Here is a 72,089-nt window from a genome sequence, read left to right on the forward strand (position 1 = left end):
AGGGCTGGGAGGGTGTGCAGACCTGAAGTTATTTAAATGATAAAGGCACGGGGTGCTGCAGGAGAGACGTTGAAGGGTTAATGTTGGACATATAAACACCAGACCAGTTGGGAAGAGCCCAAGAGGCAGAGCAATCAGCTCTGAACAGTACACAGGAGGCTGACCAAAGAGCAGTGCTTTCTAAGCCAGGACATGGGCTAGAACCTGCCAGAAAGAATGTGGTTTTCTCAAGAACCAGGAGAATGGGGTCAAGAAAGGTCAAGCTGGTAGGGAAACTGAGAGAGGCTCTGAGTGAAGAAAACCTTGGAGGGTAAAGTGTCAGGTCTCTAACTTCACAGCCCCTATTATCATGTAACTGTGAACTCTTCACACCCCGAGACTTCCCACATTGGAGTGAAGAATCGGTTTCTTAAACTTCAAGGGCTAGGTGAGTGTGATGTTTCCTTACTGAGCCAAGGAATAACAGAAGAGTACGGGGCAGAGCTACATTCCCAGAGAAAAGTCAAGAGGAGTCCAGTCCTGACCCCGTGTCCACCATCACCCATGGGAGACAATGGTGAAGGCTTCTGCTGCTGAGTGTGGGGGACTCTGGCATTTTGTCACCACTCTTAAACTGAATTTGCCTCCAAATATGTTAGCCTGCTTTAGAATAAACAGTGATAACAATCCATTCATTTGCAGAGAAGGACTTCCCTCCACTTACCCTGGGTTAAGCTAAAGTAGAATGAAATATTGGTAAAGGCGGGCAGGCACACATTTCATCCATCATTGCTTTTTTTCCGGGATGCTTTTGACTACATCTTATGTGCATATAATGTCTCTGATGATAAATATTTCAAGATTAGAAGATTCTCCTTATTTACCACTGCCTACAGTCACTTTTTACAGTTTCACACCAATTTAACTATGAATACCAACTATGGTAGGTGATGACATACATTAGCTCACTTAGTGTTTGAAACTACCTCGAGAAAAGGGCATTATTATATTTCGATTGTGGTAAAATATCCATAAAATAAAATGTACCATTTTAACAGTTTGGAATTTATAGTTCAGTGGCATTCAGTATATCTACTTGTTGTACAACCATCACCACCATCCATCTCTAAAACCCTTCCATCATCCCCCAACTGTCACCACCATCCATCTCTAAAACCCTTCCATCATCCCCCAACCATCACTATCATCCATCTCTAAAACTCCTCCATCATCCCCCATCCATCACTATCATCCATCTCTAAAACCCTTCCATCATCCCCCATCCATCACTATCATCCATCTCTAAAACCCTTCCATCATCCCCCATCCATCACTATCATCCATCTCTAAAACCCTTCCATCATCCCCCAACCATCACTATCATCCATCTCTAAAACCCTTCCATCATCCCCCAACCATCACCACCATCCATCTCTAAAACCCTTCCATCATCCCCCAACCATCACTATCATCCATCTCTAAAACCCCTCCATCATCCCCCAACCATCACTATCATCCATCTCTAAAACCCTTCCATCATCCCCCAACCATCACTATCATCCATCTCTAAAACCCTTCCATCATCCCCCAACCATCACTATCATCCGTCTCTCTAAAACCCTTCCATCATCCCCCAACCATCACTATCATCCATCTCTAAAACCCTTCCATCATCCCCCAACTATCACTATCATCCGTCTCTCTAAAACCCTTCCATCATCCCCCAACCATCACTATCATCCGTCTCTCTAAAACCCTTCCATCATCCCCCAACCATCACCACCATCCATCTCTAAAACCCTTCCATCATCCCCCAACCATCACTATCATCCATCTCTCTAAAACCCTTCCATCATCAGCCACTGAAACCTCACACCCATTAAACAATAACTCTCCATTCCCTCTTTCCTCCCAGCCCCTGGTAACCATTATTTTGCTTTCTTTCTTTATGAATTTAGCTACTCTAAAGTCAAATTGTACCTCAGATAAGGGCAGTCATAATATTTGTCCTTTTGTGTCTGGCCTATTTCACTTAGCATGTTTTTGAGGTTTGCCTATATTGTAGCTTATGTCAGAATTTTTTTCCCTTTTTAAGGTTGAATATATTCCATTCTGTGTGTGTGTACACACATGTAAGTATGTATTTTGTTTATCCATTTACTCTTTAATAAATATTTGGGTTATCCTTTTGGATTTTGTGAATAATGCCGTTATAAACATGGATGTCCAAATTTCTGTTCAAGTCCCTCCTTTCAATTCTTTTGGGTGTATACCTGGAGACGGAATTACTGGATTATATGCTAATTCTATTTTTAAATTTTTTAGGAACCTCCCTAATGTCTTCCACAGTGGCGGCACCGTTTTTCACTCCCACCAGTAATGCACAAGAGTTCTAATTTCTCCATATCCTTGAAAGCCATTATATTTCATCCCCAACATTACAGACAAGGAAACTGAGGCTCACAGAAATGATGACTTCTCACAGTTACACAGCTACTGAGTATCAGATCCCCTACGGGAAGCCAGGATTCCTGACTCCCTGTCCATCGCACTTCCCCAGTCCTACAGCTGCCTCAGTCACAGAACAGCAGAAGTAGAAGCCCACTGAAACCCAAAACCAGCAGAATTATATCCAGGAAAGAATTTGTGTCTGGGAGTTACTGTGAGGAAAAGCAAGAGAGATCAGATTGTTACTGTGTCTGTATAGAAAGAAGTAGACATAGGAGACTTCATTTTGTTCTGTACTAAGAAAAATTCTTCTGCCTTGAGATACTGTTAATCTATGACCTTACCCCCAACCCCCTGCTCTCTGAAACATGTGCTGTGTCAACTCAGGGTTAAATGGATTAAGGGCGGTACAAGATGTGCTTTGTTAAACAGATGCTTGAAGGCAGCATGCTCCTTAAGAGTCATCACCACTCCCTAATCTCAAGTACCCAGGGACACAAAAACTGCGGAAGGCCGCAGGGTCCTCTGCCTAGGAAAGCCAGGTATTGTCCAAGGTTTCTCCCCATGTGATAGTCTGAAATATGGCCTCGTGGGAGGGAAAGACCTGACCGTCCCCCAGCCTGACACCCATAAAGGGTCTGTGCTGAGGAGGATTAGTATAAGAGGAAGGCATGCCTCTTGCAGTTGAGACAAGAGGAAGGCATCTGTCTCCTGCCCGTCCCTGGGCAATGGAATGTCTCGGTATAAAACCCGATTGTACGTTCCATCTACTGAGATAGGGAAAAACTGCCTTCGGGCTGGAGGTGGGACATGCGGGCAGCAATACTGCTTTGTAAAGCATTGAGATCTTTATGTGTATGCATATCTAAAAGCACAGCACTTGATTCTTTACCTTGTCTATGATGCAAAGACCTTTGTTCACGTGTTTGTCTGCTGACCCTTTCCCCACTATTGTCTTGTGACCCTGACACATCCCCCTCTCGGAGAAACACCCACGAATGATGAATAAATACTAAGGGAACTCAGAGGCTGGCGGGATCCTCCATATGCTGAACGCTGGTTCCCTGGGTCCCCTTATTTCTTTCTCTATGCTTTGTCTCTGTGTCTTTTTCTTTTCCAAGTCTCTCGTTCCACCTTACGAGAAACACCCACAGGTGTGGAGGGGCAACCCACCCCTTCAAGTTACCACCCCAGTTATTCTTATAATGGTGATAGCTCGAAACACACTGTTGCTAGAACTCTTCAAGCAGAAATGTATGTGGTTCAATGACAAGATTGATCCTGTTGATTTAGCAAACATTTCATCCTTCAGTCATCCGAAATTCATTAATTCATTCAACAAGCATTTATTGAGTGCCTATTAGGTGCCAAGCATATTTTTAAGAGCTGTGAACAAGACTGCCAAGCTTTCTCCTCTCATGGAACTCACATTCTCGAGAAGAAAACAGACAATAAATAGAAAAGCAATAAATTGGATCATTTCAATGTTATAAGCACACTGAAGTCTATGAACAGGGTGATGGGACAGAGTAATAAAGGCAGGGAGGAAGAGCGACTTTAGATACTGTGAAGCCTGTCTGGAAAAGGTGGTATTTAAGCTCCATGTGAAATCTGGTAGAAGAACATGTGGGCATACAGAAGAGCAATGTAAAGGTGTTGAGGTAGAAAGAATTGGAATGTTCTAAGAAAATCAGGGTGTCAGTCTGGTGGGACCATGGAAACAAAGAATGGAGAGTAGAGGGAGATGTAGTCAGAGAGAGGACAGGCACTAGATCAAATGGGTCTTTATACGATAATAGCTAATGTTTATTTAGCACTTCCTTTGTGTCAGATGCTATTCCAAGTAATTTTTATGGGTTAGTTATTTAATCATTACGCAACCCTATAATTAAATACTATTATTATCCCCACTCTTCAGATGAGGGCACTGAGGCCCAGAGAGGCTACATAACTTTTCCAAGGAGCTCTAGTTGGTAAGGGGTGGAACGTAGATTTGAACCCAGGCAATTTGGCTTCAGAGTCTCGGTTCATAACCACTTTGTCATAGGACCATCTTGTGATTAGATGTTATTGCAAGATCAATAAGATATCATTGAAGGGCTTTAAGCAGAGGTGACCGGACTTGTTTTGTATTGTTGAGATGATCACCCTAGCTGCTGCATGGAGCAAAAAGGGAGGCAGAGAAACCAGTTGGAGGCCATTATGGAATTCCAGCTGAGAGAAAGTCATGGTGTGGATGAGGGAGGTAGAGGTGAAACAGACAGAAATAGACACTGTTAGGATACCTTTTTGAAGCAGAGCTGTAGGGGTTTGCTGACACCTTGGATGTGGAGGTGAGGGGAGGGGAGGAACTCAGGCTCACTGCTAGGTTTTTTACTTGAGCCATGTGTCAAGTGGAGAAGACATCTAGTGAGTTGGGGAAAGAACAGGGTGTAGAGCGGATATGTGTTGAGTATTTGAATGTCTAGCATCCATTTCCCTAATAGCACCCCCATTTCTTGTTAGAGAACACCACCTCCTTTTTTTTTTTTTTTTTTTTTTTTTTGAAGCTGAGTTTCGCTCTGTCGCCCAAGCTGGAGTACAATGGTGCAATCTCGGCTCACTGCAACCTCTGCCTCCCGGATTCAAGCAATTCTCCTGCCTTAGCCTCCGAAGTAGCCGGGATTACAGGCGCCCGCCACCACATCTGGCTAATTTTTTGTATTTTTAAAGAGACAGGGTTTCACCATGTTGGCCAGGCTGGTCTTGAACTCCTGACCTCAGGTGATCCGCCCACCTCAGCCTCCCAAAGTGCTGGGATTACAGGCATGAGCCACTGCACCCGGCGGGAACACCTCTTTCTTATGAGTTATAGTCAAGCCGAGAGGCCATACATGATTGAGATAGTCCAATCAGGTAATCCTTTCCTGGAATGTGAATCTGAAGAAGGACAAAATTCAGTCCCTCCAGGAGCTCCTAACAAGTTTTTTCTTTTGCAAGGCAGTTGCTGTGCTTCCTAGTTCCAAGTCCAGGACTCCAGCCTGCCATCAATTCTGCGAGTCCCAAAGCCTTCCAGCACATTCTGCCTGCCTAAGTTAGCCAGTGCCAGTTCTTCTTGCTCGTAAGCAGAGAAAGTACAGGTTGAGGATAGGATAGGGTAGGGGTGTGATGCTCATAATCAAGAGACACATTTTGGACAGGGTAAGTGTATTAGTCTGTTTTCACGCTGCTGATAAAAACATATCCGAGGCTGGGAAGCAAAAGAGGTTTAATTGGACTTACAGTTCCACATGGCGGGGAGGCCTCAGAATCATGGTGGGAGGTGAAATGCACTTCTTACGTGGTGGCGGCAAGAGAAAATGGGGAAGATGTAAAAGGGGAAACCCCTGATAAAACCGTCAGATCTCGTGAGACTTATTCACTACCATGAGAACAGTATGGGGGAAACCACCCCCATGATCAAATTATCTCCCACTGGGTCCCTCCCAGAACACGTGGGAATTATGGGAGTACAATTCAAAATGAGATTTGTGTGGGGACAACAGAGCCAAACCATATCAGTGAGATTAAGATGCCCATAAGACGAGTTGAGGAAGCTGTTTGTTATATGAACCTATAGTTCAGGGGTGAGGTCTGGACCAGAAAGAAATAAATTTGGAAATCTTCAGCATATACATAGTATAGTTCTGTGTGGGAAAATATGCCATATCTTTTGCTGAAAGGATCCTGATTTTCTTTCGGGGAAATATCCCTCCTTCTTGGCTAAGAATCATGACAGGCTGTTAATCAAAGTTCCAGATTCTCCTCTAGCCAAGAAGTAAGGAGAAGTCTCAGGCCTGAACAGTCAGCACAAGCCATTTACCCAGTCGTAGTGATTATTCAGGGCTATGCAGATAACCCAGATCATTTCAATAAGAATTAGCCAAAGGACTTTTAGTGGAACAATAAGGAAGGAAAAGTTGTTCTTTACAGAATTGCTAAACTGGTACAGTGCAAGCTTGGAGCTACCAGGGCCTTTTTTTTTTTTTTTTTAAACCACCTTGGGACTGTAGCCTAATAAGAATGAGACCAACACAACACAACAGGAAAAAAGACCCAAGTAACACAGGGAGAGAGGCCACGTGCTGATGCAGCATTGAGGCCCATGAGGCTGTCAGTCCTGGAGCTAACATCACAATTACATGAATCAATGAATTCCCATTTTTGCTTCAGAGTTGAGTTAGTTTCTGTTACTTGTAACCAAGTGGGTTCTGACAAGTACAAATGGCATTTAAATGAGTAAGATCACACAGGAGGAAAATGTAGCTAGGACTGAGCTGCAAAACACTAATAATTAAAGCTCCAGCAGAGGAGGAGGAGCCAGCATTTTGGTTAGATTGTTTCTTGTCTTTGATGACAATTGGGACCAGAAAGGTAATGCAATGTATTGTATTGCTGAAAGAAAGAGAATCTGTTAGCAGAGTATTGCAAATTTTGTTTAACTGTCTGATAGGTACAAAAAGGGCCTTATGTTTGCAAATTCCCAATATAAAACATTTGCTTGTAGCTTAGTGTTGGCACGTTATTCCTGTGTTTAAAAGTCAGTACCTCATTGCTGAAGAGCCCCATTGCTGCTGAGTCATGCCATCCAAGACAACTATGGCTACCTGCCTTTTCTTGGCACCCAGCATTCTGAGATGCTGGAATTCAGTGATTTTGGCGAAGACAAGTCAGACATGTGCGGACTGTTGGTAAATATGCACCAGCCCTTTGTGGCTTGACTGCCCAAAGTCAGGGAAGAGCTTGGACTCGATCTCTGCTGGCCCCTGAATTCATTTTGGATGAGGCAGGTTGGTGTGTGCAAACCAGGGTCCCCGTTCCTAACAATAGCCAGACTGGCATCGTTGGCTTCAAAATGGATTGTTCTGGCTCCCATGTCAAAAGCGGCTCTGCACAAAACTAATATTTTGAGCAAATTGTACAGAGTTGTGCGCAGTGGAATGATGAGTTTTACCCAATAGGGAGTGCTGAGACAGCCAAATGGTGGCTCTGAAGTGAGTGCCAGGAAGCTGGTCTCGGGGATGGGAGCAGAGTCATCATAGAAATGGATGAATGGCAGGGACTGCAGAAACAATCAAGTAAGAGTCTGCAATTAGAGGAAAGAGTTTGCTCTTTTAGCCAGACACAAGAAGACAAAGGGAAACTCTTCCTTTTGCCACACAGGAAAGAAAATGTGGATTTCAAGTTGTTTTATTCTGGGTTAGTAGGCTCTGAGAAGCACTTAGAGCCATCCAGCCAGCCCATGCTTTGAATAACTATCATCATTGACTCTGTGAACACAAGGCTCATTGATAAACAGCACAATGATGCTCTTAAGTACTCAGGCACCGGAGCCAGACTGCCTGGGTTTCTATCCTGGGCTCACCACTTCCTTCCTTAATGTTCCTGCGCCTCAGTTTCCTCACCTATGAAATGAGGATGACCATGAACGTGGGAAGCATTATGTTAAGGAAATAAGCCAAACACAAAAGGGCCAATATCGCATGATTCCACTTATATGAGGTGCCTAGAATAGGCAAATTCCCACAGACAGAAAGTGGAATAGTGGTTACCAGGGGCTGGGGGGAAGAGGGGGAGAATGGAGTTATTGTTTAATGAGTATAGAGTTTCTGTTTGGGATGTGGAGAAAGTTCTGGCAGTGGACTGGTGACGGCTACACGACATTGTGAATGCATTTAATGGCACTGAACTGTAGACTTCAAAATGGATAAAATGGTAAATTTTGTGTTGTATATATTTTACAATTTTCAAATTAAGTTTGTTGCTACAAACAAAAAATTGACCTAAGAAGTCATAGACAAAAGAATTAGTGCTGTGCGACTTCAGTACATAAAGTACAAAAAATGGCAAAAATCCTCACTGGTGTTGGATATTAGGATAGTGTTGTAACTGCCTGAGGGGTTCTTCCTGTGACTGCACAAAGAAAAACCATGGCATTATATTAAAGAAAGAGTTTTATAGACACGAGGCCGGCCATGCCACGTGGGGACCAATTTAGCACTGAAATAATTCTCTTCCAAAGCTCCTAGGTTAAGAGTTTTTCAAAGGCGGTTTGGGGGAAGTGATGGGGGTGATTAGGCCTGCCTGCTGATTGGTTGGGGCAGAGATGAAATCATAGGGGGTCAACGCTGTCCTCCTGTGCACTGAATTGCTTCTGGGTGGGGCCACAGGAGTGGGGTTGAGGGTCCAAGTGCAGCCATCAGGTCAAGGTGAAGCCATGGGTGTCAGACATGCAAAAAAACCTGAAAAGATATCTCAAAAAGCCAACCTACAACAGAGATGTTATCTGCAGGAATCACTGGGGAAGCTGCATCTCCTATAACCTCTGAAATAATGACTAACAATCCTTCATGTCTATACCTTAGCAAGAGACTCAGGCTCTTCTCCTTCCCCTAGCCTGGAGGCCTCCCCTTAGCTTTAGAAAAGCAATTGAGTTTGAGGGAAGGCCTATTATCATTTAAATTTACCCAAATGTCCCTCAAACTCAGCTCAGCCCCAAAGCCCAGGAATAATTAAGGGAAAGGCAAGATGGGGGTGGGGCGAGGGTAGCCCAGCTCACTGTTACAATTTTTCTTACTGATATAATTTTTGCAAAGGCGGTTTCAGTGTTGGTGTTGGATATCAACACCACTGAGGGTGGTGGAGACTGGAAAGGGAGTCTTAGGTGGCTGGTCATGTTTTCTTTCCTGATCTGCAGGCTGATTGCCTGAGTGTGTTGCCTTTGTGAAAATTATTGAACTGTCATTTACATGTGCACTTTATGTATATCAGACTTCAATGAAAAGCACCCCCCACCTCTACAAAAGACAATATTATCCTCCTCAGAGGGCTATTTTAGTATTCAGTGAATTAACGCAGATAACAAACTTAGAACAGTATCCGGCATATAAGGGCCTCCTAAGTCATTTCCAGCAGTGTTAAAAAAAACAAAAGAAAAGCTTTCCTCCAGAAAGCTTTGTGGACTCACCCCTGCGGTTGAGATGCCAATCATTCCCTTCTTATCCACACTTCCTGTGCTTTGAAATACTTTGTATTTGCTCCTCCAAATTCTCCTCCCTGCCACCACCACCCCAGACCCCAGCCCCGGCTTGGCTGTGTCCCTTTGTTAGAGTAGGTAGTTAGGCAGACATAAGCAGGGAAGGAGAGGGGCCTCTTAGCCCAGAAATGTCAGGCAACCATCAGGTGATGGTCGGGCTGTTGTTAAACTGTCTCTCTAAAATAATAATTGGTGTCAGCTGGCACCAGGGAAAGCTACTCTAACAATAGACAGAAAACACCTGAAGCTGGTGATTAGCAGCTTCCAGATAAGATCTCAGGAGCTGGATGAGCAGGCTCAAGCATGTGCATTAATTAAGATGCAAAATGGTGGAGTTTAACTGGTATATGACCTTCCTCCAGGAACGCTCAACTTGTAAGGGAAAAATGCCTCAAGTGAACATGCGCACAACTTCAGTAAACACACTGTGCCGTGATCCTTCCCAAGCGCTGGCAGACCACTGTGCGTGAGGATGGCCCACCCTAAGGGAAGAATCAAGGGAGGAGAAACAGAAACCCAGGAACCACGCCAATGGATAAAACCCCAAGTCAAGGACCAAATAGGGCACTTGGATCTCTCAAGTTGCCCGCTCGGCCCTCTTCCAAGTGTACTTTGCTTCCTTTCTTTCCTTCCTGCTCTAAAACTTTTTAATAAACTTTTAATTCTGCTCTAAAACTTGTCTCTCACTGCCTTATGCCCTTTGGGTGAATTCTTTCCTTTGAGGAGGGAAGGATCAAGTTTACTGCAGGCCTGTCGGATTCACTGCTGGTAACACCTTTATTAAAGGTTGCAGGTCCTGTCCCGCAGGCCCCTCCACTTGGCTCTCTCCCCAGGTTCTGGTAACTGCCTCTTTTGGCCCAGGAGTAATAATGGTCCCCTGCAGTTAATCCCCAAGGATACTGTACTACTATCCCTTGTGGTTTCTTGTGGTTTTCTTATGCCCAGTTCTTTATAAATCACTTCTTATTAAAATCTTCTCCAGTTTTCCCAATTGCAGTGTATTATTAACTTCTGGGACCTGACTGATATCTATCCGCTTAGAAAAGCTATGGAAAGCAGGCCGGGCGCAGTGGCTCACGCCTGTAATCCCAGCACTTTGGGAGGCCGAGGCGGGCGCATCACGAGGTCAGGAGATCGAGACCATCCTGGCTAACACGGTGAAACCCCGTCTCAACTAAAAATATTTTAAAAAATTAGCCGGACGTAGTGGCGGGCGCCTATAGTCCCAGCTTCTGGGGAGGCTGAGGCAGGAGAATGGCGTGAACCCGGGAGGCGGAGCTTGCAGTGAGCCGAGATCACGCCACTGCACTCCAGCCTGGGCGACAGAGCGAGACTCCGTCTCAAAAACAAACAAACAAAAACAAGAAAAGCTATGGAAAGCAGCCATGTAGGCTACAGGACCTCAATCAGTCAGATAACTGCTGACTAGGGCGGACACAAGCAGCTGACCACGCTGAACCAATCAGAATCATAGAAACAGAGTGATTGAACCAGTGGAGAACCACAGAACTATAAGATCATGCACAGGTAGAGCCAGGGTTGGGGCCATGGCAGCCCAAAGGCACCAGCAAGCGGAAGCTACTGTAGGGCAGTTGAAAAAATTGGCCTGTGGGGAAAAAGGAACACATGCAAAGTATCATTTATTCATGTTTTAAATGCATTAATATATTCAAAAATGTGTTCTAACAATATGCAATCAAATGTAAAATCATCTAATGTGGTCTTCCCAGTTATTAAACTCCATTTTTTTTTTTTAATGTGGGCATGGAGGGGATGGAGTTTCACTCTTGTCACCCAGGCTGGAGTGCAGTGGTGCGATCTTGGCTCACACTGCAACCTCTGCCTCCCAGGTTCAAGCGATTCTCCTGCCTCAACCTCCAGAGTAGCTGGGATTACAGGTGCATACAACCACACCTGGCTAATTTTTGTATTTTTAGTAGAAATGGGGTTTCGTCATCTTGGCCAGGCTGGTCTCGAACTCCTGACCTCAGGTGATCCACCCGCCTATGCCTTCCAAAGTGCTGGGATTACAGGCGTGAGCCACACTCTATCTTTTTTTAAGAGACAAGATCTCACTTTGTTGCCCAGGCTGGGGTGCCATCATAGCTCACTGCAGCCTCGAACTCCTGGGCTCAAGCCATCCTCCTGCCATAGCCTTCCCAGTTGTTAGGACTACAGGTGCACATCACCATGTCCGGCTAATTTTTTAATTTTTCTTAGAGATGGGAGTCTCACTATGTTGCCCAGGCTGGTCTAGAACTCCTGGCCTCAAGTGATTCTCCTCCCTTGGCATCCACAAATTACTAGGATTACAGGCATGAACCACCATGCCTGGCCTTGAACTGTATCTTTAAAGCCCCTGAAATATTGTTCCTACCAAAGTAATATAAATGAGATTATGTCCTAAAATGAACTGTATGAAATGCAAGAAAGCTACTCATTATGAAATCCTGTTAATACATGTGTGTTGGGGTGGATAAGGTAAAGAATGATTGATGCTACTTAATAAATTGTGGTTATCCATTAGTACATTTTGAAATAAATTTAAATTACTAATGAAATACAGCAAAGTAGAAAATATCAGCCTTCATCATGCTTCTAAGAGTAAATACTGATTTGTGAAACTTATTTCAGTGATACATATACTGGGTCAAGTGTAAAATGTATTTCCACTGGGTCAAAAAGGTTTTTAAAATTCTAGTTAACTGTGATTAAAATATGCAGTTCAGAAATTACTGTGATATACTACAGTGTGGGAGTAACACAGGAAGAAAACACAGTAGAGTTATTATAAATAAATTCTTGCTAACATCTATGGGAATCATATATTCTGAGCCTTAATATGTTCTTTCATAGATGGTTTTAAGTTGGAGGTGGTCATTGAGCTACCATTTCATCATCATCCTTCTCACTTTTCTCTTTTTACAAACTGGAGAACAGTACTGTCATCATTTAGGTATCTCCCCAGTGCTTGGAACACCATATGCACTAGATAAATGTTTGATACATTTCTAGAAAATGGTCTTTTCACAAAGCCATTGTGTTTACATAGAATCAATGATATGAATAAGACATTTAAAATTTCCATATATGCACTGCTGTAATCAAACATCATATGATCACTGTAATATCCCATAAACAGTGGTTTTATATAAAAAAATTTTGAGGCCGGGTGCAGTGGCTCACGCCTGTAATCCCAGCACTTTGGGAGGCCGAGGTGTGTGGATCACGAGGTCAGGAGATCGAGACCATCCTGGCTAACATAGTGAAACCCCATCTCTACTAAAAATATGACAACAAAAGAAAAATTAGCCGGGCGTGGTGGCAGGTGCCTGTGGTCCCAGCTACTCAGGAGGCTGAGGCAGGAGAATAGCAGGAACCCGGGAGGCAGAGCTTGCAGTGAGTGGAGATTGTGCCACTGCACTCCAGCCTGGGCAACAGAGTGAGACTCCGTCTCAAAAAAAAAAAAGAAAAAAATTTTGAAAGACTACATTTTAAAAAAATGAGCTATTATTGTTATTCTTTATATTATTTTTCATTGGCATTTTTATTTAGATGTAATAATGTTGATGCTAATACCGGGTCAGTAACAAACTTTACTAGCTGTAGTGAGTTGAACTGTGGCTCCCAAAAGATATGTCCACCTGAAACCTCAGAATGTGATCTTATTTGAATACAAGTCTTTGTAGATGTAATTAAGATAAGGGTCTCAAGATGAGATCATCCTGGATTGAGCTGGGACTTTAATCCAGTGAGAAATGTCCTTCCAAGAAAGAGAAAAGAAGACACAGAGACAAAAAGAGAAAGCCATGTGAAGACCAGGGCAGAGGCTGGAGTTATAAAGTCCCAAACCACAGAATGCCAAGGATTGCTGGGAGCCACCAGAATCCAGGAGAGAGGCATGGGATGGATTCTCCCTCAGAACCTTCAGAGGGAAAGTGGCCCTGGCAAGACCTTGATTTTGAATTTGTGGCCTTCAGAACTTAGAGAGAATAAATTTCTGTTGTGTTAAGCCACCAACTTTGAGGTAATTTGTTAACAGCAGCTCTAGGAAACTAATATACCAGCAGAATAATATACTGATAGTTTAAAGGTCACACCAATTATAGATTTGGTTTTCCTGGCCCTTGCCTGACCTATGTCTTTCACTTAGAGAATGTTGGTAAGAGTTTATTCTGAAGCAGTAGTATTGGATTCCCACAGACAAACATACGAGGTCACATGGCAGCTGCTTTACACAGGACTGTCAACTGGGCCATTGCTATGGTTAGAATGTTTGTGTTCCCTACAAAGTTCACGTTGGGATTCAATCCCCAGTGCAGTTTTATTAAGAGGCAGGACTTTTAGGAGGTAATTAGGTTATGAAGGCTCTGCCCTCATGAATGGAATTAATGCTCTTATACAAGGGCTTGAGAGCCTGTGCAATATAGGGGGACCCCATCTCTACAAAATATTTAAAAATTAGCCAGGCATGGTGGTGCACACCTATAGTCCCAGCTACTCTGGAGGCTGAATTAGGAGGATCACTTGTGCCTGGGAGGTTGGGGCTGCAGTGAGCTGTGATCATGCCACTGCACTCCAGCCTGAGTGACAAAGTAATACCCTGTTTGAAAATGAAATAAAATAAATAAAAGGGCTTAACAGAGTTCATTTGGCCCTTTTTGCCCTTCCACCATGTGAGGACACCACAAGAAACCCCCCATGAGGAATAGGCCTTCACCAGACTCAGCTGCTGGTTCATTGCTCTTGGACTTCCCAGCCTCTAGAACAGTTAAGAAAGAAAGTCTGTTCTTAATATATTATTCAATCTAAGATGTTTTGTTATAGCAGCAAGAACAGACTAAGACAACTATTGCTTGGATTTTCTTTTACTCCTCAAAAGCCAAATACGTCCATGGTTGAAACCAAAGAAACTGGATTTTCATTCCAACTGAACGACCACAGTAGCAGAGCGATCAGGAACATGGGATGGGGTCAGATAGTTCTGGATTGGAATCCTGGCTCCAACCCTTAACTAAGGGAGTGAACTTGGACAAATAACTGAAATTCTGGGCCTCTCTTTGCTCATTTGTAAAACAAGAATTGTTAAACTCCCTCAAATGCTGTCAGACAATTTAATAAGGAAAACACCATCTTGACAAAGTCTCAGTGGTACCTCAGAAAAAAGAAGTCAGGGGTGGATATTTATACAGTTTTGAGATCTTGGTTCAAGTAACCTCAAGAGTCTTTAAAGAAGGGAACTGAAGGTCAGGCGTGGTGGCTCATGCCTGTAATCCCAGCACTTTGGGAGGCCAAGGCAGGCAGATCAACTGAGGTCGGAAGTTCAAGACCAGCCTGACCAACATAGAGAAACCCCATCACTACTAAAAATACAAAATTAGCTGGGCGTGACGGTGCATGCCTGTGATCCCAGCACTTTGGGAGGCCAAGGCAGGTGGATCAACTGAGGTCGGAAGTTCGAGACCAACCTGACCAACATAGAGAAACCCCATCACTACTAAAAATACAAAATTAGCCGGGTGTGGTGGTGCATGCCTGTAATCCCAGCTACTCGGGAGGCTGAGGCAGGATAATTGCTTGAACCTGGGAGGCGGAGGTTGCAGTGAGCCGAGATTGCGCCATTGTACTCCAGCCTGGGCAACAAGAGCGAAATTCTATCTCAAAAAAAAAAAAAAAAAAAAAAGGGAACTGACTGGAATTGTGCTAAGATCATGATGTAACCTTAGCCCAAGGTGGACGAAGGGAGGATCTTAAAGCAAGTGTTGATGAGTAAACTATGGCTTGATGAGAGTGAGCAATTTGCCCAAGGGAGCAGATTGTTATCTCAGATAAGCTGATCAGCAGGAATTTCCTAATGCAAACAGAGAAGTTATTTGTTGGCTTACAGTCTTATCTATTCTATGAAAAGTTTTCAGAACAAGTAACTTAAGTTATATTGACACAGGTGGTCTGAGTTCTAAGTCCAAATAGCAATGTCATGTTGATGGCAGTTGTCACAGTTCTCAAGAGAATATCTACTTTCTGTGGCTGTTGTCAGGAGTAAATGACATCATGGTTCTATAGTATCTGCCACACAGCAGGGACTAAATAAGATATTATTATTATCCATTTTAATTTATTTTGAAAGACCAAACAGATGTAATAGGAAATTTTTATATCTCTCAAATTTTTATTGCTTTTCATAAATAATAAGCAAAGTAAATGGCTTGCGGCTTTCCTGGAGTTTAGAAACTACTAAGTTACTAAGGTTATAGTAGAATTTGCACTTACTGAAAGAAAAAAAAGGGGGACAAAAGGAAAAAAAACATTGAGAGCTCTTTTTCTTTGCCATGATGCTAGTTGTCTGCATATTTGCATTCCCCAAGGACTTGGGAGTAATTAGCTCTGCATAAGCTGTACATCTTCAGGAAGAAAACAACTTTTATAAATGCAGAGAGGTTTCATGAAATGGTGTGTCATATGGAAATGCAATAATTTCTGGAGACTAGGAGTCTTTATTCATTCCCTCTGCATATTCTCAGTTGAATTAGCAAAATTTTCTTATGAGAGAATGCTACATCTCTTCAGTCTCTGAACATACAAAGCCCAGAGGAACTTCTTGAGTGTTTGTATATTTGAGTGTTTGACTTCAGAATCTCTAGACAGTGGTTGAGTCTTATCCTCAGGAACAGAAAGCAACGTGGTCAGATGGCTGTTTGACTCCAAGGGCAGTGCTCATTCAATGCCCCCACCCCAGCTTTCTCCACTGAACCCCGCAGCAGCATTCTAAAGACTGCAGGAGGGACTGCCCTGGTTTTGCCCCCTTCACTCCAGGGAGTCTGAACCTGCTTCACTCAACTTTCCCATCTCTAAAAGAGAGACAAAAAGTGCATGCACTCTTAATGTTTTGATGCGTCATTAAAACAAATAAAATAATCCAAACGATGTAGAAGAAACTTGTTTTACTGACAAATAATAATTATACATATTTATGGGGTACAATGTAACATTTTGATACACCAAGGGATGATTAAATCAAGCTAATTAACATATGCAGCACCTCACCTGCTTACCTTTTTTTTTCCTAGTGAGAATATTTAAAATCTACTCTTAGCAATTTTGAAATATATAGTAAGTTATTATTAACTATGGTCACCATGCTGCGCACTAAAATTTATTCCTCCTGTCTAACTCAAACTTTGTACCCTTTGACCAACATCTCCCCTTTCCCTGTTCCCACCCTGTACCCCCATCCTTGAGTAATCATCATTCTATTCTCTACTTCTGTAAGTTCCACTTTTTTAGATTCCACAGGTAAGTGAAATCATGGAGTATTTGTCTTTCTGTGCTTGGTTTATTTCACTAAACATAATGTCCTCCAGGTTTATCTATGATGTTGCAAATGACAGAATTTCTTTCTTTTTAAAGGGTGTCTAGTATTGTGTAGCCAATTCTTCATAATCCCAAGATATCATTACTATGTGATAATAAAGGCAAGTGTATAAAGTAAAAGAAACTGTAGTAGGTCAAACTAATAAGAAAAATGCTGATCTGAATGTCTATACAATGCATAGATTGTGTTTTTAAAAATGCAACAGTATATAATTTCTGGACCTGCTATAGTCTTGGGAACTAAGCAGTATAAAACTTGGCTAGTGACTAGATAAAATGATGATGTATAACAGACATTAGTTACTTATATGCTTAATTAATCTGAACATTTACCCTACACTCTTATTGGTGTTATTAATTTGTTCAATTTGTTAAAAGAGTTTCCTAAGAAAATGTGGCTTTATTTCAGTACCTATTTTGAATCCCAAATATTTTTTATATTCTGGCTTGATAACTGAGTGACTAAGAGGTTTCAGGGCCTTGCTACTTGGGTTTGTATACAGGCCTACCATTTTCTGGCTATGTTTTCTTAGATTACTTCACCTCGCTGTAACTTAGTTTCCTCAATGATAAAATAAAAATAATAATCATGGTCACCTCATAGGGTAGTTAGGAGGATTGAATGTGTTAGTTCTTATAAAGTGATTAAAGAACCAAATGCATAGTATGTTAGTTCTTGTTTATTTTTCTTGAAGTTAACTGTAGGAATTTTACCACTTACAATTTACAGTGGCATTGCTCTATGGGAATAATACTACGTGGGAGGATTCTACCGTGGTTTTTGCCCTATAGTTTGGATGCTGTCCCCCTCCAAATCTCATGTGGAAATGTAATCTCCAGTGTTGATGGTGGAGCCTGGTGGGAGGTGATTGGATCATGGGGAGTCTTTCCCCCTTGGTACTGTCCTCACCACAGTGAGTGAGGTCCTGTGAGATCTCATTGTTTAAAAGTGTGTGGCACTCCCCCAACTCCTGCTCCTGCTTCCGCCATGTGAAATGCCTCACTCTCCCTTTGCCTTCCACCATGATTGGAAGATTCCTGAGGCCTCCCCAGAAGCAAAAGCTGCTATGCTTCATGTACAACCTGCAGAGCCATGAGCCAATTAAACCTCTTTTCTTTATAAATTACCCAGTCTTAGGTTTTTTTTTTATAGCAGTGAATGGATTAACACATTTTATTTCAAATTTATATCCTGTATAGCCTTGCATTATGAAAAGAGCACAGAACAGGAAGTTAGGACATCTTGCTTTGAGGTCTAGAACAGCCATCAACTATATGATCTTGGGTGAGTCACTTCACCTCTCTGAACCTGTTTCCTCAAGAAAAATAAGCAGAGTAGGCTGCCTGCGTGATCTCAAGACAACACACTGTGCTGGAATGAGTCTTACAGCAAGAGTTCAAAGTTCAAATTCTAATTCTAGAACTCGTTGAGTGTAAAATTCACAGCAAGTCATAGAACCTCTTGGAACCCCAGTTTCCACATCTGGAAGAAGGGGCAGAATAGTATCAAAAATGCTTCACTCCCAGGAATGTGGTGAGCATAAAATTAAATAATGAAAAAGTCAACTATAAAGCACTAAATAAATATAAGGTAAAACTATTAATAAAATCTCATTTAGTTTAATATTTCTGCTAAATCTTTTTATTTTCCTATAATCTTTTCCAAGTATTTGTTCTTCTGCAGGTAGAATTCTGTGGGTTGAAACCAGACTATAAAAATTTGTGGTTTTTTTTTTTTTTTTTTTGTCACTCAGACTATCTGCTATGAAGAATGTTTTCCCTTAGTTAAGGTAACAGCTATAAATGTTCAGTTTGCCCCTGAGTCATTATCTGAGTCATGATTCTGTATGAGTCAAGAAATCTAAGAAATATAGAAATTATCTATTTATCCCCTTTTTTTTCTTTGTATAAATATCTCTTTAGATATAACCGATAAATAACTTGCCTCTATCTTGGGTTTCTTAATATTTTAAAGAGACTGTTGTAGAGGAATAGGGTAATGGGAGATTATCTTCATCAAGAAAGAGCCTGTGCATATAACCTGTACACACACACACACACACACACACTCTCACACACACACACACACACACAAAATCAACAAAACCCTATGCTCCAGCCAGAAAAACACCTTCTTGCCACTGGGCCCCTATTAGTGCTGGTCCCTCCACCTGGAATTCCTGTTCCTCTGATTTCTAACTGTTCAATTATACCTAGAATTCAGGGTTTTGTTATAATCTCAAACTTTCAGTGAGATGGATTGAGTGGTTCTTTGCCCAGTGAAAAATCTTTAAGGCCAATATTCCTTTTTTTTGCAGATGGTGAATCTGACAGAGGAAGAATTAAATGACTTGCTCAAGGTCACCTTTGAGGAATTTGCAGGAAGTTTAACTTATGTATATTTTTCCCCTGTAGTACCCCAGGTATATCTTTTCAAATCATCCTCGTCTGAACCAATTTATACCCCCCTTACCCATCAGGTTCTCCTGTAACACATATATAATACCACATGTTGCCTTGCACTATAGTTGCTTGTGAATAGATACCTCCCTTCCCAGAGAGTAGGTCCCACAGAAGAGTAACTATCTTATTCTCCAAATCCTTTAGAGCTTTTAGCACTGAGTACATACCCAGGTATCACAAATTTTGTATTTGTTGAATTGAAGTGGAACATCTCAAGGATATTTTTCTATTGCCTTTCTATGAATAAGCTCAGTTTTGCATGAGTCCACTTTGATTCTCACCTAAATAAGATCATGTAGAAACACCAAAAGCACCAGTGTAGACGCAAGAGATGGTGAAGACCTGAGGCCTTCACTGCTGCCTTCTGCCAGCCCTGCAGTTCTCAAAGAACAAGGGTCGTTGGGCAATCCTTCCAGACAGCTTCTGGGAGTGACCTGTCCTTGACACATTGAGTTAGCTGTGCTCTGAAGGCCCAAAGCGATTCGAAGCATGATTTTAATGACTGTCATTACTTCTGCCGTTACTACCACCCAATAAAAACCATCATCAGCTTGATGTGATTATCCCTCGGTTGTGCAGTGCCTCTGGACTCCAGGAAGCAACAGAGCATATGGTCTTTGCCAATAGCATTATTCATCAATGGAGGATAAAATTCACAGTAGCACCCAGCTTGTCACAGTGGGGAATGGCTTTGGGCAAGTCACAGCTTCAGCTCAGCTTAGCTCTTTCCAAGATGTGGGCTCTTATTCACAATGCCCTTCATAAAAGTGAAAATGAAACACATGCTGAATGGGATTTTTAGATCAATAAGAACCCTATAATTAGGAAGCAATAGCTAAAATTATATTATCCCTGAGAGCAAAGCATAGTAACAAGTTAATGCAATTACTAATCCAGCTTTTTCAGAGGTAGAAGCAAACCATGCAATTATATCCTTAGTCTATATTTTTTCAGGGGCCTAATGAAAGGAAAACAAATGAAGTGGATCCCCATCTTCCACCCTTGCCTCCACTAAGCCATCAGAGGACGTTTCCCACCCCACTCTCTCCAATTTCACTTGAAAAATAAAACAGACCTCCAGCTGTGAAATGGATTATGCTCTACAACTATGTACCTGGAATAGAAGCCATCATTCTTCATGAAGGTTGCTGAGAATTTTGTATCGCAGCCTGGCAGCTTCCTATTCCCTCATTAGCCTGCATATCCCACTTAACGAAAGATTCGCCATGCACTGACTTGTATGTGGCTCACAGTGTGCACAGTATGCACTGACTGTGACCTGTCCCCAAATGAACACAGTACCAGTCTAACGTACCACCTTACCTATGGCTCTCTCCCATACACACCCAATCCACTGCAGGCAAATGATCTACCCACAATCTCCCAAACACAGTCTTCACTGTCTGGTCACTGCTGCTTTACACGTGGCATTCACTCTGCTTGCAGAGGCATTTTAGAGTGGATATCTAAAGAAGGAGATTTCTCCCAAGCATGCACATAGGAGGGCACTGGTCTGATGCTCTGATTGACAGTTCACTACTGCAAAGAGGACAGATGAGAAAGCAGCTCAGCTCTTTGATGCTAAGGAAAAAACACAGAACCTCACTTATCCATATGTAATTACAAACTTTAGTATCCATCAGTACCAAGCCAAAATAGTTCCTGTTTGGACATACATTATTAGAAATTAACAACAAAATTTAGTAAATGGTTGGCCAGTTCTGAACGCAGAATAGCCACCTCTGAGTGAGCATTTTGATCAATCTAACTCACACATTTCTGGTTCAACAAAGTTATTAGATGAGAAGACCCAAAACGGTGTGTAAATGGGACACAGATTTATAAACAGTTAATTTATAATCATATATGGCAAATTAACCTGTATGTCACTAATGTGCCACCAATCATAAGACATGCCATCATTTAATCTGTCATGAAGAAGTGAAAAAACTCAATTAAATGGTGACATCATGCTTCCTTATTAGAAATGTTCATTTTTTTGTTATGCTAAATTTACATGAATACATATTTATTTAAACAACACGGGGCCACAATATGAACATCTATGCCCAAGTTTCTGCATGCCCAGCAATGACTGCCACCCTGACAATGGTGACTGATATCATCAAGTGTAACATGCATCCTGATTCAAGTTGTTCAACTGTGACACAACGGGCACCTTAGCACTGATGAAATATGGTACCCGCCTGCGTCACATGAGCTTCTCATGATCCAGCAGCCTCTCCTCACCTGACACTGGCTCTAGTCCCCAGTAATGACTCTGATCCTGTTTGTCCTAGGATTCTTCTCTTCCTTTGTTTCCCACTTCCCTCACTGGGCTACTCAGTAACCAGTTAGCTGTTAAGGCGCAAGCCTTTTTTTATTTTAATTTTTATTTTTTCCAAAACTCCTCAACAATTGCAATTGCCACTTTGTTTCTACTATTATTGCCCTTGACTTATTTATTTATTTATTTAAGTTTCTTTTGTTTTTAAACAAGAAGGCTGGGTACAGTGGCTCGTGCAGATAATCCCAGCAATTTGGGAGGTCGAGGCAGGTGGCTCACTGGAGGTCCTGAGTTCAAGACCAGCCTGGCCAACATGGCAAAACCCTGTCTCTACTAAAAATACAAAAATTACCTAGAGGTGGTGGCACACGCCTGTAATCCCAGCTACTCACGTGGCTGAGGCAGGAGAATTGCTTGAACCTGGGCAGCAGAGGTTGCAGTGAACCAAGATCGTGTCACTGTACTCCAGCCTGGGCAACAGAGCGAGACCCTGTCCAAAAAAAAAAAAAAATCTCAAGGCTGGGCATGGTGGCTCGCGCCTATAATCCCAGTACTTTGGGAGTCACAGTACTCAGGATCATCTGAGGTCAGGAGTTGAATACCAGCCTGGCCAACGTGATGAAACCTCGTCTCTACTAAAAATACAAAAATCAGCCGTGCATGGTGGCATATGCCTGTAATCCCAGCTACTTGGGAGGCTGACACAGGAGAATTGCTTCAACCTGGGAGACGGAAGTTGCAGTGAGCTGAGATTACGCCACTGCACTCCAGCCTGAGCAACAAAGTGGGACTCCATCTGAAAAAAAAAAAAAAAAAAAAAAAAACCAAGAGAATCTTCCATCATCAATTGAAAAACAGTAACTGCCCTTATTCTCACCCAGGAGGAGAGAATGAAAAAATGTTATTATTTTAATATCTTTATAATTTTAGTACCATGTACATAACATGAAGTTTACCATTTAATCATTTTTATTACAACAAAATATTTTTTTATTTTTCTGCTATTGTTGTCATATACTTTACTTCCGTGCATGTTATAAACACCATGATACATTGCTATAATTTTTCCCCAAGAGGCTTTCAGAGGTCTGCAATGAGTTAGGGTCGAAAAAACAGTGATCCAGTGTGCTAGTTCAAAGACTGCCTCTCCTTGGCTTCCAGGAAGCCTTCTAAACCTACCTTTTCTATTAGCCTACCTTTTTTTTTTCTTTCCAATCTTTTAAAATTCTATTACAGATGTACAGCAAGATCAAAGGGAACACCTTGTCCCTGGGGCTTTAGCTACTAGCTGGAAGAGAAGCATAGAAATGTCTTTAACTCTTTCCAGTCGATATCACTAAGGTTATCCAATCATCCCATGACCACTCGGCCAGAGGGGGTGAGATCACCCCACCACATCCTTTACATGCACACACACACACACAAACACACACACACACAAACACACACACACCTTTCAGGCTTACTGTTACCTTTTTATTTACTTTGTTTCACCTTGGAAGAGACTGTTAATGCTCATGCTAACCTGATTTCACCTGTATAAAAATGTCCAGGGACATGTGGGCATTCTGTGATTTGTCCTGGTTCTAAATATCCCTGAGGGTGGTCCTGACCCACATAAAAACAAGTCTGCTTCAGAGCCAGCTTCAAAGCCTACCTCTCTGATCCCCAAACCTCAGGTGATCGCACTGTCCTCTGGCCAGTGATGGTTCTTAGAGTCTGTACTTCCTATTTGATATTTATACGCAATGGTGTGCTGGTAAATGTTTAGCACCTGGCTCTGGGGGTGGAGAGGTAGGAGTCTGGGTTCGGCGGGTTTATAGATTCAATTTCTGTGGTGTAAACACTCCCACCATGGCTATTTCAAGCCACCAGTATGATGTCACTGACCACAGTCAGGAAGAGACGCAGAGTGGCATATTGTTATGTAGTATTTCTACCACACAGATATAATACACATAAATAACTTCAAGATCAGAGATAATACTGAAAGGTAATAAAACAGTTAGAAAGTAATGAGTTTTGACTATTTATTATCTTTATTAGTATACTTTATTTAATTATAACTTTATATAATTTAATTTCTAATAATGGCTGTGTTTAATAACCAGCTCACAAAACTGGAAAACTTAGCAATTGGTTTTTGCAAGCCAGTAGGAGCAGCTCCAGCCCACAAAAGTAATAAAGTATATGCTATCTTGTATTATTATTTTAAATCTTTTATGTCCCCAACTAAATTATATACTTCAGATTATGAAGTTATTTGTCTTAAATACTTCTTTTTATTTACCATGCTGCTAAACACAAATAGGTAATTAACTTCTTTTTTTTTTTTTTTTGAGATGGAGTCTCACTCTGTCGCCCAGGCTGGAGTGCAGTGGCACCATCTCGGCTCACTGCAACTTCCGCCTCCCAGGTTCAAGAGATCGTCCTGCCTCAGCCCCACTAGTAGCTGGGATTACAGGTACGTGCCACCATGCCCGGCTAATTTTTGTATTTTTAATAGAGATGGGGTTTCACCATGTTGGCCAAGCTGGTCTCAAACTCCTGACCTCAGGTGATCCACCTGCCTCGGCCTCCCAAAGTGTTGGGATTACAGGCGTGAGCCACTGAGCCCAGCTGGCAATTAACTTCTAACATTAATAACGTTTACTCATTGTAAATGTTTTTGAGAGGCCGCTAAAATTCACCAATAACAAAATTTAGACTGGGCCCCAAATCTGACCCTTCCTGAATCATATCTTTAACTTAGAAAGTTTACGCCTAAAAAAATTTATCAAAAAAGATATATTGGCTGAGTGAGGTGGCTCACCCCTCTAATCCCAGCACTTTGGGAGGCCGAGGCTGGTGGATTGCTTGAGCCTAGGAGTTTGTGACCAGCCTAGGCAACATGGCAAAACCCTGTCTCTACTAAAAATAAATGGAAAAAAAAAAAAAGATATATTACTGACAGTGTAATTGAATCATTTCTGCTACCAGCTATAAGATTGCCTACCATTAAGAGCAGCAGTGACCAGCTTTGTTATCAATGCTGTTAGGAACATTGATTAACTTTCAACCCCAACAAGCAAGCAAGCCAACTCCTATGACTGCTGAAGTGAGAGCTCTAAAAGAGAGCGTATTCTTAGAGGAGGGAGCCCCGTGGTGGGTAAACAAACTGAGAAACTTAGCTAACCAAACTTGCAAGAATGATCAGTCTCTTTACAATTTACAGTTACCAAGAATTGGCATGTAACCCAAAATGTCAACTTATTATCAAGGAGATACTATCATTATCCTACTGATGGAATATCTTCCCAGTAACAATGATATTGGTATTCATTAACCAGGATTCTTCCTTCCCAGAAACAAAGAATCAGATTAGCAATGAGAAGGATATTTGTTGTGTATCAACATGGAGAATTTAAAGGTCTTGAAACATATATCCTCTAGATATGAAAAATCCAAACGAACTATCTCTCTTCCACAGTGGAGTGTATCTATTTGGTGCAAAAGTAATTGCAGTTTTTGCCATTATGGCAAAAACAGCAATTACTTTTGCACCAGCCTAGTATCTAATCCCCAGACTATTAATATCTACCAAAGTGTGTCTGTCATCTATGAAAATTACTGGTAAAGTCTGTGAAAATTTTCACTGAAGGTCAGCAAAGGCACTATTATCTCATGCCGGAGAAGTTACAAGTGAATACTAGTACTAGTAACTAGTATTCATTAATACTAGTTAGCTTTGTACACTACAGTTCCATGGCAGAGACAGCTTACTGAAAATATGCCCCAGTTCAGGGTTGGCAAATACATAGCACATGTGCTGTCCCCATCCCTTCCCATACTCTTGGCAGACATCACTAATTGATCACTACACTCTTCCTTCATTGAGTCTTACAGTTCTTCCCAACACAGCTCTATATGCAGCACTACCAATCCTGGCCCTGAGCTCCAGAAGAAGAATTAGGAAGCAAGGCATGTGCAGGTTTCTCACAGGGAGGTTAAGGACTACATGGAACTAAGTGCATTATTTCAAGTTCATTTTGATAGCTTGCTGTTAGAAGGTTAATGTTGTTGCCTGCTGCTCCTTACTGTAAACCCCTAGGTCCTGACTACCGAGGGGATATCAAGGGCTGTATGTTGGCTTTGGTTTTTCTCCTCTCCAGTGTTACAATATGGAGATGCCTACGTCTTACTTACACAGAACGAATTGTTCACCATCATTTTGTCAGTGAATGTATGTTTTAGAAGTCAGTTACTATGGGTGCAGCACACCAGCATGGCACATGTATACATATGTAACTAACCTGCACATTGTGCACATGTACCCTAAAACTTAAAGTATAATAGTAACAATACAATACAATACAATAAAAAGAAGTCAGTTACATATTTAAGCTTCCCTTGGCTCTTTGCCACTTCCACTAGAGGGCGCCACTGAAAAGGAAAGGAGGTAAAACTGAAGGGAAGCCATTTTTCTCCTTAGTGCCTTTCTGTTGCCTCTGCTCAGCCTTACCATCCAGAAGAGGAAGTCCTCAACCAGTCTGCACAACCTCTGGTGTACCACGGATGTAGCACTCTCCACACAAACAGAAACATCTCTTGCTATACTTGCCCTTCTCCTCTGATCCCAAACACCCTTCATTCATCTCAATCACTTTCCTATGGACTTGTTTTCCTTCTTTCACTAGACCCAGAGCTCCATGAGGGCAAAGCTGGTCTTTGTCTTCCCATACCATTATGGTGCCTGGCACAGAGTGGGTCTTCCATACACAGTTGTGTGTTACAAACCTCATGTGCTGAAAAATCACAAGCCTCTTATTCGGGGTGACAGAAATGGAAACCACACCACCTTATTGAGTCGTAGCAAATTTTCCACAACTTCATAAGCATGTGCTTGGACCCTGCTTTCTAATTCTTCAAACCAGGAAATAACTCCCACATGGGCACTAGTGTTCTGCTCTTCTACACAGTGGAATTAAGCTTCTTAACTCCGCATCTATAAGGTTTGATACAAAAGGAAACTCTATTGTCATTTAACCTGACGTTCTAGCGGTTTTCCTTGAAGGACTCACAGGAGAACTTTGGGGACCATCCTCTCATCAAAATGATTTCTAGCTGCTACCCTTCTCCCACCTTGAAATTCTTAAAGTTTTTCCCCCCTTGTTGACTTTAATTATGTTCTTCCAATAGCCTTGTAAAATTGAGCAAGTTCCCGACAGCATTTTGAAAGGCCCTGTGAGCTCCCTGGTCAGCATTTTCAATCTCTAATTATAAATCTGCCTGATGGCTTTCACTTAATACTTCTAAGGTGGGGCTGAGGGTAATTGATGGTTTTGAAGCTAGCTCTTTAATAGCAGCCGTCAATGTATCAAGGCTTAATTTCTTTCATGATCTCAGAGAAGTTGCTGCAAGTGGTGAGGAACTTATGTTATCATCCATCCTAGGAAAACAGAGAGATTTTATTAGAGTGTAGTGAAATATTTATAAGAACATTAGAGCTTGTGGGACTCAAGAACTGACTTCACCTCAAACTTTCATTTGCATACTTGCTTCCAGGGAAATCTATTATGGGATGGTCTGGATATATCACTTTAAAAATCCTGCTTTTAATGAACAAATGAGAAAAGGTGAGTAGTTTTCTCTAGAAAGAACATTTTTCTCACCCACTGTCTTCCTGGAAAGATAAAAATATGCTCAAAATATAGCATAGAAATAAAGGGACTATTTTGAAACAGAGACGAAAACATTTTAACTCAAGAAAGAAACGTCAGTGATGATGGAGGATTTCCTTAACAAAAAGAAGAGGCTTCACTTTTTGTTCACAAAGAAACTCGGCCTCTCAGTCTTTAGTTGTGACTTTCTGTTTTACCGAACTATTATTTTAATTGTGGCTTCTCTGTGTTCTCGTTGCCTTCCCGTAACATTTCCATGTTACTTTGTTGGTACTCATTGTCCTTCTGACAAGCCATGTCAGTCTCTTCCACACTGCCTCTTCCATCAAATGTATACTACAGTACCTTCATTAGCCCATTACAGATGCTATGTTTATTCATTCATTCAACAAACATGTCTTGTGGGTCTACCATTGGCCAGATGTTATGAATACGAACAGAGAAAGCAGTCCACACTCTCAAGGAACTTGCAATTCAGTGAGAACTTGACTGGTTAGAAACCACCTGGCAATGTTACAAACTATATTACATTTTCAAGCTATATTCAAGTTATCAGAGACTGTCATCACTCCTCCAAGCTAGAGATTCTGATTAGCTGACACATTTGCAACACTGATCTAGTGGACAAGATGTAACTATGATTCCTTGACCTGAATTTAGAGGCCTTTAGTACAAAAACAGTGCTGGGAGAGAAAGCTGAGGGAAGACTGGTAGAAGTCTGGAACTTCAGCAAAGAACAGATAAATTCATAGAAAGACAGATCTGTTTTCCTCTAGTTCAGCGGTTCTAGGGTAAGACTTTGTGCAACTGGGAATTAGAATTTTCTGGCAGCAAAGCTGTATCAGCCCTTTACAGGTTTACCTGGAATAATTCACACTCCCTTCCTTAACGTTCTACCTGGCCAAACTATCCAAGCCTAGCATAAACCTCAGAGCCCACAGTGAGAATCATAGTCACCTAGTTGCTCTGACCTACTGCAATAAGAAACCAATGTTTTGTTTTGTTTTGTTTTGTTTTTATGAAGTAAATGATGTTTAATGCCAAAAAGCACACTCGCTTTGGGTAGCTCAAGAGGTGTAAATTCAGACAGAAGCCTACCTCCAAAGTACAGAGCAGAATAAAGCATTCCCAAAAATGCATTCTGGATTTTACCTCTCCCTCAAGCCCATGCTTAAAGTCAGCATCTGTGTAATGCTAATGATTAGTAAATCAAAAGGCATTTATTTAATGGAGCCGCTTCAGTATGCTGCGGTAAATTGCCTTCTGCCATATGGCTTTGGGTATGAAGTGATTAAACTATAATATCTGGAGCCTCTGTCGCTGGCTATTTAATGGTGTTATGCATCATGAGCTCCGAGATGGCTGCAAATCTGTTTTCAGTTTGCATTCCCAGCAAAAAAGGACTCCTGGCCCAGAGGGATTTAAATCCTCCTCCACTAATCACTAGGGCATACAGAATCACACTGATCCTGCATATAGTTAGTAGCTACAGACAACCCAATCCTAACTCAGGAAAGAGACAGGGACCTTCATTAGGCAGCCATTCCCGGGGTTTAAAAACAAAGAAAATGATAATCTGTAATGGCTAAGAAAGCAAGAAGAAGGGAAGGAAGGCCCAGCACAGAGCCCTTGAGATGAGGACAATTTGGGGCACAGTAAAAAGGCTGCAACCTGGACCTTCTCAAACACTAGTCCATTGGCTGATCATAATCGCTACCCGGCATTGATAGCATCTTCTCTGCCAGGCACTCTGCTAAGCACTTTAACACATGCTACCTAGGGTGGGTGTGGTGGCTCATGCCTGTAATCCCTGCACTTTGGGAGGCTGAGGCAGGAGGATCACTTGAGCCCAGGAATTTGAGACAAGCCTGGGTAACATAGTGAGAACCCATCTCCACAAAAAAGAAAAAAGAAAAATTAGCAGGGCATCATGGTGCCTACCTGTAGTCCCAGCTACTTAAGAGGCTGAAGTGGGAGGATTGCTTGAGCCTAGGAGGTTGAGGCTGCAGTAAGCTGAGATCGCCCACTGCACTCTGGCCTGGATGACAGAGCAAGACCTTATCTCAAAAACAAAACAATACGAAACAAAAACATATCTCACCTCTCTTAATATTCACAACATCCTCTATCTAGTAGGTACTACTATTGTTCCCATTTTACTGATGACAAAACAGAGGCTCAGAGGACTTAAGCAAGTTGACCGAGGTCACAGCTGGTTAGTGGTGGAGCTGAAGTTCAAGTTCAAGTCAGCTAGACTGCAGGGCCAAAATTCTCTAACTACAGTCCTAGTTGAGCATCACCACTAGTTCCTTAGGTAAGAAACACTGATGGTGAATACCACCATCAGGGGATTTTTAGTTTCTTGCTTCTAAATATGATCAGTAAACTATGTATGATCCTCGTTGCAATGGGTAGACTTAGTCTTTTTTTTTTTTTTTTTGAGACAGAGTCTCGCTCTGTCGCCAGGCTGGAGTGCAGTAGTGCGATCTTGGGTCACTGCAACCTCTGCCTCCCAGGTTCAAGCAATTCCCCTGCCTCAGCCTCCCAAGTAGCTGGAACTACAGGCGGCATGCCACCATGCCTGGCTAATTTTTTTTTTTTTTTTTGTATTTTAGTAGAGACAGGGTTTCACCATGTTGGCCAGGATGGTCTTGATCTCCTGACACTGTGAGCCGCCCACCTTGGCCTCCCAAAGTGCTGAGATTACAGGCATGAGCCACCATGCCCGGCTGACTTAGTCGTTTTCAACAAATCCTTCTGTTGGCTTCATAAACTCCAAAGTTAAGAAACCATTTCAAGTGCTGTTACATACAGGCACCTGATCCAGCAAACCATGCCTAGTATTTAAATGATCCCAGAACTTAGAAAGGGCAAAAATAGATAGTTATTTCCTGTTCAGAATTCTGCCTCGATATGGCTCATGCCATTTTATGTGCTATCCATTATAGTATTGTAAGTGTTACTAGGAATATAACCCAGTTCCTGTCCCCAAGAATGTTGCCTTTCTACTGGAGAGACTGGAAACAAAGAGGTCAGTTATACTTCAAAGTATAAGCAATTTAATTCCTCAGTGGAATTAAAGTACCATAGACATGGAGAGAATCAAAAGAGTTCAAAAGAAAGCCTTGGCTACTTTGCTATGTGCAAGAGCAACTACCAGAGTAAAATCAGAAAAGAAACTCTTGTTCATCTATTCAACTCAGCATGAATAAATCACTTAAAATCATAATTGCTCTGGAACTTTGGGTGGCTATGGGCAAAAAGTCCTATAGAGAATTTAATAAAACTGTAGGCTTTGTATCAATCAATTCCTTTGGAAATTTTTAGCATAACTCAGGAGTTAGAAACTTCCTTCTTACAAAAGACAGAGGCACTGTCTCACCCTCAGCCAACAGCCTCCTTCCTCATGGGTCCTGCTTCATTAACTTTTAACTGGTGCTTTTACTATTCAGTTTGTACTTTTAAACTTTTAAAGCTTTTATCAGATGTCCTTTGAAACCAAAGCATACCATTAAAACACACACATTTCCAACGTGACCAGATTTTTTAAAAAAGACCTATTCACAAAGACCTTGAGAGGACAAAGAATGTATTTAATGATACCAACTAGCATGGCGCCAGTAATGAATGGTTCTGTTCTGCCAATAATACCCAAAACTAAGGCAATGATTTTTTTGTAAGCCTTGTTTTGCTTTAGAAATTTACAGTAATATACTTTCCCATATATTATCTTATTTCATCCTTCTGTCAACCATAGCGCCAAGCAGAGTTGGTTTTATTATCCCCATTTTAAAATAAGGAAACTATGGTTCAGAGCATTTAAATAACAGAGCCAGGTTTACACATGCAGTAAGCAACAGAGTCAGCGCCAGAATTCCAGCTCTCTGGTTTCCAGCCCATTGCCATTTCAAGTCAGCTATTTATATCAAACAATATAACTTCTATTCTTATGTGATCTCTGCAAGGAAAGGTTGCAAGTCCTATTTGTCTTTGGATCCCTGGCACCTGACTTGGGACAAGTCAGAGTTTATGGTGGACCAGAAATAAAAACACTTTGTTCTAGTGTCTATGCTTTTCACAGTCACTGTTACCAGTTACCAGGGTTAGGCTAACACTAAGAAGGCCAAAGTTTCAGGTTTTAAATATGCATGGGACAGTGAGTTTTCTGGTATTCCATGGCCACACAATCTTGCTAACCTATCCCAAAAGGGACCTGGCAGGTTAATGGATAGATTGGTCCAATGTACTCCCCTAATCCATCGTCCATGCTTGAAATCAGGGACTGTCACTCTCACAACTAACTTCTCAGGAAACGTCCTTGCCTGTAGTCTCTCCCAGGAGGATTCTGAGGCAGGGCCTTGTAGAGTGGTAGCCACACTCTATTCCCAGTGATTCTCCCTGTACCCCCAGCCTGGTATAGCTAATTAGAGCAGAGCTGGTGCTTGGTTCAAAGGCTATCGATGGGCATCCAAAAATCTTTGAGATGTCCTGGCAGAATGATACATCCCAATGGAAACAGTGATTTACTGGGCCCATGAAATGTTCCTTATCATAAATTCAAAGTGAAGGTGTATGGTAGAAAGGAATTCACAAGGGTGATGAAATGATGTACAACAAACCCCCATGACACAAGTTTACCTGTGTAACAAACCTGCACTTATACCCCTGAACTTAAAAGTTAAAAAAAAGTTAAGGAAATAAAAAAGAATATAGACAAAAAAAAAAAAAAAAGGAATTTGAGGAGAAGTAATAGAGAAAGAAATTTAAAAATTAAAAAACTTTTAAAAAACCAAGTGAATATAATAGAAAAGAGTAACTTAGGAGTGAGAAGAGAGAGAATCAGAGATGAAGACACATTGACGGTAGACCCCCAGGGGAGGAAACTCAGGGAAGCTTCCCCCCTGGGTTCCAGCCAGGGTTACAGAGCTGACAGCTGTCTGCTGGAACCGAGGTTGGGTTTTCTTCCCTCCAAGACCAGTTGCTCTTTAATCTTTTTGGATCCCAATCACTTTCATCATCTGATGAAAGATATGGGTCCCTGTCTCAGAAAAATGTGTATATGCACATTCAGACCAATGATTGCATTTAGTTTCAAGAGACTTCTAGATCCCCTAAACCTGACTTCAGATTCACTAGGGACCCATGGGCCACAGGGCAAGAAATCTCGTTTAAACTATTAGTTCATCTCAGATAGCTATGGTATCATAGCCATCTCTGAAGCTCAGCATTTAGTCTGGGGCCTGAAACGTAGCGGGCATTGCATACATCTTTGTAGAATGATTGAGTGAATGAATGAATGAATGAATAAGTAGATGAATGAAATAAATACAACTTGAAGTTTATGTCCTACTCAGCACATTGGGAGCATCCTCTTCTTCTTATGAAATACTGTATTAATGTAAGCTGAGTAGTATGCCAGGAAGGAATGCCTTTACCCAGATGATGTTTAATATATCCATCAACATAATTGATGGGCACACTGTCACCTTCTACATCCAGAGCTAGAAGTCCATTGTACCACCAGTTACATGCAAATGAGAACTTGGAATGACATAGCCTAGAAGAGCAGTTCTACTTTCCTAGTAGATATAGAAATGAAAAGCAACTATGTTTTCTACCTGAAATGTATGTGTAATGATTATTTTGAACTGTAAGCTACTTCTTCCTACTATATAACTTGAAGGCAAGGTTATGTGACATAGCTTTGTACCTGCCCCCCTTGCTCACTGCCAATCTAAGTGTGTTACAGATAGAGAGATTTTAATTAAACTTATCTCGCGGACCATAACGTGGTTAGAGAAGACCTGCTTTTTGGTTTGTCGGGTGGTGGGGGAAAATAAAAGGGAATTATAGCAGAATATAATGATCTCAAACTTTAAGAATTGAAGTCATTGTTTCAAACTGATTATATCTAAAAGTAAGAGTCAATTCTGTGAGCTATTTTTTTTATTTCTTAATTCTTGATCATAAAACTCCCATATAGTCCAGGCATAGTGGCTCAAACCTGTAATCTCAGCACTTTGGGAGGCTGAGGCAGAAGGATTGCTTTAGGCCAGGAGTTTGTGACCAACCTGGGTAACATAGCAAGACCTTATCTTTACTTAAAAAAGAAAAAAAAAATTAGTCAGGAGCGGTGGCATGCACCTGTAGTCCTAGCTACTTGGGAGGCTGAGGCTGGAGGATTTCTTGAGCCTGGGAGATCAAGGGTGCAGTAAGCTGTGATCATGCCACTGCACTCCAGCCCGGGCAACAGAGTGAGACCCTGTCTCAAAAACAAAAAATAAAACCAAAAAGCCTCTTATATAAAAAGCTGTGCTTCAACCTAAATCTTCAATAATTAGAATTGCAAGGTATGGCATACAATTGCAGTTTTCACGTAGACAGTCTTCCCCTCCTTGTGGATCCCACGCCCTGGTAGCGCAAGAAGAACGAGGGCCCAATTCACTCACAGTGCAAAACTTATGGGGTTCCATTTGTCTCAGTACTTCCTTATGGGTACCAGTGGCATAAAATATTGTATGGTGCTTCCACCCAAGGAGCATGAACATTCTCTCATTAACATATTTAAAGCCCAGTAACAGAAAATCCATACTTGGCATGTGACATAGCTAACCCTAAAAACCTAATTTTTGCTAGCTCTTGAGTCACTTAGCTTACCTAAGCATAACATTTATTTTATTTTATCTTTTTTTTTCTTTTTTGATACAGGGTCTTGCTCTGTCACCCAGGCTGGAGTGCAGTGGCGCAATCTAGGCTCACCAGAGCCTCGACCTCCCAGGCTCGAGCTATCCTCCCACCTCAGCCCCTGAGGAGCTAGGACCACAGGTGTGCGCCACCACACCCAGCTTATTTTTGTTTTGTTTTGTTTTGTTTTTTTGTAGAGATGAGGTTTCACCATGCTGCCCAAGCTGGTCTCCAACTTCTGGGCTCAAGCGGTCTGCCCTCCTTGGCCTCCCAAAGTGCTGAGATTACAGGTATGAGCCACCACGCCCAATCACATTTATTATTATTATTTTTTAATGTGATTTAGCATATTGCTGCTGTATTCAGCATGTGCATGGGGTGAAGGACAGTGAAAAAATAATTTTCTAGCTCGGCACAGTGGCTCATGCCTGTAATCCCAGCACTTTGGGAGGCCGAGGCAGGCAGATCACCTGAGGTCAGGAGTTCGAGACTAGCCTGGCCAGCATGGCAAAACCCCGTCTCTACTAAAAATACAAAAATTAGCTGAGCATGGTGGCCCATGCCTGTAATCCTAGCTACTCAGGAGGCTGAGGGAGGAGAATCACTTGAACCCGGGAGGAAGAGGCTGCGGTAAGCCAAAATCACATCACTGTACTCCAGCCCAGGCAACAGAGCAAGCTCCATCTCAAAAAAAAAAAAAAGAATTTCCTGAATACCTTTATGAGGCAAGGACTTTCCAAAGATTATCTTATTGTATTAGTCTGTTCTCATGCTGCTAATAAAGACATACCTGAGACTGAGTAATTTATAAAGGAAAGAGGGTTACTTGACTGAGTTCCACGTGGCTGGGGAGGCCTCAGGACAGTTACAATGATAGTGGAAGGGGAAGCAAGCACATCCTTCTTCACATGGCAGCAGCAAGGAAAAGTGCCAAGCAAAAGGAAAGGGAGAAAAGCCCCTTAAAAAACCACAGGATCTTGTGAGAGCTCACTCACTATCATGAGAACAGCATGAGGGTAAATCCCCCATGATTCAATTACCTCCCACCGGGTCCCTCCCACAATAGGTGAGGATTATGGGAACTACAATTCAAGATGAGATTTGTGGGGACAAAGCCAAACCATATCACTCATCCTAAGGATTTTCTTTTTTCTTTTTTTTTTTTTTGACCCATTTTACAGACCAAGAAATTGAGCTACAGTGAGGTCACACAGCCGAGATCACACAGTGAAGAGTTGGGATTTGAGCCTGGAATACTCTGACCTCAGAGTCTGGATGCTAGTCTCTTGCTGCCTCCCCTGTGTTATGAGGTCATGTCTAAATCACCTCCGTTACTGAAAACGCTTGTGAAAGACCTATTCTGCTGGATAGAGCAGTCACCTTAGTCAAGTATGATCCAAATGTTGCCATTAGGTCCTACCCAACCCCATCAAAGATCAGAACCTGGAGGTGTGGTAACTCCCTCCAATCCAGAAAAAAAAAAAAAAAACCCCAGTAGGTCAGAGTAAGGAGCTGCTCTGAGCCATCAGTGGGAGGGTTAAGTTAAAGAATAGAAAGATGTAACCTGACCCAAAACTTAGCTCTCATTTTCAACAGGCAAGAGCTCCTTGCAGGGTGACCTTGACTCAGACCCACAATTTCATCTTTTTTTTTTTTTGTTTTCTTTTTGGAATGGCAATAACAATTTCTGCCCAGCATCCACCACTTTAAGTTGGTGTTTACAATAGAACTGACACAGCCCTTTAAGCAGGCTCTCGCGTGCAGAGTTAACTCTCCCCTTGCACACAGAGCAGATCGTCAGGCTCCCTCCAGCCCCAGGACCTTTCTCTAACCATAAAAAGGCAATTGTACCTCTAAACCCCAAATCCTTACCTATCCCTGCTGCACCCAGCTGTGCAAGGTGAGTCCTAGGAGGTCACACCCCACAGGATTCCACGTTTTCTCATCAGTATCCTTTGCTAGTTCCAGATATTGCAACATCACTGCTGTTCAAGATTAGAACTTAAGAACTTGAAAAGGTCAAGAAAGATGTGGTGCCTTGTCTCCACATCAAGTAAACAGTCCGTGGCATTGGCCTCTGACAAATGACAACAGACTCACGGGGCAGCAGTTGAGGAGCTGTGCTTACATGATACTTACCATCCTGAGAAGCATGGACGTATGGGGATACCCATACCCTGGTAACCCAACCCCATGGGCTCAGACAGTGTTGAACACTAGAGAATCTTCATCATTTGCTCAGCTGTCACCACTTCCACAGGTGCAAGAAATGGCCGATGGTTCCAGAGGATGACCCCAGCCTCTCAAATAGAAAAGGGAATGTGTTAGATGTCATCCAGCCAGTCGTATAGAAAGTTGGACTTTAAGAAACTGTGGTTAATGTTGGAAGGAAACATAAGGCAGCTTTTAAAGCTATTTTCATAGTCTTCAAAGAGAAATAAATGACCAGCGCCGACGGCTGCAGACAGCAGGACAGGCAGCCTGACGGAGCTCTGTATTCACTTTATTGTAATCTGTTGGGGGCAGGGGAATTCATGGGTCCACACTCTATGAATCCATGGGTCCACAGACTAATTACATCATACATTGTCTGATTAATCCTCCCGATAATCGATCCTGCTCTGGCATGAGATAGCTGTGTGACCTTGAACCAATCATTAACCTTTGGGCCTGTCCTCTTCTAATGCCAGGGTAAGAATTATCAACATATATGTTGAAATCCCCAAGGATTATGCCAAGGAATGGAACGGAGAGGAAGACAGTGAGACATGTTGAGGGGGTAGAGGACTTGGATAGAGAAGAGTGAGGCAGAGAAGCAGCGTAAATAAGTGGGAGAATATCTAGGGAGAAAGGGAAAGACAAATTCAATAAGCAGTTTCAAAGCATGAGCCTCAAAATAAATGTCTTTCTTCCTTGCAATATTACTGTTTTGTACCGGCTTAAGAAGCTAGACTATCTCCTGTCTGCAGAAAACAGACAGGATAACAGGAAACAGTTTTGGATTCCACAGTGATTATAGCTACTTAAGTTTGACTTACCAAATACTGTCTCAAACAGATGGTATGTAACATTTGATTAAGGGCTTATCCTGCAAGCCCGACAGGGAACATTTCTTTCCCTCTTAATATAGAAAAAATGTAGAGAAGAAGGGAAATAAACTGACGATCTTGCCCATGTTCCATGTATACCAACGTTTATGCCTTTTCTAAAATGAATCTGTGCTTATTATGCAACTCAAGACCAAACTGCATAATGGTGACACCATAGAATTTCAGTAAAAAAGGATATTGAAGATCATCCTATATAAGCCCCTTATTTTATAGGTAAGGAAACAGAGACACAGAAAGATAAGATTGTTTGCCCATGGTCACACTGTGGCACATCTGGGACCAGGTCTCCTGATTCCAGGTCTGGCATTCACACCAGTCTTTATATGTGCATAATGTTCAATATAGGGAAAACATACAAATCTGTCAGTACCATTATTACTAAATTAGTGCCAATCTGTGATGAGCAATTATCAGAACTTGAAGCTGATGGGTAATGCCATTCTAGTCCAGTTAATGAGCCAAAAGCTTGGTTCTTCAAAACACTTAACATTAATCAGCATTTGGCTTCAGTTTGTGACAAGTGTTTTCAAAACATCACAGACAATTACAATATTCCTAGCTTTGCCTAGTGTAAATACATGATGAAAGAAAGTCAGAATTTCATAAATGACAGTCTCCAGAATGGAAATAATGAGTCCCTTAGAGAAGGTACAATGTGTTCATCTTTCTTGCTAGCCAAAAGTAATTTGGGAACTAACGAGGTCACTGAGAAATTACAAAGTGTGAACTTCTGCTGGGTGAGGATGAAAAGGCCTCTTTTCACAGTAGCAAAGCAGAGCTAGCACGTGAGATCAGCCCCATATGAGTAATGAAGGAGTGACACCAGGCTTCATGCCTCATCGGCCACCCCCACACACACCCCCTTCCCCCTTGGTTACTGGCAATGCCTCAAAGGCGGGGGCTCCCAAGCATGGAGTACTGAAATGCTCATCTAGGGCAGAAGAAGAAGCATTCCAAGAGGACTTGGGAACTCATTACACAGTAGCCTGATGCTGGGAAAGTAGTAGAAGAAAGAAAACCAGAAAAAAAAATGGTGGTTTGTACGAAGATGATGTCCTCAGCTCCAAGCTCCACGTTTCCCAGAACGGTTCTTGCAGAATTTTGTCCCCTAGGATTTCTGGAGAAGTTGTCTATGATTGATTGATTGATTGACTTTCTGCAAGCCAAGAACCCAACTGTGGTTAATATTAGGTTTTCTGAAAGACAGAGAATTGCTTGATTAACTGGGCTTAGGACAGTGTTACTCATTAGCTAGTTTTATATTAATAAAAATATGTTAATCAATTAACCAGTCATTGTCGATCACCTGGTTAATAACTAATATTTATTGAGAAGTCATTGTGTGACAGGAACAATGTGAAATGTTTTCCCTTCATTATCTCATTCACTCCTCACCATGAGTCTTTGAGATGATAGTAATCATAATTACATTCAGGAATTTATTCGACATATATATTGAGCACCTGCTTATCAATAGACAGTTCTAGGCATTGGAGATACAGCAGTGAACAGGCAAAATTTCTCTTGTCTCTTGGATAGATTATATCAGGTAACTATTGCTGCCTAACAAACCTCCCCAAAACCTACTGGCACAAAACAATTAACACTAATTATCGTTCATAAGTGTATGGGTTTTCCAAGCGGTTTTTCTGATCTTGATGGGACTCACTCATGTATCTGTTGCCACCTGGCAGATTAGCTGGTCTAAGAGGGTCTCTACTAGGAAAACTCATCTCTACTCCACAAGGTCTCTCATCTTTCAGGGGCTCTCCTAAGCTTATTCTTATAGAAAAGGCAGGGGTCCCAACAGAGGGGCTGGAAATGTACAAAGCCTCTTGAGGCCTAGATTGGGAGCTCATACAGTATCACTTCTGCCACACTCTGTTAGCCAAAGAATGTCATGAGACTAGCCCAGGTTCAAGGGTGGGGAAATGGAGTTGACCTCACAATGGACAGAGTTGCAAAGTCACATTGAAAACACAGGGTATGAGAGGTCATTGATGCAGACCATCTACTACATATATAATGATGACTAAAATGACACTAAGGAATTCATGGAAATATTTCATTTGAGTCTCACAATAATCCCTGGAGGCAAATTCTATTACCAATCTCTGCTCCCCAAATGAGGAAATTGAGGCCTAGGGAGGTTACAAAACTTGTCTAAGATCTATGAATATTTGGTGATGGCCTCAGGGTTCAAACTCAAGATTCCAGTGTCTGAGCACTGACCCACTATGTGATTCTCTCCAGCCTGCGCACTTCAAGAGAGAAAGTACAGGACATGGTCACTGCCCGTAAGGCACTTATAGTCCTACTGGGGATAGATAAGTCCCTGAGGAATCAGCAAAAATACGTGTTTCTAACCCAAACTTGGTAATTGCCCAACAAGCAGTAAGAATTAAGGGGGCCAGGACAAGAGACAGAAGCTTCCATAAAGAGATTCTCCAATGAACTGGGCTTTGAAGGGTCTAGGCAGTGAATAGCAAAAGGGGAGAGTTTTCTGATAATGGCATCCTCTCACCTTCATGTAAGGGCTTATAGTATAAACTTCCTTTTCTTTAGAATGGCATTCAGTGCTGCAAGCAATAGAAAACCTGATTAACAGTGACTTCTCATATAGGGATTTTTGTTTGTCATGCACAACAAGTGTGGGAAAAAGAATTTCAGGACTTCACAATAGCCAGATGATGTCATCAAGGAACCAGGTTCTTTCTGTCTTTCTCCTCTGCCATTCTACAAACATACCCCGATTCCTGGGGGTTTCATAATGCCAGGATGGCAGCTGTATTCATGAGTATTCTTGTGCATTCTCAAATAGGAAGAAGGAGGAGGTGAGCACGCTAGCACATCCTGTCCACTGAACTACTTTCCCATGATTTCCACCCATTGTACCCTCCTTACTCTCTTTGGCTAGAACTCAGTCATGCGTAGCTGCAGGGAAAGCTGGAGAAGCTAATGTTTCAGTTTTCTGAAACTCTGTAATATGGGCAAACAAGAAAAAAAGAGGGCTGTGAATGACTTTTACATAATCAATCCACAGTGTCGATCCCAACCCACCCAGCACCGTCTCCCAGCACTTTCCCCAGCCACTCCTATGCACCAGCAAACAGAAGTCCTCTGCATTAGTCCATTTTCACACTGCTGATAAAAACATACCTGAAACTGGTTAATTTATAAAGAAAAAGAGGTTTAATGGACTCACAGTTCCACGTGGCTGGGGAGGCCTCACAATCACGGCGGAAGGCAAATGGCACATCTTACATGATGGCAGGCAAAAGAGCGCGTGCAGGGGAACTCCCCTTTATAAAACCATCAGATCTCATAAGACTTATTCACTATCATGAGAACAGCATGGGAAAGACCCACCCCTATGATTAAATTACCTCCCATTGGGTCCCTCCCGTGACACGTGGAATTATGGGAGCTACAATTCAAAATAAGATTTGGGTGGGGACACAGCCAAACCATATCATCCTCATTCCAAGTGCACTTCAATCAATTGTTCTCTTGGCTCCCTTTTTTATTTTCATAATGTCCTTTTGCCTTCATGGACTGTTGAAATTCTTCCATGACTCTTCCCTGATCTCCCGTAGCTGGCATGACCCCTATCTTGTGTTAGTCCCCTTAGTCCTTCTGCTGCTGCCCCTGCTGTAGCACAAAGCACATTCTGATTTCATAGTTCCTCTACTAGAATGCAAACTCTTCAAGTCAGGGGTCATGCCCTGTCCAGTTTTCTACCCACCTTTAGAACCACATGCAGCTCCGGGATCATGCAGACATGAAGGAAATTGAGTGAGCTTCATGATTTAGTATGAGGAGGATGAGGAAAAGAAAGGTGGCACAAACAATTGGGGGACTGAAGGAGCTGTTGAGGAGGAAAGAAAAAGTCTCCTCTTCCCATTTAGGCCCTCTTCCAACTGGGCCTAAGAATTAAACTGATATATGACAGATTGACAGGAGAAAAGCATACAAGTTTAATTACAATTTTTACACATAAACAGGGACCTTCACAAGAGAATGAAGGTCTGAAAAATTGACCAGACAGAAAGATTCTTGCTCTGTTTGCCCAGCCTGGAGTGCAGTGGTGTGAACACAGCTCACTGCAGCCCCAGTCTCATGGTCTCAAGCAAACCTCCCATCTCAGCTTCCCAAGGTGCTGGGATAACAGCTGTGAGCCACCGTGCCTAGTGTTTTTGTGCCTTTTAGACAAAGAAACTATTAATCTGTGAAGAAATAACAAGACAAAAGGGTGTTGGCCAGGGACAGCAAATTGTGAGGAAGTGACTAAGATACATAGTAGAAAGAACCAGAGGAAAATAAGGGTTATTTTGGTAACTTTGTTTGTCCAGATCCATTTCAGCATTGATTCCCAGTGCCTGGTGATAAGAATGTTCCTCTCTCTCTCTGTCTCTTTCTCTCTTTTCTTCTCCACACCATGATTCTGTAAGGAATGTTCTTCTCTTGCTGGTTCAGGGTAGACACTTTTCTCATGGGAAATTTTATGGCCTGTTTAGGTTAAAAAAAAATGTGGAGGGGAGGGGTGGTCAGAAAGCCCTTCCTGCATCTGCTGTTTTTCAAGTGCCTTCAGCTCAAAGTCATCAATCTGCCAAAGTGGCCTATTTTGGGGTGGCATGTCCTGAGCTCCTTTAGAACAGATGACAGGCACAATGCTGGTGCCATCGTCAGCACCAGAACACTGCTGAGTTCTGTTTCAGACTTGTTGAGTGTGAGGTGATCATGGAATTCTCAAATAGAAATTTAAAACAGGCATCTACTTTCAGAAGAAAGGTCAGGATTTCTTTTTCTTTTTTTTCTTTTTTTTTTTTTTGTTTGAGATGGAGTCTTGCTCTGTCACCCAGGTTGGAGTGCAGTGGTGCAATCTCAGCTCACTGCTAGCTCTGCCTCCCAGGTTCACGCCATTCTCCTGCCTCAGCCTCCCGAGTAGCGAAGACTACAGGTGCCCGCTACAATGCCAGGCTAATTTTTTTTTTTTTTTTTTTGTATTTTTAGTAGAGACAGGGTTTCACTGTGTTAGCCAGGATGGTCTCGATCTCCTGACCTCATGATCCGCCCCCCTCGGCCTCCCAAATTGCTAGGATTACAGGCGTGAGCCACCGCACCCGGCTGGTCAGGACTTCAATTGTAAGTTTGATACAAAGTGGAAAAGGCTGAAGATTTCATCCACAGTCTGAAAAGACCATATGAAAGAGGAAGGGGTGAGCTCCAAAGAACAAGCGTATGTCAAAAGTAGTGGTGGGCAAAGACTCAAATCTAATATCACTGAGGCTTCTGCCAGGCAGAGAGCAGTGGCCGTCTGCTCACCGCAGTGGCCAGTGTGTCTTTGTGAAGAGCAATGGAGGCCAGGATTGAGGTGAGTATTGTCAGTACCAACTCTAAATTTCAGATTAGCTGTGGATGGAGGCAGTAAATAAGCAAATGCGTTTGTCCAATTTCCTTACATTGCAAGTTGCAAAACCCACTTGAAGTTGGGCCGAGACCAGCTTAAGCAAAGCAGAATGTATTGGCTCATGAAAGAGCAGGATAGCTTTGGCTTCAGCCATGGCTGGATTCGGGGTCCAAGTAATGTCCTCAGGACTCTGTCTCTTTCCATCCATCTCTTATCTCTCTTCATTTTTGATTCTCTCTTAATGTTAGATTCATTGTCTCTCACTATGGATGGCTTTCCCCAGGTATCCAGGAAAGGTGACAGAAAGCAACTCTGGTCTATATCATCTTTACAAGCTTGTGATCCAATACTGAAAAAAGAGCCTTTCTATCTCTCTCTCTGCATTTAAACATCAAATCTCAAGGAAGAATCTGATTGGCTTTTCTAGGGTTTTCTGCCTCTTACCATTCCAAAGGAATAGATTTATCTGATTGACTGAACTTAGATCACATGCTAACTTCTCTGGAAAGTGGGGGATTCCCCATAAAAAAGTAGTTCCGTTAGCCGAAGAAGAGGAGAAGGCATGCTAGACAGAAAACAAAACAAAACAAAACAAAAAAACCAGAAGTCTTCTCTTAGAAGGACTGTTGCAAACAGGGTTTAATCATTTGGGTCCTGCTTCCTTGTCAGTGGATCCAGACGCATGGAGCTTATTGATAAGCACCTGTGGAGACGTGTTTGACTCGCACCCCTGCTGCTGCTGCGTGCTTGCCTGTTTAGCTAGAAGCCATTCTCTACCTTTCAGACGTATCCCCAGCAGAGGAACTGAATGGAGACTTAGGCCAGTCAGTCTCAAGGCTGGTTATTTTTAGTAACTGGATTCTGCCCTAGTTGCCTTATAATTACATCTGTTTTAGATTATATTTGGCTCCCCCCTCCATGCCTTCCTGAGCTACATATTGGATTCCAACTCTGTATGCTATCTCTTCCAGGCCTAGAATATTATTTTCTTCTCTCCTGATATAATCCCCTTACCAAGTTCCTATGGCTGGGTCTCCACTCTTTCTTTGAATGGCAGCTGTCTGTACTAGAGCTATCTGCAACTGGACCCTGAGCTCTACCCACTTGCCGAGACTTCTTCCTATCTCTACTGGTTGGACCACCCCTGCACCATCTCTGAAGGCTGGTTCAGTCTCTGAGTCCCACTCCACCCCGCACTGGCCAATCCCAATTATGACAGCTGCTAACGTTCTTATAAAAACTTCCTTAGTCTCTAAATATACAGGGTAATCAGACCACATGGAACAGAATTCATGGAAGCACCCAAACTGTGTTTATTGCGTTATAAACATTTGATCTTCTCTGCAGAACCATGAAGAAGTGGGAAGAATGCCCAGTTCCCCTACTTCTTTAGCACACTTTGCCACCTGGGCCCTGAAAGAGTTTGTACCACTGGCCAGGTGCAGTGGCTCACTCCTGTAATCCCAGCACTTTGGGAGGGCAAGGCAGGTGGATCACGAGATCAGGAGATTGAGACCACCCTGGCTAATATGGTGAAACCCCATCTCTACTAAAAATACAAAAAATTAGCCGGGCATGGTGGTGGGCGCCCGCAGTCCCAGCTACTCGGGACGCTAAGGCAGGAGAATGGCGTGAACTCAGGAGGCTGAGCTTGCAGTGAGCCGAGATCACACCACTAAACTCCAGCCTGGGTGACAGAGTGAAACTCCGTCTCAAAAAAAAAAAAAAACAGTTTGTACTGCTGAATGGCAGTGTGTTAGAACCTTCATAAAACAGATCCTACTCTTTCTGCCTGAGCCTTTTCTTCCATAGAGTTCAGACTTTGTCATGGGATAGCTGCCATCTGGCCCTTCCATTTCTCCCATAGCTCTTTCTAGGCTTTTGTATATAAAACTCAGTTTTCCCTTCCTTCAGGAAAAGAGCAAAGAACTCATGCATATGGATACACACAAATAGATTTTCTCAAGTCTGCCCCATTAATTTGCCAAACATGCCTGATGCCTAAAGAGAAACACCAGCAGAAGAATAGGTTCAGGTTGAAATCTCTGCAATAAGAAGAGGTGTGTTACTAGAAAACTGTTTCCCAATCTGGGTCTATATTACTAAAGCGTTCTTGGTATGTGTACGGGATACCTCTCATGTACCACTTCACATCCTCTCAGCCCCACCTCCAAGTGCAGCCACTGCTGCAGTATTGCGCTCCATGTAGCCTTTGTCCAGCTTCACATGAGTGTAATCTCATCTTGTCTGGGTCCCCACCACATACCTCTTGCTTCCTGTACCAGGTCTTCTCTCATGCCAAGGTGCAGTATATCTAGGGGAACCTGCTTGGCACCCAAACGTTATAACCCAGAAGTAAGAGGGTGGCTAAGGCTGTTGGGACCATCTTGGGCCAATAGATGACAGGAGTTAATGGCTAGGTAGTTCCTCCTTTTGTCTTCCAGGCATGGTTTTTTTTTTTTTTTTTTTTTTTTTTTTGAGATGGAGTCTCGCTCTGTCGCCTAGGCTGGAGTGCAATGGCGTGATCTCGGCTCACTGTAACCTTCGCCTCCTGGGTTCAAGCAATTCTCCTGCCTCAGCCTCCTGAGTAGCTGGGATTACAGGCGCCCACCACCACGCCCAGCTAATTTTTGTATTTTTAGTATAGACGGAGTTTCACCATGTTGGTCAGGCTGGTCTCCAACCCCTGACCTCGTGATCCACCCACCTTGGTCTCCCAAAGTGCTGGGATTACAGGCGTGAGCCACCACGCCCGGCCCAGGCATGCATTTTTGAGACACAATTCATAAGGCTGCTCAGAAGGTTCCAGTGAGATAGAAGAGGAGTTGTCTGTAGCTGTGGCCAAACCAGTAACTCATCCTCTTTTGGGCTTTTCCTCCTTCCCTGTCTCACATCCCTTGCTCCCCACTCCTCTTCTCTGGAATCACTGATTTTTTTTTTTTTTTTTTTGAGACAGAGTCTCGTTCTGTTGCCTAGGCTGGAGTGCAGTGGCCCGATCTCAGCTCACTGCAACCTTCACCTCCTGGATTCAAGCAGTTCTCCTGCCTCAGCCTCCTGAGTAGCTGGGATTACAGGTACCCACCACCATGTCCGGCAAATGTTTTGTGTTTTTAGTAGAGACAAGGTTTCACCATGTTGATCAGGCTGGTCCCAAACTCCTGACCTCCAGTGATCTGCCTGCTTTGGCCTCCCAAAGCACTGGGATTACAGGCATGAGCCACCACGCCCAGCCTCTGAGATCACTTTTCAAATAAAATATCTCAGGCTCTGCTTTCAGGGCCACCCAAGACAAGAGAGTATATCATAGCTTCTTTGTAATTGTCTAACAGAAAGAATAAAATTTTGGTACCAAAGAGACCTCATGTCGAATTCTAACAGTATGACTGAAAACAAATTATTTAGCCATCTTAAAACCCAATTTCCTTATCTTTAGTACACAGATAACATGAGTGGCCCCCATGATGTTTGTCTAAATACTAAATCAGATAGTCTCTCTGAGAAGCATAATAGGTATCTGACACAGAGTAGCACTCAGTCAGTAGTATTCATTCTCTTCTCCGTATTCTCACCCATTGTTCTGATAGAAATAAGAACTTTTTAAAAAAGAGTTATAAAGTAGAAATGAAAACAGACATAATAAACAGACGGTTGTATGTTCAAAGAAAACATACTTTAAATATGCATACTTACTAGCATATAGATGGATGCATATGTAAAAATTCATTAAGCTAAACACTTAAAATTTGTGTGCTTTATGTAAGTTATGCTGTAATTGCCAATTTATCTTTTTCAAGAGATGAGGTCTTGCTCTGTTACCCAGGCAGGAGTGCGGTGGCACCATCATAGCTCCCTGCAGCCTCACACTTCTGTGCTCAAGTAATCCTCCTGCTTCAGCCTCCTGAGTTGCTGGGACTACAGGAATGCACCACCTGGTTATTTTTTGTAGAGACAGGGTCTCAAACTCCTGGGCTTAAGCAACCCTCTTGTGTCAGTCTCCCAAAATGTTGGTATCACAGGCGTGAGCCACTGCACCAGGCTTGTAATTCTTTTTAAGTTAAAAATTTTATGGATGTGCTAAATACTCCCTAAAATGAAAGGACACATTATTGTTCTAGAATGCATTTAACACACATCCACAACGGGATGAACAAATGGGTTCTTATTTCTATCAGAGTAGGAACTCTTTAATAAGTTTTAAATGAAAATGCCCTTATTGAATATATGTATTCAAAACAAAGTGTTTACGTATACTAAACCATCCTTGTTTTTCTTTTCTTTTGTTTTTAGTTGAGACAGAGTCTGTCACCTTGGTTGGAGTTCATTGGTGCAATGATAGCTCACTGCAACCTCAAATTCCTGGACTCAAGTGATCCTCCCATCTCAGCCTCCTGCATAGGTGGGACTACATGTACCCATCACCACACCCAGCTAATTAAAAAAAATTTTTTTTTTTTGTAGATGCAGAGTCTCACCCTATCAACCAGGTTGGAGTGCAGTGTTGCAATTATAACTCACTGCAGCCTCAAACACCTGAGCTCAAGCCATGAGCTCCTCCGCAGCCTCCCAACTGGCTGGAAATACAGATACCATGCCCAGCTAATTTTTGTCTTTTGTAGAGACAGGAGTCACACTATGTTGACTATATTGGTTTTAAACTCCAGCTCAAGCTATCCTTCCATCTCAGCCTCCCAAAGTGCTAGGATTACAGGTGTGAGCCACTATGCCCTGAAACTTTTATGAAACTAAAAGTTTCATAGTATGAATGACAGATTCTTTAAGAATCTGATAAAAAGGGAACATCACATTTTTAATCTCTTGCATACTTTTAAAAATATGTCAACAGAGAAAATAAAAGATTGGATATTTATATTAGAAAAACTAATCGTGGCCAGGAGTGAGGCAGAGGTGGTGGGGCCGGCCAGTCATCAGAGCCAACTCAGGAGGCGGGACATTGACACGAAGGGAGGACTTTGGCTTGATCTCTATGGAAATGGGAAGGAAAGCCTTGGTCTTATTAGCGGCAGATAACCAACTGAGATAATCAACCAACAGTGGGGTAAGAAATTCAACAGTGAAGTAAAACAAAAAAGTGCATGCCATAGAAGTCACCACACAGCCAGAGTTGGGGGCGCTGCTTGAACACCTCAGAGTAAGAAGGAAACCCTTGTCAAATAAATGCTAGGATGCTATCCTCTCAGGTCTTGACTTTTACTGTACTAGCTTCTGTTCTTATCCTCTTTCCCTCCTAACATCAGACTGGGGAAAGAGGAATCATAGAAGACGGGATCCCTTAGTGCAAGAGCGGAAGGTGTCACCATCTCCCCTCAGTTCTCTCTGCCCACCACATCTAGGGGAGTGGCAATTTCTTGAGTGCCACCACCAGTGCCTTGCACAGGTAGGGAGGCACTCACAGTCTTTGTTGGGTTTGTGGAATGGATCCTGTGACCTACAGACAGTGATGGGGTGCAATGGGTGCTATCCTGTATGGAAGTAGAGTGGTAGATGGCCCAGTCCTTGTCTGGAGGTATTCATGATGCAGTTGAGAAGACAAAAAATGCACTCCAGCAGGGGCCCACTGTGGACAAGGCTTCATGCCAAGTGAGGGAACCCAGAAAAGTATGTGAATGATGACCAGTGTGAGGGTGGCCCAGAAATGGAAAAGGAAGGAAATATCATGGGAATGATTTGCTTACATTATAAGTATCTAAGGGCAAACTTGTACAATGATTCTAAGATAGTGACAATTACTGCTCGAAAGAAAAGCACGTATCACTTTTGAGATATATGCCTTCTTGTAACACATCTCAAAATGCCAAGAAAACTACACATAAGCCTAGAGACAAGTCAGTAGATACTAGAGAGACAGAGCCATATTAAAACAGGTTGTGAGGGTAGCAGCTATGGCAGGAGCTGAGGGGGTAAAGGAAGCCCATCCAGAGAGCCAAATCTCTGATGATTCAGTAATCTTCCAGGTTACTGAAGTGTAGAGCCAGGAAGCCCCCCGGGGCCTTCCAAAGACCCACAGCATGCCGCCAGCCTTTGGGTACCTGCTACATGGGAGCACCCACAAGCCAACAGAGTAAGGCTGTGGCACAGCATCAACATCGTGAAAGGACTGCAGATGTGAGCAGGCAGCTGAGAGACACTGATCCCTTCTTCTTCCCCTCCTCCCTACTTGACACACTGAAAGAGCGTAAGAAAGGGTGGAGTGGAAGAGAGAAGCTGTGAACCAGAATGAGATTTAAACTATGCAGACCTATTTTTTAAAACGGCAAATTTCTACAATCTGCCCTAGATGTTGTTGGACAGAAAAAGGGATTAGACATAGCACCATTGAAAGTGCTGATTAGGGGCCAGGCACGGCGGCTCACGTCTGTAATCCCAGCACTCTGGGAGGCCAAGGAGGGTGGATATCTTGAGGTCAGGAGTTTGAGATCAGCCTGACCAACATGGCGAAACCCCATCTCTACTAAAAATACAAAATTTAGCCAGGCGTGGTAGTGGGTGCCTGTAGTCCCAACTACTCGGGAGGCTGAGGCAGGACAATCGCTTGAACCCGGGAGGTGGAGGTTGCAGTGAACCAAGATCACGCCAGTGCACTCCAGCCTGAGCGACAGAGCCAGACTCCATCTCACAAAAAAAAAAATAAGTGCTGATTTTAGGGACCAAGAAGTGAACCCATTCCATGTTTATGCCCCCAGTATGTTGCAATTTCCCAATTAACTGCTTCCTGAGAGGTCAGTGATGTAAGAGAGGCATATATACATGCAGTATCCATTCATACAAACAAAGAATTGATTTGAAAAGATTCAAATAGTTTCAGGGTAGGATAAAAACAGCGACATTCACGGGGGGATTCTTATTGTGCCCTGCATTGAACCAAGTTCATTATCTTAATCTATTTCACCCTCCCAACAAGAATTGCATTATCCCCATTTCTCAAATGAAGAAACCAAGACTTTAAGAGACTTTGAGAGCTAAGGAGTCTGAAGTCCTACTGTTTGTAAGTGTCTAGCAAGTGGCTGTCTGCCCTCAACCTCCTCTTATTGCTTGTCCTAAGCCAGGATTCATTAAATCAGTCTAGTTTTACTTTCTATTACCTGATTTTATAAATGTTTAAACTTAGTCCCAGAGAAATTAAAGGACTTGACTAAAGTCTTTAGTATTCAGTAGCAGAGGAGAGATTTCTAACATAAAAAGATCTTCCAAGTTTTACTACAGGGCTTGTAATAAAACCATTACAAAGAAAAAGAATTATTGCAAACTTGCCTATCAACATGTGATAAGCTCTTTTGTTTTGAGCCGTGATTGTCCTTACCTTAAGAGAAACATAGTACAAAAAAGGTGACTGGCTCTGGCTGTCCTCTTACCGAGAGTGGGCAATGGAGGGGCTTTGTACAATTCTTGCATTCTCAGCATCTAGCATAGTGCCTGGCAAACAGTCATTACTCAATAAATGTTTGCTGAATGAATATTATATATAACTCAATATTCCCTGGACACAAAAAAATAGCTCTTTTCCCCCTTCACATTGTGAAGAGAACACTAATGAACAGATTGACTTTGTTTTTTCTGCCAACTCACATCATTCCAAGTTTTATTTGCGTTTGTAATACAGATGCATACAAGTGGACTCATCCATCATCTCGTCTGAGCTAACCACCATGACATCATTACCAATCCCCAGATACCAAGGCCAGATCTTCTAGATCAGTCTCTCTACATATGTGTATTGCTTTTTCCTTTGCATTACTTATTTCTTTTTTGTAATATAGCTGATATTCCAGGAGCTGACTCCCGGACCCTCTTTGCCCCCAGTGACTTTCAAGGTGCAAGATTCTGTTGCCTCTCTTTTGCTGATAGATGTTGCTGAAAGGCCTGTGTGGAAACTTACAAAATCAAATGAGTTTTCTTCTCCTCCCCTTCTGTTAAATTCTAACTCACCATCCCTCACCCATACCTGAAGCCCAGTCTCTGCCAGCCAGGCCAGGCCTGAGCTTGTTCTCTGCATGTCTGAAGCAGGGAGTCCTAAAAGGAAATATTGCTCTCATTCCAAAGTTGCTTCATCTTCATGGGCAAAGGAAAAAGAAAAAAGCAGAGGAAGGTAAATGCAGCAACTCTGAGAAATTCTTAGTTGATTATTTACTGTTGCTTAACCTTCAAAAGATTCCACTGTAGAAAGGGAGGCCGGTATCCATACAGTTCCTAGCCCAGGTAACTTCTCTTTCCTAGACCGGCTAGTCCAGTTAGCTTGAGCTCATTTGCAAGGAGGCCAATTCTGTGACCCCTTTCATTTCCCAGAATGCCTCACAGTGGACACTCAAAGCAGTCGACTTGCTAACAAGGCTAAAGGAGTTAGGTTTTACATCATTCCTGAATTATTGATGTGCTTTGCAAATTAGCTTTTCCTGTGCACATGACTCTCCTTAGCTAATCTTTACAACATATAAGACAGTTGTCAAAACTGTTTTGAAATATGATTCTGGGGTTTCAGAGTACCGTTTCACGGGACTTGAGTTTTCAGAACAAATCTCTGTGCAGAGATAGGAACTATTCTGCTTAATAAGTATTATTATTATTAATTATCTGAAGCAATTACTCAAAATACCTAAATGCAATTTGCAAAGTAGTCAGGTAATAACACCATGTAGAAGTTCATGTTAAGAGCTACCATTTCAATGAACGTAGGGAACACTATCCACTTTTCTCAGAGTCCTTAGAAAAATATAGTAAGTGAAAATAAAGGCCGGGCATGGTGGTTCATGCCTGCAATCCAGGCACTTTGGGAGGCCGAGGCGGGCGGCCTTATTTGAGGTCAGGAGTTTGAGACCAGCCTGGCCAACATGGTGAAACCCCATCTCTATTAAAAATACAAAAATTAGGGCTGGGTGCAGTGGCTCATGCCTGTAATCCCAGCACTTTGGGAGGCCGAGGCGGGCGGATCACTTGAGGTCAGGAATTCGAGACCAGCCGGGCTAACATGGTGAAACCCTGTCTCCACCAAAAATACAAAAAAATTAGCCAGGCATGGTGGTACACACCTGTAATCCCAGCTACTCGGGAGGCTGAGGCAGAATTGCTTGAAGCTGGGAGGTGGAGGTTGCAGTGAGCCAAGATCACACCACTGCACTCCAGCCTGGGCAACAGAGCAAGACTCCATCTCAAAAAAAAAAAAAAAAAAAAAGTAGAATGGTTTATTACACACAAAAGGCAAAGGCAAAATGACACATGGTATACAGACTGAACCAAAATATCAAAAATAACAATGCACTCTTTTCTTTTTTTCATCCAACAAGAAGCCATAACTTTATTTATGATAGAAGCAGCACAAATTTCAAACCAAGCTGCAGTCACTCATTTGAGACACCAATAAAAGTTGCTTTCAGATGGTTACACTGTTAATTCCATAATAGCATTTACAATATTTCTACTTTGTTCTTCCAGGCTCCAACTGCCTTTGCTCTGGACACATTCCCTTGTGACATGACCAATTCTATGTCCTTAACTTCTACACCTGTTTCATCAACCTCATCCTCTTCACTCTCCTTTTGTACAGTTGGAGGCTGTGTGTTTTCTTGAACATTTAAGACAGCTTCACCCTGAACTTTGAATTTCGCAGCAGTTGCTACTTGTGCTTGCTGAGATAAATCTTCAATCTTGGCTTCCCCCAAAACGATATAGGTATCCAAAGCAGGGCTCTTGTAGACATCTGGTTTCGTGATGACAAAGAGGATATTCTTAGATTTCCAGATAGTGACTCTAGTAACCCCTATAACCTGTCAAAGACCCAGTTTGGACATAGCCTTCTGTGCCTTCTTTTCACTCCAACTCTGTTTTGCTTTACTGACTGGTTCTTCAACAATTTCAGCTGCTGCCACCACAATGCACCCTTTATTATGGCTATACCAGTTAGGAAGAGCAATTGGATGCAAATCACAGAGATACATCAAGCAGCTAAAGAAAATCAGTGGTTACTATCACACATAAGAAAGTCTGAAGGTATGCAGTCCTCTGTCTTTTGTATCTGCCATCCTTAACCTCATGAGCCAAGAAGGAGGCTGGAGCCCTAGGCATCACATCCATATCCCAGAAAAGAAAATGGGAAAAAGGACAAAAGGGGTAGGCCAGGCAAGGTGGCTCATGCCTGTAATCCCAGCACTTTGGGAGGCCAATGTGGGTGGATCATTTGAGGCCAGAAGTTTGAGACCAGCCCGGCCAACAATGGCAAAACCCTGTCTCTACTAAAAATACAAAAATTAGCCAGGTGTGGTGGTGCACACCTGTAATCCCTGCTACTCAGGAGGTCAAGGCAGGAGAATTGCTTGAACCCAGGAGGCGGAGCTTGCAGTGAGCCAAGATGGCACCAGTGCACTCTAGTCTGGGTGACACAATGAGACTCTATCTCAACAACAACGACAACAACAATAAAATGTTCATTATTGACTGAAATTCTAATTTAACTAAGTGTTCCTTATTTGATCTGGCAACCCTGACCACCCAACATCTCCTGGGATTTCATTAGTCACCCCTACTGTGAAGGAAGCTGGAAAATGTAGCCTTTTAGCCAGGCACTTTCCCACACTGCTGTTATTCTACCAAGGAAGACATGAAGAGTGAATACTGGGTAAGGAGCCAACAGTCTTTGCAGGAGTGAGGGTGGTTCTGGAAAAAAGTGACAGAGCTACATACATGCCCCATGCCCTCTGTGAAGAATTTCTTGACTGCATCAGCCTCTTGTGGTCACTGTGACCTCTGAAAGCCTATGGCCCTTTTTGTCTTAGTTCTATTAATAGATACAAAGTAAAGATTACTGATTTTTAATTAACATGTAAGAACTGATGTATTCAGGTGGCTACTGTCTTCTTCAAAGGGTTAAACACACAATATTGCCACTCTTAAAAACACTTTTAGAACTTAGAGCTGGTAGAAGCAGAAGTCTCCCTTTACAAGGCATACGGGAAGCTGCAGGCTGTAGGCAGGGCCAGGGATGCGTTGGAAATTTGCTAACTCTGAGTGCTTCAACAAATTGCATTCTATGTCAAACTCATGCCATTCCTCGTAGAAAGACCAATTTCAAATGTCCTCACTCATATGGGGAAGCCAAAAATTATAACAACTGAACTCATGGAGATAGAGAGTAGAATGATGGTGACCAGAGGCTGGGAAGGGTAGCAGGAAGCAAGGGGGAAAATGGGAATGGTTAATGAGTGCAAAAATATAGTTAAATAAGATCTAGTATTTGACAGCACAACAGGGCAACAACAGTCAACAATAATTTACTGTCTATTTTAAAATTGCTAGACTGTATATGTGGCTCACGCTTGTAATCCCAGCACTTTGGAAGGCCGAGGTAGGAGGATCACTTGAGCCCAGGAGTTCGAGACCAGTTTGGGCACCATAGGGAGACCTCTTCTCTTGGAAAAACTCAAAAATTAGCCAGGCATGGTGGTGCATCAGCCTCTTGTGGTCACTGTGGCCTCTGAAAGCCTATGACCCTTTTTGTCTTAGTTCTATTAATAGAACTACATGGGAAGCTGAGGCCAGAGAATCACTTGAGCCCAGGAAGTCAAGGCTGCGGTGAGCAGTGATCTTGCCACTGCCCTCCAGCCTGGGCAACAGAGCAAGACCCTGCCTCTCAAAAACAAACAAAAACAAACAAAAATGAAACTAAAAGAGTAGAACTGGAATGTTCCTAACAAAAAGACATAATAAGTGCTTGAGGTGATGGACACCCCAATTAGCATGATGTGATCATTATACACCACATGCCTGTATCAGAACATCACATGTACCCCTGCCACGAATACATACATGTATTATGTACCCATAATAATCAAAAATTAAAAATAAAAACTTACGCTATTTCTCCCCAGAACCTTCTCCTACCTTTGTAGGAATATAGGATTATCTTCCAGGATGTCAATAGCTCTGGCCAGTGGGGACCGGACTGATGAGAAGCAGCTGGTTTAGGAAACTGATCTTGGAAAGCTCATGGCCTCTCATAGCTCAGTCATCTGTGGCCTGATCAATGTCACTAAAGCATGGTTTGTACTCTGTGGTATGTCCTAGAATAAAGGTAGGGAACAATGGAGGAAAACAGGCCTGAATTAAAATGTTCTCCATGTCTCTCTCGAAAAATTCCAACTTGGAAGTCCCTTCTGCCTGATAGTGACTGCTTACAGTTCCTACCCAATGTAAACTACAGTTCCATGTTTTTTCCCCCTGGCTCTTAACTGGCTGAACTTGGGATGTTTTATAAGTGTCTGTCTGTACTTCCTATGACAGCCAATCACATCCAACCTATCCTCAGGACCCTTCCCCAAATTAACTCTGTGGTCCACTGACTTCCAAAAGTAGGGTCAAAATTATTTTTCTAAGATTAAGCCTTAATAACATCACTTATATGTTTCATCTTTTCCTGGATGGCTACTGGGCAAAAATATCTTCATGCAGGTGCTGATAACAGTAAACACATCATATATCTTCAGCCTGGGGTTTAAACACATTCATTTCTGGGTTTGTCATATGTTCTCTCACTATTTATACTGCTTTGGGTCAGCTACTTGATACTTAATAAAATTTGCCTCCAAGCTGTCCTGCAGGGAAAATGACCTATCTGGGGGGAATGCTGTTCCAACTCTATAACCTCTGATGATTGCCCAATAGTCCTCCAAAAAGGTTGCAGGGCAGGAGCAAGGGAAGGTCCATGCCACTTCCTGGCATTTAATGGCAACAAGTGCTTTAGTGTAAGTATAATTATATCCCCTGCTTTCAGGAGGCCTTTCCAGCCAACCTCTCGGACACGGGAGCAACTGTAGATGGCATGAGCAATGTGGAAATTCGGCTTCTGCTCAAGGTCAGAACAAGCCGTTCGCCAGCGTTGATTTTACCAACCTTTCGGTTATTTTGGAAAGCCGAAAGAGAATGCAACAGAGGCAAGAATGGATCTATGGGATGGAAATAATGAGCCATTTATAACCCAAAATGAGACTGCCAGGAAAAACAAACACACAGAAAAGTACATTTTATCAGAGGCTTGGGCTGCCCAAGGCTATTGGGGTACAAAGTACTGCGTGTTCAGCTCCCTGGGCCAAGAGCTACAGTAAGTCAGGCCCCCCTGCAAAGCTCCTCTCCTGTCAGCCCCATCAAGCAGCCTTAGCCACCTGGCGGAGACAAGCTTTAGTGTTTTTAAAGTGTGTGCTGCGTGAATGTTTCACATTTTTGGTAAAGATGTGGGGTCATGTTGCAACACTTAAGGGCTTCTGCGTAAAACTTGCGCAATTCCGACAGACACTGGGTTCCTAGCATCAGTGGCATCCTCTGCTCACATACGGCTTATGTAATGTGTGATCAGGCCCTCCAGGTTTCTCCTTGTAGCCTTTGAAAAAAATTTCAGGCTCTGAACTTGGCCCTGGTTTCCGGCAGTTCTTTGCTCCGAAGGTGCGTGGAATGGCTCAGCTGTCAGCACCTGCTGGTGAGATACAGAAAAGTGCCACGGGTTGATCTTTCTCTGGCACCAGTACACAGGAGGCTGGCGATGCTCCCCAGATGGGCTTGGCCCGCCCTGAGGCACCCTATAGGGAAGGAGAGTGAGGGCGGTTCATCTAAGGAAGAGTAGGTCGGAGGATTGAACGGGGGCTGCTACCAATAGGTAACAAACATGAAAAGGATTTCCCCAAAGCAAAACTTTCTAGCCAGAGCAGCAGCACAGTGAATGGTTTACTCACAGCTCCTTTGTCTGCTGATGGGAGATTTGGCACTGTGCTTGCCTCTTGGGCTTACCTGAGCAAAGTTACACAGTAGGTCAAGTGTTCGACGCCTTCTCACCTCCAGTCACTGTGCTGGCGCCCACCTCCATGCCTGGCTTCTGTTTCCATCCAGACTTCCATCCATTCAACAAAGCTTTCGAGCACCTGCTCTATGCCAGGTGCTGTGCCAAGTGCTGGGCACCAGGCAGGGCTTTCTCAACACCTGGTGGCCCCCTGTGGTGCGCTGGACCAGTCCTAATACAGGCCTCCTCTCCAGTGTCACTCTCGGCCCCACCATTTCCCAAAATTATCCCTCCCTGCATTCACTTCCTATGACTCTTGTCCTTTCTTCAACCTTAGGGATGGGACTATTTCTTTACAGTTTTTATCATAGAAATCCAACAAATTTTATTTTTATAAAAGAATTGTTCTTGGTAGTCACAGATTTCTCTCTGTGGAATCTGAGTTTCTGCAGATTAAAAAGTGATGATGTGAGCTGGGCGCTGCAGGTGGTGCCTGTAATCCGAGCTACTTGGGAGGCTGAAGCAGGAGGATCACTTGAGCCCAGGAGTTCGAGACCAGCCTGGGTAACAGAGAGACCCCCCATCTCTAAAACATTAATTAATTAATGCTAATTAATTATTTCAAAAATGGTGGCATGAAGAAAAAATGTCTTCCATGGAATGAACAAGGCATTAATTGAAAAATGTGAAGCAGGAAGGAACAGGGGAGGAATACATTGTCTGAGCAGAATCTACAATTTCACCAGGTAGACAAGTTGCCCCTTTCACCTCTCCATTTATTATTGGTGAGCTGTATGTGTAATGGTTAAGGAGGCAAATTCTGGAGCTGGACTACCTGGGGATTCAAATCCCAGCTCTGAAGGTTATAATCTAAGAAAGCTATTGTTATTTGTTCCTTAATTTCTTCATGCAAAAAGAGGGATGCTAGAAATACCTAAGCACGTCTCACAGAGTGGCTTAGGGATTAACATAAATTAATATGTATGACATTTTTATAACACCGGGATGCACAGTAAGCACTCTCTATATAAATATTAACTTTGATTTTTCGTGAAGGCAACTCTAGGCTTTCTACTTTGCAGTCAGATTCTCATGGCAGTTACTGCATTCGAAAGACAGAATTTGTTATTTGGCCTGCAGTTTCCGCATCTGCAAAGTAGGAAGAAATGATTGAATAAAGATGTGGGGGCAGAGGCTGCGTTCTGGTCTGTGATCTCCACTTGCTTCGTGACCTTGGACAACTCACTTACTCTCTCTGCATCCTGGAGATTGGACTTGATCTGAATTTCCCAAACTCAGGTCATTCAAATAACACTTAGAGAATCTTTGCCATATTCCAGTCCACTTTCCTATACTCAGCTACTAACTTGATGTTTTCCTTTAGATAATCCTTAAATCAATTCACTTTCATATGTAGCCTCACAGGAAGCAGTAATATCCACGTATGCAAGAGTCCGATATGCTACAGATTTTTGTTTTTCCTTTATTTATTTATTTATTTATTGTGATAGCGTCTTGCTATGTTGTCCAGGCTGGCCTTGAATCCCTGCCTGGGCTCAAGCAATTCTCCCGAGTAGTTGGGACTACAGGTGTGTGCCACCACAGAGGGCGTGATACACTGTCGATTTTTCTAATGCATGTTAAAATAAATGCCTAATGAAAGTTTTAAATGTTTGTATAATGCCCAAATCATCTTGCATCCTATCAATGAGATGAGGACAACATTTCTGGAAACTCTGGATCAAATGTTCCCTCTGGATCCAGGCAACTGTAAAATCTATAATGTTATACCATGTTCAGGTGGCTATTTAACTTAGGGTATGTTTCTTTATACCATTTGCCTCCTTGAGAGCTCAGACTGTGGCTTAAACCTCTTTGGGCACGTAGCAAATAGAAGAGTGCTTGATAAATCTGTATTTAATGTTAAATTAAAAGCACACCATACATACATACAAATATATCCATCGCCTACTCACCCCCAGACCCCATCCACTGCCAAAATGCTCATTTCTTTCTCTCCACCTCAGTGTCACTGTGTTCCTCAAGTGGCTGTTTGTAAATGAACTGAAGCATGTGGCGTTCCAGGCCTTGTGTGGGCACTCAGGAAATGTTACCTTCCCTGAACCCTTTCCCTCTTCCTGTGCCTCTTTGTTCATGAGTTGCCATTTGTCTGTGTGAAAAGTGGGCCGACTTCCCAAGAAGTTTATAGCCCAAGCTCTTGGGTCAGAATAATTGTTGTCTTCAATTTCAGCCCTAAAAGAGGTTCCATTGCCAGGTGCAGAAACTTCTAATCTAAGAAGAAAAGAAAGTATACTTCTAAAAGCTATTATTAAAGAGATCTTGAAAAACTGTCTGGTGATTTCCTAAAATTCATCAGCAAAAATTGAATACACACCCACAGTATCATGACCCCATTGTGGGTTCACGGTCTGAGAATTTCACAACCAACCAGCATTTACTAAGCATCTGCTTGAGCCCTCTCTGTCCATAACCTTGGGAGACACAAATCTGAATAAGGCTATCTATTAGACCATGAGACTAGAAGAGACTAAAAGACTGAATACCTTGAAAGCAAGGAATATGTCTTCATCTTTGCCTCCCCAAGGGCTTAGCAAAGCATCATGCATGTGGTAGTTATGCATTAAATATTTGATCCGTAAATGAACAAATGGATGAATGACACTGCTCCAGCACTGAAGGAGCTTACAGTCTGTTTGAGAAGAAAGAAGCCATAGATAAACGATGGGTTAATTAACAATAAACTCCACATTACAAGAGATAACACTGGCTAATAAAAACGTTAAATGAAAGGGGTGCTGTCATTTACTTTCCCCCAAAACACCAAATGTTGATTCAGCCGCAGGTCTCAAAAAAGAATGTGTGTTGGCCACTCTTCTGTACTTTCATTTTTCTGCACGAGTCCAACTTTAGAAGGAAGTTGCTAGGTTGTTGTCATGTGACTGATTTTTATTTAATTAATTAATTTATTTATTTATTTTTGGGACGGAGTCTTGCTCTGTCACCCAGGATGGAGCGCAATGGCACAATCTTGGCTCACTGCAACCTATGCCTCCTGAGTTCAAGCAACTCTCCTGCCTCAGCCTCCTCAGTAGCTGGGATTACAAGCATTGCCGCCATGCCCAGCTAATTTTTGTAGTTTCAGTAGAGACAGGGTTTCACCATGTTGACCAGGCTGGTCTCGAACTCCTGACCTCGTGATCCACCCGCCTGGGCCTCCCAAAGTGCTGGGATTACAGGTGTGAGCCACCGCACCCGGTCCATGTCAGTGATTTCTAAAGGCCACCAACCTTGCTGGCTCCTGGGAATGAGCAGGGTATTATTTAATGTAAATACATCAGCGAGTGTTTATCCTTCCATGCATTCTTCTGTCATCCACAGGCAAAGAGAGAAGTGGCACTGGTGACTTTTTTAGAGCTATGAAGTTGGAATATATAAGAGAAGCTGAAAGCTTTCAATTAATGATTTCTTAGGCTTTAAGTCAGGGTGACCCTTCAACATAAAAGGGCTTTAGCCACCACTTGCTGGGGAGAAGCGCTGGGCTTTCTACACAGTTCTCTGGGACTCCAAATTGTTAGCATAAAAATAGCAGCCCAAATCAATGTTCTCTATTATTCATTAGTTACCGAAATACTTTTCCCAAATATACGCATAGCTGAAAGATGCCTTCTTTCGAAATGTTTTAAACCACTTTTAGCTCATGAATCTTAGTCCATCTTTAAAGGGCACCCATTTTTTTTCAAACCATATATTTCAGTCGATTTCACTGGGCACTGATACCATCACCAGCAAAACCCTAATTAATTGGGAAGAATGACATTTCCATTAAAATTCTTTTTGAAAAATGATTTATGCACCTGGCTGATAAAAATTTCAAACAGGGCAAAACAATATGGAGTGGAAAGTAAACTTCTATCGGCCTCTGGAACCCAGTCTCCCAATCTTTTTCATAGAAACATCCAGTGTTAAATTTCTGGGGTATCCTCCTAGAAATACTCTGTGTATATATAAGTGCATACACACAAAAGAGGTCTTTAAAAAGTTTATGGAAAATGCATATTATGAAAAAACTATGCATGGATTTTCATTTTTCTTGCACCAAAATAAACTCATACTAACCTGTTATAACATGTCTGAACAGAATCTAGTTGAGGCAGTAAGAAGGATAAGACTTCAGTTTGAAAAGCGCCTCTGTCAGAGCAACATGAATTCTGCTAAAATTGAAGCAAGAACAAACTTCAAATCTAGGGTGAAGTTTGCATGGAAGAACAGTGAAATCATTGAAACTGTACAAAAAGTGTATGGGGACACTGCCCCAAAGAAATCAACAGTTTACACATGGCTAATTCCTTTTAAGAAGAGATGAGACAATGTTTAAGATGAAGTCCACAGCAGCAGACCATTCGCATACATTTTGGAGGAAAAAGTTAGTATTGTTGGCTCATGCGTATAATCCCAACACTTTGGGAGGCCAAGGTGCGAGGATCACTTGAGCCCAGGAGTTTGAAACCAACCTGGGCAACATAGTGAGACCCCCATCTCTACAAAAAATTTAAAAATTAGCCGAGTGTGGTGGCACAGGCCCGTAGTCCCAGTTACTTGGGAGGCTGAGGTGGGAGGATCACCTGAGCCTCAGAGGTCAGCCTGCAGAGAACCACTATTGTGCTACTGCACTCCAACCTGGGCAACAGAACAAGACCCTGTCTCAAAAAAATAATAATAATAATATTGTTTGTGCCCCAATTAAAGAGGACTGACAGTTAGGAGCATAAACCTAATTATAAACATAATAAGCATAAGTCTAACTATAGCCAACACCATAGACATCTCAATTGGTTCAGCTTACACAAATTCTGAATGACAAAGTTGAACAAACTTTTCACTGGATAGGTAACAAAACCACTGCACTCAGATCAGCTGCAGACAAGAGCAGAGCTTTCAATGGAATTTTAAAAGTGGGATCGAGATCCTGGAGCATTTCATTGAAGGATTGTAATAGGAGATGAAACACCAGTATAATCCTGAAGATGAAGCCCAATCAGAGCAATGGCTACCAAGAGGTGGAAATGGTTCAGTCAAAGAAAAAGCAGACTGGTCAAGAGCAAAGGTCATGGTAACAATTTTTGGAGATTCTCAAAGCATTTTGCTGTTGACTTTCTGGAAGGCCAAAGAATGATAACGTCTGCTTCTTATGAGGGTGTTTTGAGAAAGCCAAAACTTTAGCAGAAAAACTCCAAGGAAAGCTTCACCGGAGAGTCCTTCTCCACCGTGACAATACTCCTGTTCATTCATCTCATCAAACGAGGACGATTTTGTGAGTTTCAGTGGGAAATCCTTAGACATCCAACGTACAATCCTGATTTGACTCCTTCTGACTTTTTGTTTTCTAATCTTAAGAAATCTTTAAAGAATACCCATTTTTCTTCAGTTAATAAGGTAAAAAAGATTACATTGATATGGTTAAATTCCCAGGACCCTCAGTTCTTTAGGGATGCACTAAATGGCCATCACTGCTTACAAAAGTGTCTTGAACTTGATGGAGCTTATGTTGAGAAATAATTTTATATTTTTATTTTTATCTTTTAATTTTTTCCATAAACTTTTTGAAGTCCCCTAATGCAGCAGTCACCAACGTTTTTGTCACCAGGGACCAGTTTCGTGGAACACCATTTTTCCACGGACCAGCATGGGTGGAGGACAGTTTTGGGATGAAACTGTTCCACCTCAGATCATCAGGCATTAATTAGATTCTCATAAGGAGTGCACAACCTGGACCCCTCACATGGGCAGTTCCCAACAGGGTTCACACTCCCATGAGAATCTAATGCCCGCTAATCTGACAGGAGGCAGAGCTCATTCGCTTAACTATTACCTTCTGCTGTACGGCCTGGTTCTTAATAGGCCATGGACCAGTACCAGTCTGCTGCCTGGGGATTGGGGCCCCCTGCCCTAGTGTGTGTGTGTGTGTGCATGTGTGTGTGTGTGTGTGTGTGTGTATTGTGTGTGTGTATTCCCCTCCCCTTCCTTACATATACTCTAACATTCTTCAGTGAAACTTAACAGATATTGTGAAGTTTGCTGCAAATCTGTACAGCTGCACTATATTTCATAATATGAGTGTCCCATAATTTACCCAGCCTCTTCTGAATAGACATAATGGTGGTTTTCAGTTTTTTACTTCCACAAACATACTTTTGCACATATGTATGAATAGGACTACAGAATCAATTCCTTAAAGTGGAATTACAGAATCAGAGGATATGTGAGTTTTCATTCTGATAGACATTGCCAAATGGTGACACTTAACTTTTGATGAGAACTGCCAAAAGTAAAGTATTTGTTCGTGCCAGAAACAAGAGTGAAGATAGCATTTTATTTTAAATTTTAATACCTCAGGCAAGCAAGTAGCACATTTATTCATGAAACTCATTTGCCCCTGTCTTGCCCACCTAAAGCACATACACATTGTTACGAACCCATTCAAAATATACTTGTGACAACAGCTTACTCAATGAGGAACTTGCTAGAAATTTCGTATCACCAAATTGTGTGAGTATTTGTCGCAATGGGGTTAGCTTGCATGCTCTCTACTTTGCCCTGGCTGTGTTTACTACCTTTCATGTCCCTGGTCAGTTAGTAACACTGTCTTGTTTTTCTTTTGTAACCAAAGGTCAGTTTGTGACCCTGCTCCACTCCCCACCTCCTCTGCCTTAGTTTCTTCTTGCCTTAGTTTCCTCATAAGAGTAACCAGTCTTAAAGTGTCAGGGCAGGCACATTACTGATCTATCAGTGAAGAGCCCCTGGGCACAATGGAACTTGAATTTGATTTTCTATTACCTGTGAGGGTGAGTTAGTAAGCAGACAGCCTTGTATTCTGTTCAGCGGCTTCCCTTGCTGCCTTTCTATAATGAAAAAAGCAGAGACCCAGAACATTCTCCCGTTTCTCTAGTGTTTACCCAACACACACTCTGTGCTACCATCCCCATTTGTGGCTTCTTTCCTATTTGCTCTTGTAACATGAGAAACAGTGTGGAGGTTTTATGCTTGTTTTGTAACCAGCTATAACCATTTCCTTTTCTCTGCCTCTGATTATAAACACATTTCCTTCCTGGTAACCATTGAAAATCTATATCTGACCAGGTTGAAACCAAATGAAGTCATTTTGGTTCCATTGGTGACAACCAATTAAATATAATTCTGTTTACATTTAGAATGGGTTGTAAATTTAAGAAAATGATTTAAGCCCTACTTAAAATATTTTTTGGCTCATAAAACCATGAAATCATTTCTGTAATATGAGTAATCAAGAAGCTTCATATTTACATTTACCTTTAAATTGCTCTAAAAGAGCCAGAGACTGGACATTAAAAACAAACAAACAAAAGATTCAGAGTCTGCAAGGAAGCTATTTCACTATCCCCATGCTGTGAGCTGGTTAAGCTCTTTAGCTCAGATAGCCCTATTTTCTCAGGGAGCAATGGAAAAAACAGATCTCCTACTTAAAAATAACAGTAAAAACAAGAAACACACTGCACTATATTGGTAAACCTCAAACTCACGTAAGTCAGTTACCTGCCCCGATGGGAGTTTAGAAGTTGGTGCTACTACTCTTAGTACTGCCATAAGAGGTCACCAGAAAACAGGACCCTGAGTTCTAGGAAAAGGGATAAGAATGGACAACAGGTGGGAGCCACCAAACTATTCCAGGCCGGGTGACAGAAACCTTAAAAGAAAAGCTCCAAATACAATTAACTGACCAAACCCCTCCACACAGTGGAGAGGCTTCATAATCAATAAAGACAACTTCCCACTTCTGAGCACTTACAACAAAGATGCAGATGTATCTTTGGCAGTGGACTTTTTAAAAATTGAGTTCTATCTCCTTTTCTTCACAAGCATGTATTAAGCAAGTTTTATGTGTTATACTTTCACTGGGTGTTGTACAAAGACTAAAAAGTCATCAGCTCTGCCCCATAGTGGGTGGTTGTTAAATGTTGTTAAATGAATGAATCTGTGAATATATGCATGTGTGAATGAATGAATAAATAAAGCTTATAATATGGTTATGGGAGAAAACACAGCTTTAATTTTCTGTTACTTGTCAGGGTGGTGTGTACAGAACACAGTGGTATGCGTGACCAGTTCTACTCAGGGTAGTGTGGCAAGATCTCAGACTTGAGGTGACAATTGAATGGGCGTTGGTCAGATGAAAGGAGTTTAACGTAGACAAGTAAAAGAACACAGAATGAGCAAAAGCCTAAAGCAGAGATCAACAAACTACAGCCTGTGGACCAAATCCCATCTGCTGCCTGTTTTTGGAAATAAAGTTTTATTTGGACAGAGCCATGCTCATGCATTTATATTTTTTCCATGGCTGCTTTCATACTACAATAGCAGCACTGAGTAGTTGCAACAGAGACCACATGACCCAGGAAACCAAAAATATTAACTATCTGGCCCTTTACAAGTAAATGTCTGCCGCCCTCTGGCCTAGAGATATGAAAGAGCTGAATATTCAGGAACCTGTATGGAAGTCGTAATAGCTGAAACTTGTAGTCCAAAAAGGGGCTCAGTGAGAGAAGAGACAAAACGGTGAACAGAGGCCAACCCTGAAAGTTCTTCTGTGCCATATTAAGAAATTCAGTTTTGCCATCGCATGTTCTCACTCATAGGTGGGAAATGAACAATGAGAACACTTCGACACAGGAAGGGGGACATCACACACCGGGGCCTGTTCTGGGGTGGGGGAAGTGGGGAGGGATAGCATTAGGAGATATACCTAATGTAAATGACGAGTTAATGGGTGCAGCACACCAACATGGCACATATATGCATATGTAACAAACCTGCATGTTGTGCACGTGTACCCTAGAACTTAAAGTATCATAATACAGAAAAAAAAGAAATTCAGTTTTGCTCCTTTAGGAAATGGGTAACAAGAGCAATTTTGCTTTTAGAAATATCTCTCAGGGATCAGGATAGACGAGAGAGATGCAAGTTTGCAGCAGGAGATCAGCTCTCCAAACTTCACATCTTATAAATTCCTTGATTCAACAAACATTGAAAAGCTTAATGCTGTCATTATGCCTCTTGCTCTATCCTTGGGAAACAGAACCTGGCACACAGACATGCCCAATCAATATTTATTGAATAAAGGAATTAAGGAAAGAAAAAAGACAATATTGTAATGGCATCATTATTAAATGGTTTTCTGAATAGGCTGCCTCTGCTATGAGACAAATAGCTGAGATTCTCACAGATTTCCAGTTTCCATACTAGCAGGCATTGAGATCCAGGCAAAAGGAGGTTAATAGTGAAACACAAGCCAGAGAGAAATTCCTCCCCTTCATCTCTGGTGCCAACATCATCAAATACCAGTCACTGGCCAAACCTGTGTTTATTCCATGCCCTGTGGCCTAATGAGAGGGGATGGGACAAGAAGCAGCTCTGCTAATAACTGTCATGAAAATAATAATATCACTTGGCTGTATGCGGCAACTTTCATTGGAAGCTCTTGAATCATTTTTTTCCTCTTGCATAACTATTATTTCCATTTTATTTCCACTAAAGGAGAAGCCAAACCACAGAGTGGTTGTGACTTGCCCAAGGTCATGGAGCAAATCAGAAGAGCAGTTTTTAAAAGCTGAGAAGGATATCAGGGGATGTAAAATCCAGTTGCCTTCCCAGCCTAGAATGGGCTGGGTTCATGACTCAGTAAGACACATGGCGTTACCTAAGCTCAGTGTCTCTGAAAATGAGTCACACTAAGGGAGACTCAGGGCCTGAGGGGCTGTGTCAGACATACGTTTTCAGTAGTCACTCATTGTCCCTGCCCATCAGATTTTAACGTCTGTCACCGAAGCCCATCACAGGCAGGGCCTCTTGGGAGGTTTAGCCTATGGAACTGGGGAGGTCTGCCTTGGGGGTGTCTGTCTTTTCTGGATGTTTACCCAGCTGTCAGTTCCTGTGAAGCCCAGGTCTCCCCATTCCATTATCCATCAGGAGCCTATGGCTGGGGTAGCTGTGGCTTCCACTCAGTCCATGATGATTCTGGTGTTTGCCTGTTGTCCCAGCATAATTACTAATAAATCTTTTTTTTACTCTAAAAAAATGCCCCAGTTTGGACCATAAATTAATTATATGGTCACTCTAACTGACAAATCAGGAAGCACCTATGCAGAAACCAAAAGCCCTCTTTTCATCATGATGGTTCTATCTCAGCCACTTTTGTTTCATGGACCTAGAATCTTGAACTTACAATAGGCCCAAACTCCCAGTCAGTTAAGGAATCTCCTCTGAGCTATGTAAATGCTCCTGGTCATAGAGTTAGCTACACAGCCCATAGACCAGTTAATTACTAATTGTGAATAATCACTTCCTTACCTTGTACCAAAATCTGCCTTCCATATCTTTTATACAATGATCTTAGCACTATTCTCAAGAAGCTGAAAAGTCAATTCTCCCTCCTGTCCCATAAGAGAGCCCCGTTAAGTCCTCCGTTGTACAGCCCAAACACCACCAACCATCAGGAACAAATTCTAAACAGCATTTAGGAATGTAGCTTTGGAGTCAGACATACCTGGATTCGGATCTGGGCTCCATCACTCCCTAGTTAGATAGCCTTTGGTAAATACTTAACTTCTCCAATTTCACTTTCTTTGTCTGTAAATTTTGAACAAACATTAACTACTTAAGCTAGGCATGACTGGTTATGGAACCAATAACTAGTTCTCCTTTCTTTCTTACTAACAAGGGGCTCACTTAAATGCTCTTGGATTACCCAACTTCCTTGCAGCTAGATGTGGTCATGCAACACAGTTCTGGACAAGGAGCTGCAAGTGGAGGTACCAGCTGGAGTTTCTGAGAAAGCCTGTTAGAGGGCACACATCCAGCTTGCATTCACCTTGTCAGTTTGTGCTACTTAGCTTCTCCCTTCTTTCAAATACTTCCTGCCTAAAAATTAGTTGTGAAGCACAAAATAGAACAGCTATGCTGCATACATGAGGAAGCAAGCCTCCAGCAAAAGAGACTGGGTTCTTGATGGCACCATGGGGCCTGCATACTCACTCTGAAGTGCTTACAGCTGGACTTCCTATTACATGAGAAAAATAAATCCCTCCATTGGTTAAACCATTGAAATTGGGTTTCTGCCATTTGCAGTCAAACGAATCCTAAATGACACATACTTCAGAAGGTTGTTTTGAACATAAAATGAACTTACTACAGTGCCCAGCACAAAACATATAGGGAATGGTTTGCTATTATCACTATCATAATTATTATCATTGCTACTCATTGCCATAGACCTTAGAGAGAGGGGCAAGAACATGTAGCTATAGCAATCCTTCCAACCTCTGATAGCACCAGTACAAAAATATCTGTGATCTCTTAAGCACACACAAAAAAGTCAGTTGCTGATGTTTCGACAAGTGCATCTCTGTTAGTGGCTAATGAAGCCAGTTCTTCAAAGCACCAGATCCCAAGAGCACAAAGAAATGAAATTCCACCTGGCTGGCAGGTCAGGGAGCAAGTTCTTTCCTGTAGTGAAGGGTGCGCCTGGTTTCCTCTCTGGACAGGGAATCCATCCATATTGTATAGTGCATTTCCCGGAAGTGCTGTCTTCTCTGAACGACAAGCAAAGCACAACACTTTAAGGATGTCATTATTTCATGGAAAGACAGTTTCTGCTCAGAAACCAAAGCCACACCTAAAACCAGCTGAGCATAGGAGCACATGTTCAAATGGAGCACTGGGAAGTGGAATTAGCTTTCTATAACCTCACTGAAGCATCTGCCAAGATCAGACAAGGATGGGACTAGCTATACATTCTTCCCTGGAGTCCATCAAGCCACAGATTTGGGTTCATGGGGGCCTATCATGGTATTCATCCCACCTCCACCTACTCCCTACTCCACTCTGCAGATATAAAGAGTGGTGAAGTGGAAAAAAAAAAAAAAAACAAGACAAAACAAAACATCATAAATTTCAGAGTTCAACAGACCTAGGCTTCAAATTCCAGTGGGTCACTTCTAAACCGGGTACCTTTGGACAGACCATTTGCCCTTTCTGAGCTGCAGTTTTTGTATCAGTAAAACAGATAAGAGTTTCACAAGTTTGCAGAGGATTGAAGGAGAAAGTCTGTGTGGCAGTACCTGGTACAGGGTTATCATGAGTCCTTCTTTCCCTATCAGCAGGATGGTCCTGCCTGACTTTTTGTATTCATCACCCAAGCCCAAGGAGTGGACCCAGCTCAGGTCACTGCCACCAAGGGCAGCTTGTTTGTTGCCTTCTACCCCGTGCATCATCATCCAAGTTTTTGGGCCACACTTGGGGAGCCAAAGCCTTCTCCAAAGCTGAGGTCATAAAGCAGAAAAAGACAAAGCTCTGCTTTCAGAGAGCAGGTTTGGTTGGCAGTGAGCAAAGCCACCTCTCTATAGCCAATCTGCCCTTGGGTATGGGAGTGAGTCCCCAGTAAATCCAGCAAAAAGTGGCTGGCCCGCTCAGCCCTCCCACCTACCACAGCCACGCGCAACACCTGGACAAAGATCTAAGGCCTGGGAAGCAGCTTTGCCCAGCCTCTCCATCTCCGGGCACAGCCCCCTTGGGGCACAGCCTCAGGCAGGATGGAATATGACAGTCACAAGATTCACACCTCAAGTCACAAAACATATTCTTCTCCCTACGTCACCTGGCAGGTGTCATCGTACTTGGTTTTACAGCTACAGTGGCAAACACAGTGTTTTCTTCACCTCTGTGTCACAGGATGGCCACTGTTACTCTCCTCACTTTCAACCACTGGAGTATCTAGGGACATTTGTCAACAGGGTTTGTGGATATTGAGACTGACCAGATATTCATACATACATTTCTCTGTAACTCCATAAGCTGGCAACATAAGACCATGCAGAAACCAGAAATTTGGGGTCCATACATAATGGCTCCATACAAAATGTGTTTTGTCACAGAGTATAAGAATAGATAAACTAGTAATAGCAAACAATGTGCATTAACTGTACTGCAGGCTCTGTGCTGAGCATGTCACTTTCTACAATTATTATTATCTCCATTTTACAAAAAAAAAAAATCCCTTGAGTCTTCTTGGTGTATTCTAGATATTAATTCTTTATAGGTTTAGATATTATAAATCTTTTCTCACTCTGTCACCTTTTTGTTAACTTTGCTTATTGTATCTACCCTTTACAGAATTTTTAATTTTTAAAATATAGTCAACTCTATCAAATTTTCAACTTATGGCCAGGCATGGTGGCTCATGCCTGTAATCCCAACACTTTGGGAAGCCGAGGTGGGCAGATCATTTAAGGTTAGGAGTTTGAGACCAGTCTGGCCAACAAGGTGAAACCCTGTCTCTACTGAAAATTCAAAATTACCTGGCCATTGTGGCACAAGTCTGTAATCCCAGCTACTGGGGAGGCTGAGGCAAGAGAATGGCTTGAACCCAGAAGGCAAAGGCTGCAGTGAGATGAGATGGCATCACTGCACTCCAGCCTGGTCAACAGAGTGAGACTCCATCTCAAAAGATAATAATAACAATAATTTCAACTTATGGTTTGTGTATTGAGTACCTTCTTTAACACCTCTAATATCTCATTTTAGCTTTGTAATTTTACTTTTGCACTGAATTCCTCTTTGGCATATCCTTGAGATAGTGAACCAATGAGCTGTTTCTCCACTACCAAGTAGTAGGTTTTAGGCAATCCATCCCTTCCCCACTGATTGATGGTGCCATGTTTATCCCAAAGCAGGTTCCTATGTAGACTCAGGTCTGGCTCTCACTCTTTGCTCTTTCCCTAGATGTATTTTACTATGTTCTTGTTCCATACTGATTTTGTATGGAAGGGTGAGTTCCTTCTCTTTGCTCTTCTTTTTCAAAATGACTTAGGCATCATGAACATTTATTCCTTCATATGAATTTTAGAGTAAGTATGTTGAAGTCCTAAAAAAAAGACTTGTAATAATTTTGTCTGAAATTACATTGAATGTATAGGTTAATTGTGAGGGAAATTAACATATTTATATTTCGAAGATGTGGTGTATATTTCTATGTATTCAGATCTCTTCAAACCAACAATTGAGTTTTAAATTTTTCTTGGTAAGTTCTTTGATAGGTTATTTCCTACTTACTTTAGAGTTTGGGAATAGTATCTTATTTTTTAAAAAATATTTTTGAGATGGTTTTGATAAAGAATAATAATTCTTAGGCCAGGCACAGTGGCTGATGCCTGTAATCCCAGCACTTTGGAAGGCTGAGGTTGGAGGATCACTTGAGGCCAGGAGTTTGAGGCCAGGAGTTTGAGACCAGCCTGGGTAACATAGTAAGACCCTGTTTCTACAAAAAAAATTAAAAATTATCCAGGCATGGTGGTGGGTACCTGTAGTCCCAGCTATCCAGGAGGCTGAAGTGGGAGGATTGCTTTAGCCCAAAAGTTCAAGGTTGCAGTGTGCTGTGATCTCACCACTTCATTCCAGCCTAGGCAACTCTGTCTCAAAAAAAAAAAAGCAAAACAAACAAACAGAAAAACAATAACAATTGTTTAAAAGTGATCAGGTATTCATCATCTCTGCTGAAGTCTCATTCTATTTAGTCTATTGATTAAATATGCTGATACAAACTTTTATTTCTTTTTTCTCTCCTTTTCCTTTTTTCTTATCTTCCTGTCTTGCCCAGAAACTGGGTAAGCGTTATATATATATAAGAAGCACAAAAATATGCTTACTTCAAAAAATATATAAATGTGCTTACTCAAAAAATATATATATATGCTAACTCCAAAAGCTAATAACTTATCAAACTTCTACTTGAATCTTATTCCCAAAGAGATGAACACATTGAAATAACATGATTAACCCACAAAGCTGACATAGCGTCCATTGACTTAAATGTTCCTCCTTAGTTATGTGCCAAGCATTGGGTCTCTGTGTAACAGCAGCACAGAAATGGAAATATACAAAACAATTAACAGTTAACTGTTGCTGAACAGTAACAATGAAAGCAGGTTGTGTCTAAATTTTCTTTTAAATCCCATTGTGTGACCCTTTACAACTTTCAAATAACTTCCATACCCATTACACCATTTGTGTTTCATAAACACACATTAGTAGGGAGAACAGGTATTGGCTCATTTTATAATTAACATTCAATATGGTTGGGTTTTGGAGGATCAAAAACTAGAAAGGATCAAAATTCATATTCAGGTCTTTAAAGCTTCAAGTTCTCTCACTATAACAAGCTGATTTATATATAAACAAAATATATAAAACTACGTGATTCAATTCAGTAACACTGAATTTTCATTTAAATCTCATTCCATCCTGAAAAAGATGATCTGATATCATCCTATCATTTTTAAAGAAAACTGTATCAGCTGATATTAAACGTCTAAACATTTTCAAGGCATAAGAGCCATATGACCATATCAATTAGGGTTGTAATTCTACTAAGAATTTGGGTCTATGCCATGGCAAAACAGTCAGTTAATTTGGTCAGTTTAGGTAAACAGGTCAGTTTTGTGGGAGGGAGGGAAATTGGGTAAGAAATATTCATCACATTAATTTTACTAACATTGCAATACAACTAAAAATCTTATTTGGTTGGGCATATTTAAACATTTAAAAGCTGCTGTAAAGATAATATTGTTACCTCATTTTTGTAAGAAGAAAAAACTAAGTAAATCAATTTCTTGGGTGTGCAAAAATAGCCCAAGGGGAAGTGACAGACCTGTGAACAGAACTCATGAATTAAACCTGAGCTTGGTCTACCAGTTCTCTGTAATCAAGCCCCATGATTCACTCAAGGAAATCAATGCCTCTTAAACT

The 72,089-nt window shown here is 42.1% G+C and overlaps 1 long non-coding RNA gene and 1 pseudogene across 2 annotated transcripts; one reads left to right on the forward strand and one right to left on the reverse strand.

Annotated features, from left to right (window-relative positions):
- Nucleotides 1–18,281: 18,281 nt before the first annotated feature.
- On the forward strand, nt 18,282–36,862 carry LOC129136673 (uncharacterized). Of its 2 annotated transcripts, XR_010148111.1 has the most exons (5): nt 18,282–18,386; nt 19,171–19,275; nt 23,945–24,066; nt 35,128–35,335; nt 35,909–36,862. It is a non-coding gene; the product is annotated as an uncharacterized LOC129136673 (long non-coding RNA). The 2 variants fall into 2 exon arrangements; XR_010148112.1 differs by lacking the exons at nt 23,945–24,066; nt 35,128–35,335; nt 35,909–36,862 and adding an exon at nt 20,270–22,399 and having other exon boundaries at nt 18,295–18,443.
- A 14,877-nt stretch (nt 36,863–51,739) lies between these two features.
- Nucleotides 51,740–54,326, reverse strand: LOC129136672 (nascent polypeptide-associated complex subunit alpha-like; annotated as a pseudogene).
- Between the last annotated feature and the right edge of the window lie 17,763 nt (nt 54,327–72,089).

This window comes from Pan troglodytes, chromosome 10, assembly GCF_028858775.2.
Source record: "Pan troglodytes isolate AG18354 chromosome 10, NHGRI_mPanTro3-v2.0_pri, whole genome shotgun sequence".
Classification (NCBI taxonomy): Eukaryota; Metazoa; Chordata; class Mammalia; order Primates; family Hominidae; genus Pan; species Pan troglodytes.